Source organism: Thunnus albacares, chromosome 19 (genome assembly GCF_914725855.1).
Source record: "Thunnus albacares chromosome 19, fThuAlb1.1, whole genome shotgun sequence".
Taxonomy (NCBI): domain Eukaryota; kingdom Metazoa; phylum Chordata; class Actinopteri; order Scombriformes; family Scombridae; genus Thunnus; species Thunnus albacares.
In genome coordinates, this window is record NC_058124.1 from 25,390,119 (window position 1) to 25,462,207 (window position 72,089).

At 39.7% G+C, this 72,089-nt stretch overlaps 1 protein-coding gene and 1 long non-coding RNA gene across 2 annotated transcripts; both read right to left on the minus strand.

Annotated features, from left to right (window-relative positions):
• Nucleotides 1-3,684: 3,684 nt before the first annotated feature.
• LOC122970320 (glutamate receptor ionotropic, NMDA 2D-like) lies at nucleotides 3,685-33,860 on the minus strand. The gene is made up of 5 exons (XM_044336452.1): nucleotides 33,822-33,860; nucleotides 31,103-31,369; nucleotides 21,497-21,684; nucleotides 7,339-7,479; nucleotides 3,685-3,736 (listed from the first exon to the last, which is right to left on the minus strand). Exons 1-5 carry the CDS (start codon nucleotides 33,858-33,860, stop codon nucleotides 3,685-3,687), a joined length of 687 nt encoding a protein of 228 aa, XP_044192387.1.
• Nucleotides 33,861-37,343: 3,483 nt separating this feature from the next.
• On the minus strand, nucleotides 37,344-41,150 carry LOC122970376. Its single transcript, XR_006399189.1, has 3 exons — nucleotides 40,947-41,150; nucleotides 38,711-38,784; nucleotides 37,344-37,617 (listed from the first exon to the last, which is right to left on the minus strand). It is a non-coding gene; the product is annotated as an uncharacterized LOC122970376 (long non-coding RNA).
• Between the last annotated feature and the right edge of the window lie 30,939 nt (nucleotides 41,151-72,089).

The following is a 72,089-nucleotide window of genomic DNA, read 5'->3' on the forward strand; positions in this document are numbered from 1 at the left end:
TGTAAAAAGAAAAAGAAAAATCATATACATTTTTGATTTTTAAAACAAATTGCGCATTCAATGTTCTGTATTCTTATGGAGACTAATAAATGTAGTAATCTATGCGTATACATGTAATGGCACAAGTGCTTCCTTCAGATTAAGCCATTAACCATGGATCTGTGATGTTTACATGAGAAGTTTATTAAGCGTTAAACAGATGGAGGTAAAATCAGGTGGTAATATGCTCAAAACTGCTGCTGCAGAAAGAGGTTAAACTACTGTTTACTTATAATAAACACATTTAAAGTATTAGCGACGTTTCTTTCTGTTTCTTTTGTACCATGTCTCCTGTGAACTCCACCACGCCGTACAGCACTGAGGTTCATTATGCCGTCGTTATGAGCGCCGCTGTGTGTTTCGGTTGTGTTCATTTACTTCATTGTACTGGCTCACATTTTGCTCTGCTGCTACGCTGTTGTTTGTAATCTGATGGCTGAAAGCGGCGTAATGATTTCCAAGCAGACAGCCAAATAACCATCAGCATCATCGTTATCTCTGCCTCTACGTCCTGTCATCTCCATCTTCCATTTACTCTTTCTCTCTCCTCCCTCATCCCTCCATCCTCTCAACACTCCTCCAGCTCTGCTTGCCAATCCTCCATCTCACACATTTCCTGTCTTTCCAGCCCATAATACACGTTTCCTCCTTTTTCTTCTGTCTGTACATCCTGATATTTGTGTTGCCAAAGTCTGTGTACGTGAGCAGCTGGTTGTTCAGCTTTTGAGTGAATTCGGTCACGCAGCTATGCTGATGTTGTATATCGTTTTTTTGTTAAACACACATCTGTCTGAGCTGTCAGAACACACTGAGAGCAGAAAGACTGACTAATGGAGATCTTTAGGAAGGAAAACAGCCCTAAAATGCGTATTGTTTCATCTGACTTGTCTTATGGTTTTGGCTGTTTTCAAATATCTTTCATTCTCTGAAAAAAAAAAAATACTTGATGTCTGTGTGAAGTTACTGCTCTCCCTCTAAGTGTGAATGATTTATGCGCTGCAGCGTGCATACACAGCGTAGAGAAGAACGTCATCTCGTGTTCCAATCTTAATATTTCTAAAGCATAAAGTCCATAAATCTGTAAGATAATTAATGATATCGAGGTTGTTTTAATGTCTTTTAATGATGAATTATTCAGGGGAGATTTGCTGAGCGTGCATTCACTCTGCTTCCCACTCATTCCAGTAGTATCCATTCAAACAGAGGAGTTCTGTTGGCAAGTGTGCAGCTTCATTAATCAACACTTTTTTCAGGTTTACTTCAGCATAAAACAGAACGTCATGCATTTATAATCTCACATTCAAACCTTGTTTTTTTAACAAAAACAAAGAGAAGAGCATGGGAGCTTCACGACAGTGACGTGAATGATGGAGGGAGTTTTAGTCTGATGATAAGGAGCTTGTTGTGACATTAGATTTCTTTTTCTCAAATGTTTAAAATCAAGATTCGGAACAAAACTCAAAGCCAACATCAGTTTAAAGGAATACACCGCTGAAAGTCTCTTGAGTATCAAACTATCGCCGCCTGTAGGCTTAAAAGGTGGTTTTAAAATGTTTGTATCTTGGTTCTTCACAGCAGAACAACTGTAGTCAGCCTGGATTAAACTCACAACAACAACAGCAAAATGCTTAAACCTCTCATGTTCAGTAAATTCCAATCAATCAATTCAATTGTTCCTTTGCCAATGAATGGATAAACACACGTCCAGCAGAGCTTCACACCTCAAACTATCTGTACACACGTTCAAGCTGGATGTAGAGATGATGATGTAAATGCATTCGTCTTTTCAAGCTGCGTACGTCATAACTACGCAGTCTATGGAAGCAGCCACTTATCAGTGTGTTGCCCCTGTGATATTGGTCATTGTGTCCCTGTCACATTAAAGCAACACATGCTGAGTGATTTCAACACATGCGGTCATACAGACGGTGTAACCACATGGTGTAAGATTGATCTAATCCCCCAACGGTGCAACCACTGAATGAACTGTAAAAGGCTGCTACGAGTACAGATGACGGCGTGCAATTATTTAATCCATCCATGCAAATTATCCGTGTGTTTGTGTAAATTGATGGATAATTGGTTGCTATTTGGGTAAACTGTTTCTTCTGGCATTTTTGGAAGCTAGCGAACAAGCTCAGGTGCATAACCGCAACTCTCCGGACTGGAGTAGAGCCAATCTGTTGCATTTAACTGGGGAAATGTAAGATGGATGTAATCGGATTTATGATCTGAGCAGCTCACGGCCCAAAGCGTAGCACCCCCTTTTTGATTCTGTCACGGCTCGGGCATGTATGACTGCTAATGGAACCGGCATGCTGGCATTTATTGAAGATTTCACTGTTGACAGAAGCAACAGGACGAACACAGAGATATACAGGAGTATTTCACATTCAGCCAAATGCATCAAAACTCAGACTAGAGGCCGAGAGAGAGAGAATCCACATCAAGCAAGAGCTGAAGGTAGCAGCAGCGAAGGCCGGGGAAAGCATCACCAGGGAAGATACAAAGCATCTGCTGATGTCTTTGGGTCCAAGAATCCAGGCAGTTATTGACTGCTAACGATTTTCCACAAAACATTAAATATGATGATTTTGTTTGGGCGCTGTATTAAAAGGGCTTTATCGCCCACACAGTTCTTTCAATATTGACATAATTAAATCTGAAACGTGGCACTTTAATGTAGTATCCATTCAAATTGAGCACAGAGCCTGAATAATGAAAAATCTGTAACTGTCCAAATAGTAAAATTATAATAGAAGTGTTTGACTAAGTCTAAATGGAGGTGTATTAAATCCCATCCGGGCTTTATCCGAATATATGACACCTAAAATGTTTGGTGTAAATGGGGCCTCTGATACTCAAAAAGATATATTTTCAGTGGAGTACCTACTTAAATTCAGAAGCTCTCAGTGTCCCCAAAATAAATCTATTTACACGTGAAAGGCCAGGCAGTATAGTTAAGAACACCATCAGGCTGAGTTTTGTTTCTATGTCAGCGGCAACTTCAGTCAGAGCCGAGCCATTTTTGGAAAGGTGTACGTCTCCCTGGGGAGTAGAACCCCTTCACATGTTACAGGTGTCATTCATGCCGCTGTAGCGAGGACGATCACCGCCTCTCGATGAGACTCCCACGGGGGGGCCCCGGCGCCTGTCAGCGTGACAGACAGCCCCGCCGCTGATTGAGAACGTTCAAAAGCCAGATTCTGAAGGGCATGAAATGTTTTGCTGAGTTTAAAATGAACCTCCTCACTTCATTAAAGAGCGCAGACAGGCCGCGTTAACCATCCATCTGCGGTCGGACTTGTTGTCTGTGCGCGGACGGTTTCTCAGACGCTGTCATCAATCTGTCATATCTGCACCAATCTGTTATTTTCTGGCATTAACTGTTGTAATTTAGTTTTTTTTTTTCTTCCTTAATCTGCCTCAATTTATCTATTTCAGGATGAACTTTGCAACATTTCCCTGAACGTCTTTCAGTACACATTTAGAGGGAAGAGGTGTGAACATGTAGAAGAGGAAGTAATAACACCTGAAGTGGTTTTCTCAGTTAAACATAAAGTGAGATTCACATCTTTCAAGGTGTACTCAGACTGCATACAAAGTGGAAGGAAGGATGCAAAGTTCACCTGAAAAGATTCAAGTTCACGTCAGACGGAAGCGTTCGCGGTAAAGATGCATCTGTGCATTTGAGAGTCTGGAGAAAAACAACAACACAAAAAAGAAATAACTGGAAGTATGTTTTGAGATTATTCTAAGTCTGAAAGACACACAAAAGCATCTGTCTGTGTGTGTTAGCTATTTATGGAAAATAAATACAGACTGCACTGCACACTCCAGCATTCAGTTTGTATCAATCTAAATGCACCTTTACACAAACCAGAAAAGCCTTCCCTTCTGATCTTTATTGGTTTTTCTGCAAAAAAATCTGTTGTAGCTGCTGGAAATGTGTCAATAATCCTTTACATTGTTGTCTTTTTTTTACAGCTATTCATATCAGTTTAAAAACTATACCAACAAACAACAAAATGAACCCAGAAGTGAAAGGTACATTGTTGACATCTGGCCAATGTCCTCACAGTTCTCAGGTCCATTAAGCTCTGAATGTTTCCATCTGGTGAAATACTAAACATATACGTGCTTTGCAGTGGTTGGCGTCACTTGGACTTGTTGGGTTTCAGCTGAACATTTGACAAACTGGTTTCCTGTACTGTGTTTAACAATCAGATTTTATTCAGATACATTTTTCGTTTGGTAGTTTTAGATTAATCTAAATCTACCAAACAAAGATTTGAATCTAGATTATGATGGTATACAGCTGTTAGGCTGTATTTACTATAGAGCAATTAGTCAATTAACTGATTAATCAGCAACTACTTTGATAATCAGCTCAGTTTCCCAAATGTGGTGATTTGATGCTTTTCTTTATCAAACATGATAGTGAACTGGTTATCTTTGGGTTTGGGACTGTGGATCAAACAAAACAAGATATATGAAGACGTTATCCTTGATTTTGTGACATTTTACAGATAAACAATAAATTGATTAATAGAAATATATTGATAATGAAAATAATCAGTAGTTGCAGCCCTATTTTACTGTAAGGTGCCACTTTAGATTGTTTCTATATTATGATTCTTATTAACAGTTCTACTAATTTTACAATGATATGACCTTGTAACATATTCTGTGTATAAAGTCTTAACTCATATTTTGGCAAGGCAAAGCAATTAGGGTTTGTGGCTTAAATAAAGTAAAATAAGTGGAAGAGAGATTTAAGCTTCAGTTGTTCTTTACTGTAGAATTCAAATTAAAACCCCAGATTATGTCCTTTCCTGCTATTGTTGTCAAAACTAATTATTATGGGAAGGTTTGCTGGTAATTTTTTTTGTTTTTGTTGTTTTTTTTTTTCTTTTTTTGTTCTTGCATCAGCACACCTCTTAAGTTTCAGCTCAGTTCATTGTGAGGTCTGAGATCTAGCACAACTCCTGTCTTCTCTGGATGGTCTGATGGAGCTTTTCTCAAAGGCATTTTTTCATTATCTGTTGAGGTCAGGATCATTCATTTACTTGGGTTTTTTTTCTGAAAATTGACTTAACAGAAACCCAGTGTACAAATCTAAGTTCATGCACATATTCTGCATTTAACATGCATTTAAAACTGCAGACAATTCATCAGTAAATGTATTTTTTCAGTACAACCTTATTAGTAAATGTGAACACAAATCTCCAGAGCCAGTCTACCAGCAGGTTACCACCCAGCTTCTGTAAACCTGACAGCCAGAAAGAGAGCAAAACCTGACTTCCCCAAACAGTTCCCAGAGGGGATTGTGCCAAAGAGCAGCAGCAGTCTATCAAGCATGTAGTTAAAAGTTGGACTGCTACTATTCTGCTCCTCTGCTTGCTTTTCCCTCAACATTTTTAAAGTTGCTCTGGTAAAGAAGGGCAAAATGTCTAAAATGTAAATGCAAAGGTGGGATGTTTTTGTAGTTATGTGGTTCTCACTGGTTTCTAACAATTAAATAGATATGCATTAATTTATAGTTTAATGTTTGCTGTTCCACTGTTTTATCCCAGACCAGTCCAGTCCACCTTTTAAGATACGCCATAACTCAAACAAAAAACACTCAATTTGGACACAAGTGTATCCTTTTTGTCCCTCAATATCCCACAATCCATTGAATGCGTTCTGGTTGTTGTCAGCTAATGTAGCCTGAAAAAAGCACATGACCAAAATACTTTATATTTGATACTTTGCATAACTAAACTATTTATTATTATAACTAAAACATTGGTCTGTTTTATCCCTTTTTTCCATTATTTTTGAACTTCAAGGGCATCACAAAACATTAAAAAAACAACTTAACAGCAGCTGAAAGTCTTGTTTTTGCTCTCCAGTGGTTTAACTTCTCACCTTGCTGCAGTGATGTAGAAGTGTACTCCAGGATGTGACAGTACACCATGACATCACTGTTGGGTGTGGTTACAGGTGCAACAGAGCATGCTGTGATGCTGGACTATGAATCCTTCCACCAGAGAGAGCAGTGAGACACTACTTTTTATTATTATCTCATAAAGTTACTCTTAAATAATCCAATTTAGGTGTTGTGTGGTTTAAGATTTTAAAGACAGTCAGTCTGAGAGATAGATTTAAATCTTGTGTTTTGATTTTTGGTCTTCACCCTTTGGTTTACATTTGGATCATGGAGTGGGCTCATAATTGCTACATATCGTAAATACAGTAATGGAAGATATATGGATACATTTACATAGACACATACAGTATTTATCCATTAATCTGGTACATTATTTGCAGGTTGTCCATCATGTGTTTAAGTATGATGTCACAACTTGTACTCTATCATCAGTTTTGCCCAAATTCCCGTCTCATTTTTTCTGGTTGGCTGTTTGACTTACTGCCAATTTGCATTTGGACAAATTCCACCGAAACACACTATTAGTTTTCATTTCCGTGAGTCTAATTTGCAGATGATGAGCAAGTTCCAGCTCACCTTCAGTCCTCTGAAAGACATACGAGGAAACATCCTTCAAAGGCAGCAGAACCTGATGTTTGGACTGAGCTTATATTCCAACATTTTGCAACCGCTTTTGAAATCTGTTTTCTCATGTACTGAATAGATCACACCACCATTTCTGTCTGTGCATTTGCAGTGCTAAAACCTACACATCCATGTTAAAAAAGTTGTGATGTATAAAGTTACAGCCCTGAAATAACTTGTTTTTTTCAAACATGACTTTCATTGTGCGAGGACACAGACAAATCTATATATTCACTGACATAATAACAACTAGCACTGACAGTTTCCTACAGGATGTGCTCACACCACAATATCTGTCAATGTACCGGCAGCGCTGAAAGTGACCCTGAAGTTGCAGAATCAGTAAGCGTTCAGTGTCAAGTTCTTTCAAATAAAAGTGCAAAAGAAAGTTAATATATAAAGCCGAAGCAAGACAAATACAACCTGTGCTGCAGCATTCACAAACACAGGACAGCAATCCAGGTTTCAATCAGTAGTCATCATGTAGTCGCCTGTGAAATGTAACAACTGAAGCAATACAGCAGCTTTTTTTTTTTTTTTTTGCAGGCCAGGATGACTCAGCTATCCAGGTTTTGCTCTGAATGTAGAAGCTTCATTAAAGCTCCTGGCTACTATTTACTTTCAGTGCTGTTCTGCTGTTTGCTCGCTCGCTCTGCTGTATGTCAGAAGCCGGTGTGAATGACATCAAAATTCAAAGTCACCCCCCCACCCCCCGGTCCCCTCCTCTGAGTCCCGCTCACCTGATTCTATCTGGCACTCTGTGGGTCTGGTTACCGTCGCTCTGGCAGTTGCCGGCATACTGCGACCGGCTGGTGGCCCCCTGGTCTCTCCGCAGAGCCATCGCCCCGTGGGTGAGCACAGAGACGCCCTTGGCAATGCGCCTGCAGGATTAGGGAGAGAACAATGTGAGCTGCAGACACTGGGACATTTTCAAAGGTCTTTTCTGACATTGCTGAAGCCCAGGGAAATGGCTACAGGGGAGTAGAGAGACTGTCTGGGTGGAAGGCAGTTGTCACTGCTTGAGTAACTACATAGCCAATGACAATGAAAATGCAACAAAGCTCAAACCTAATAGCACTCAATTCATGAGGAAGAATGAATGAACTTGTCTCCTCCATGACGTAAAGCTGAAATGAGCAAAAAAAATGAGCAAAAAGAACACCCTATCTTAGCAGTTTAAATATGTGTGACTTCAACAAAATTAAAAGTAATTACATCTCCGCTGTCTCAGACGCTGTTGAATTTCCCGATTTCTGTAAATGAGGTTCTGTTGTCGGATGTGTGCGTGTCTCTGAAAGACTGATGATTCACCGAAATCCAAAAATGTCTCCTCATCAGCTCAAAGCTTGACTCATCACTATTAGATCATTTATCTCTCTTCTTTGTTTTTGTATTAATTATCACAGACTAGCCAAGGAGCAGTGAATATGCTGTTTGATTTCTGGGTATTGAAGGGATACTCCAACATATTGGGAAATACATTTGTTTACACAAACTTTTAATGGACATGCAAATTATGACTCTTGTCTGTTAGGAATACAGGCAAAAGTAGCCTCACCGTTAGGATCCCAGGAGGAAGTTAAACAAAGTATTTAACTTGGACATGTGAGGCTGCTGTTCACCTCCTGTTTCCTATAGACAGTAACTGTGGCTGTTCAGAAAACAGTTCTATGTAACGGCTTGTTAAGGCACTGTTGTCCTGCAGGTAGATAACAGATAGGCTTCCTTTAATTATTTACATGTTGCATCATATTAGCTGGCAGACTAGTTGCTAAGACATTCCAGAGCCATCATTTTTCATTAAAACTTAACAAAGAAACAAAGAACTGCTTTAAAAAGTGTAGAAACATTAAGGTTTGTGTGGATTTTATGGTTGTTTTTACATGCATTTGCAGTCTGTGTTTATATTCCCCAACAGCCTACGCACTGACTGTACAGAAGTTAGCTGTAGCCTGATAGCAACATACAGAACGGCTGTTATGTAGGGAGTGAGTCTTGTTTCTGTACATAATTGATAAATGAAGACAAAAAGTTGGAACATTTTCTATGTTCAACAGGCAACTGTTCACATCTACTCTCTTGTCTTTGCTTCTTGATTTTATATGCTATATATGTTATAAATATAATTATATCGTGGTCAGTGAGAGCAAAAATATTTAATGATTTCTTAACTTTTAGTGTCATTGTGTTTGATTTGTATTAGATCAGCTTAATATTTTACAGTAGTTAACAGTCAGGCAACTCACATGATACTGTGAACATGCACGATGAAATCTTATTTACACATGGGATTAGTGAACATGTAAAACTAAGAGATCTGATATACAGTGAGATTTGAACTTCTACAGAACTGATTTACACCTAGTTTATTTGTAAATTTTTGATATTGTCAATATTCTTAAGTATTTTTGGGGGGCATTTTATGCCTTTTATTGGTGAGTCAGTAGTTGAGAGATGACAGGAAATGCCTTAACCTCTCAGCTACCAGAGCACCCCCTGTAAATGTGTTTTTGTATCAAGCATTCCCCAGTCCTATATAAATCTTAGCAGACTCATTTGCTATCTGTCACAGAATGATTTAAAAATAGAACAGACTTTTATCTGCAAGAAGCTTTCACACAGCAAAAACTGAAACAGCTTGGCTTCTTGAAATGGCTGTAAAGTCAACCCTGATTTGTAACTCACAGCATTAAAACAACACCTAACCCTTCTCATATATTATTGTGTAAGATGCAAATATTTATCATGTAAAATACATACTTTCTGTGCTGATAAGGTAGGTAACAACATCTAATGATCCAAAATTCATAAGGCATTTCAATGGAGACTTGCTTCCATAATTCAGTGTATTACCATTTCAAACAAGCTGGCGGGGCAGGACGTGAAGTGAATGAGAGTTCAACAGTTCAACAGAAAGTAGGTAAGTAAATAAAGTTTATTTAGTATAGCACCTTTCACAAAGCAAAGTCACAAAGTGCTTCACTAGAGTAAAATACGGCCATAAAAAGCTGTAAAGAAAGAAAGCAAACAATAAAATATAAGCAACAGGAAGACATTAAAAACACACAAAATTACAACACTAGACAGCACAAGGCGAGACAAAGGCCGGGTTGAATAAATGAGTCTTCAGCTGCTTTTTAAAGGCGTCAACAAAGACCGCAGATTGTACGTCTATAGGAGGAGCATTCCAGTGTTGGAGCCACAACTTCAAAGACACAATCACCTTTTGTTTTTAGTCAAGAGACAACCAGTAAGTCCTGGTCAGAAGACCTAAGTGACCTACTGGTGATATAAGGATGGAGCAGGTCAGAGATGTACACAGATGCCTGACCATGCAGGGCTCCCTTAAAATGAATCCTAAGCTTGACGGGAAGCCAATGTAAAGATGATAAGATGGGTGTGATGTGAGTCATCCTGCTGGACCCGGTCAACAGCCTTGCAGCAGCGTTCTGGACCATCTGTAAACAGCCCAGAGAAGACTTGCTGAGGCAGGTGAAAAGGGAACTGCAGTAGTCTAGCCGGGATGATATGAAAGCTTGAAGAATCATCTCTAGCTGAGGTTGTGATACAACGGATCTGAGTTTTGCAATGGAAGAAACATGTATGGGTTAATGATTTGATATGTTAATCAGAGTACATAGCCTGAGATTTCTAAGATTGCAGCTGAAGAAAGAGACACAATACACTGAGCAAACTTGGAAGCTATGCTATGTGAAGCAATGATAAGGACCTCAGTCTTATTTGCATTTAGTTGTAAAAAGTTGTTAGCCATCCAGTCAGTTTATGGTAGTCAGACAATCGTGCAAAACAGATCTCATCCAGCCAGTCTCATCAAGCTTAAAAGAGACATACAGCTGAATATCATCAGCGTAACAATGATAAGCGATACCTTTAAATTTTTTAATAATATGACTTAAGGGAAACATAGAGCAAATAGTATAGGACTCGAGAGAGAACCCTGTGGGAGGAACAGAACCAGTCCAGGGCGCTCCCAGAGACATCCACCCACTGCCTAAGCCTTTCAATCAAGATGCTGTGATCTGCAGTATCAAAAGCTGCACTAAGATCCAGCTGTACCAAAACAGAGCATTCACCCACATCAGAAGACATCATTATGTCATTGGAGACTCTGGGAAGAGCTGTTTCAGTGGAATGCTTCTGACGGAAACCAGATTGGAATTTATCTAAAATGTTGTGTGCAGTCAAGACAGCAGTGAGCGGTTTGGCAACAACTTTCTCTAACTTAACTTTTGAGATAAAAGGCAGCTTAGATATAGGCCTGTAGTTTTTAGAAAATCATGGGTGAAGGTTAGTTTTTTTTTATTTTCTATTTTTCAGAAGGGGCTGAACAACTGTACGTTTAAAATAGGCTGGGACACAACCAAATTGCAGGCAGCTATTTATAATAGAGACCAGGCATGGACCAATACACCCAAGTACATTTTTAAGCATGGATGTTGGTAAAATATCTCCAGGACTTAAGAAAGGTTTCATACTGCCCGCCAGATAAATGAGGATCTTGCAGGGAAATAGGAGAGAAGCAGTCCAAAATCGATGGCCGAGTTGGATAAGCAGAAAAGGGAGTAGAGGAGGGGATGATGCTTGCCCTGACATCTTATCCACAAAGGAAGAGAGAAAGTTGCTCCAATCCTTATTTGAAAAAAACATGCTTATCAGGAGGTGCAGGAGTCACAGTGTTGTTGATGGTGTCAAATGGGACTTTAGGGTTGCGTTTACTAGAAGATATTAGGCTGGCAAAGTAAGAAGTCCTCGCATCTTTATCCATGTTATTAAACTCAGTTAAAAGGTCTTTGTAATGGAGGCAGTGCACATGGAGATTGGTGGATTTCCACAGTCATGCTACCCTCTGACATTAATGCTGGAAACAACAAATAGTGTGATTTAACCAGGGGGAGGAACTGACAGAGGGAACAAGTCTCATTTTACTAGATCAAAAGCTGCAGAAAACTCCTCAGCTGAGAGGCGATTCGAGATGCGAGAGGAATTCAAACGTTTACTGGGCAGAGAATCTAAATTAAAAGACAGAGTTTGAACAGAGCACATTCATGGTCAGCAACATGTAGCACCTCAGAGCAAACAGAATTCGTATTTAAACCAAGTGTAAAAACCAGGGCCTGGGTATGACCCCTAATGTGTGTGGGACTAGACACATGTTGAATTAAATTAAAAGACTCAGTGACATTAAAGGTATAGTGTGTAAGAACTGGCCAGAATTTGAGTTTAAAACATTTCCAAATTAACTAAAATTATCAACAGAATGACCTATATGTATTGTAGTGCAGAGATATCTACTGAAGCTAGCATGCTAACCAGCTAGCTCAGGCCCTTACTGTCTCGTAATACCAGTTTGTACCTCAGGGGCGATACTGAGTCACTGTAGCGTCCAGTCTGCCCTCAGTCCAACATCAGAGGAAGAAAAAGTAGCACCGGCAGTAATGGTGGAAGCCAGGCTGAATGCTGTTGACATTTTCACTGTAGGACTGTTAATATGTCATTTTATTAAGTTTCAATATTTTTTCAGGCAAGAAAGTAACCATGTAGACTCCTAATATGTGGTCAGTTTATCTAAATAACGCCGCTTTCTGATCTGTACAGCTCATTTGTAATTTACCGCTGGCTCTAATGTCTCCGTAGCATTTTGATATCTTGACAACGCCATAGCACAGATTCACTGTAAACAGTAAGCTTTGCACTATATTCAGTGAGTGATAATGGTGGTGGGGTGGCATTTGGGGGGGTCGAGGGGACGGGGGTGATATGCTGCCCCCTATTTGTTTGTACCAGGTGGACAATTATAAAAATAGCAGCAAAGCTACAAGAAGCATCGTCTATGTGAATATTAAATTCACCAACCATAATAACTCTGTCCATAGAGGATAAAAAAAAAAATCACTGAATTCATACATAAAAGAACTACTATAACCAGGGGGCTGGTAAATTAAAATACAATAAAACGGATTTGAACAACCAACTTTGTTCATCTGCAGTTCAAACGAGGAGAAAGCCCCAGTGCTCACAGTCTGACTTTGAAAGCACTTCCTGAAAACCACAGCGAGTCCTCCACCCCGACCGGAGGTCCTGGGTGTGCTAATAAAAGTATATAATCCAGCGGGCACAGTTCGACTAGGGGGGCATATTCCAAGCTCCTCTGCCAAGTCTCGGTCAGAAACAGAAAATCCGTATGAAAGACTTATTTGCAATGGAACAAGCATTTATCAGCGCCATCCTGAGGGGCACAGACCCACTGCTGGCAACAGCAGAAGTCCGAGTCAAGGGGTGCAGGTAACTAGGGTCTGATTCATTGCGAACAGCAGAATGTCTTACTGGGGGGGAGGCCCTCTGGTTAACAATGGTCTGGATAGGGAAATGAATCAGTGAAGGCGTAAATGCCAGGGGAGGGCGGTAGCGGGGGCTAGTGCTGGAAACAGTGGCCTGAGATGAAAACGGAGAAAAGAGGTAGGATCTGGGGGAGGTGTGTGGAGTTTAAACAGTCTGTCATGGGGAGAGAACTGCACCGCATGCTGTTTGTTAGCGGTTAGCACTCGTGAGCCCAGTTTGTTTGGGTGGACTCGATCAGTCCTGAAGAGGACGATCCCAAAACAGTAAAAAACTGTCAATAAAACCTATATTGTGAGCTTTGCAGGCGGACCGGAGGTGTGGAGGCTGAGGATTCTGCTGAAACGCCCGGCTCTATCGGCCAGTGAGGGAATAAGACTGGAGATATAAACAGACTTTCCGCAAATGCTTAAAATGTTAAAAAGATCGTTAAAATCCTTTTTGATTAATTCAGACTGCTGGCGAACTGCATCATTTGTCCCCACATGAACTACTACTGATTCATATGCTGCATGCATATATTTGAGCAAATTCTGTCCTCTTACTGAGAATTAATTCACAGTCATGGTGTCTTCCGGAGAGGAGGCAGGATGTTCACATCTTTACTAGGTCACTTCCAATGTTGTAATGTTGCTGGTAAAAGTTCTGGTCAAATGATTAATAAAATATTAAGTGAGCTTTTGATATCAATTCAAATAAATATTCTCTTCCATGTCATGATAAGTTGAAACAGTTAACAAGGTTCAATTCAATTTCACATGTGACTTGAAAGAGCTGTTAGCGGTGCGGCGGGGTGAAACTTAGCGAGTGCGGTGCCGTTTCTTTAATATTTTTAGAAAAACTACTGGTCCAAATCATATGTATCATTTTTTTGTGTGTTTAGAGAGACTCTCTGGAGGTTCCATCAGCAGCAGCAGCAGTCATAAAACACTGCAGCAGAGAGCTACAGTACACACTTATGTTGTAATATACCACTGGAGGGGTGAAGGAGGATTACTGTGTCACATCCATTTGAAATATTTGTAGGACACAGCTGGTGTATTTGCATCCCTCAGTGTGCAATAATTGTTTCTGCACTGGTCAGTTCTTAATGGTGTATTCGGTCAATCCTCATCTAATCATGAAGTCTGGTGACCACGATGTTTTTACCAGATATTCACCTTCAAGTGGTCATGAACAGATGGGTCACAAATTAAAGTAAAAACCAACATAAAGTGTCTTAGTAAAGTGTTAGGCCACCACAAGCTTCCAGGACAGCTTCAACACTCTTTGACATCACTTCTACAAGCCTCTGGAGCTCGACTATAGGGCTGATCACCATTTTTTTAGAATGGTTTTTCTACTGTATGTTTTTGATGGTGGTGGTTAATCATTCCAAAATTTGTCATGAGGCCCTATATTCCAAAAAAGACATAGACATGGTGGAAAGCAGACAGCAGGCATGCATGCAGTTCTGCTAATACTACATTTGGGTGTCTGTACAGTACGTGTGTTCACACATCTGGCGCATATAGTCCACATGAACATATATTTTGGGCTGTCTACCATTGCGGACATAGGTAGAAGAGGAAATTTTAGTCATGCAAAACCTTGGAGACAAGCTGTAGGAGCTATAGGTGTTCAACTTCTTACATGTAGATATTCACCATATTCATACCTATTCAGTGATGTTTCTCTACTTATTTACTCAGGTTTTTCCAACTTCAGCATGTACATAGCAGAGTTCATGCATAAACTCCAACTCCAAAAAGACAAAAGTTTAAGTTGTTAAGCATGGTAGCACCACCCAATTGATGCTCCTGCAGTTCCGATTCGTCCTGATCTGGACCCCTCTCTGAAAATGGGGCCTGCTGACATGGCAGCTTCTTCACCACTGGTGGCTAGCAGTGTTCAAGTGGCTCTCCATTCCACTGTGAAGCTAAATCAATGGCCTTCATCTCAGGTAATGTCCTCCTCTTCCCGTTGTAAGATCTTGAAAGAGGCTGTAATCAGATGCTCTGGAAGTCTTCCTTGCCCTGAGCCAGCAAGGAAATGCTCTCTCAAGTCTGATGTTGCTGTATCACCACAACACTCGCCTGCTCAGACACCCCATCCTCAATCGGCAACTACAACACACAGTGTGGAAACAGCTTGTGCACTCTTCTGCCATAAGAACCCACAGCCGTCATCTCCTTGTCCCCTCTTCTCCTCAACCACATTAATGGTTGGGTATTCCATAATCAGGAACATCCATTTCTTCAGCGTAGCAACACACTGCTTCCCTGGAGCCACTGGAGTCACTCCCATCTTCTACCAAACGAGTAATAGTTCATGTGGGGACAAACGAGGCAGCTCATCAGCAGTCTGAACTGACCAAAAATGATTTTAATAACCTTTTTTAACTTTCTAAGTAGTTGCGGAAAGTCTGTTTTTATTTCCAGTCCTATTCCCACACTGGCCCGTGGAGCTGGGCATTCAGGCAGAATATTCAGCCTCCACACTTGGCTGTAATCCGCCTGCAGTGCTCACAATGTAGGTTTTATTGACAATTTTAATCTGTTTTCTCCCTCTTCAGAACTGACGGAGACCACCCCAATAGGCTGGGCGGCCGAATGCTATCAGCCAACTTGCAGCACGCCATACAGTACTCTCCACATGACTGACCGTTCACATCCCACACACCTTCCCCGGAACCTCCATCTCCGTCTATGGTGGTACTTCAGAGTCCCCCCACCACCAGCCTCATCTGTCATTAATACAACCATAGCACATGTTTCCAATCATGACAATAATAACAATAATCCCCCCTCCCTCCTCTAAATCTGTTTCTTGTCCTGAAGCTAAAGTAGTTAAACCACAAGGAGGATTGATCTGGTTTGGAAAAAAAATCCATCTACCCTGTCCTAACTTGCCCCGAAAATGGATGAAATTGAAATAATGCTTGTGCAGTCAAAAGCACATATAATGGCAATTTCTGAATCATGGTTAACTGTCACATTCTGACTGGACTTTCGTGTGAGTTTTTGGACTCTTTTGTGTTTTTTGAGGGGTTTCTTGTGTAGCACTTCTGTTGAGTCCCTCTGGTCATATGTCTTGCTTGTTGTGTTGTGTACTTGGGTTTGTGTTCGTGGGTATTCTCAGATGGGTTAGTGTAGGTTGCGTTGAGAATTTGTATTTTCTGGGTTTTGGTTTTCTGTTGCTCTGTGTTTCCCTTGTGTGCTCATGTACTCCTCCACACCTGCCCTGCATTTGGAGTCATTAGCCCTGCCCTGCTCCCTGTGTTTCCCCAGCCAATCACTTCCCCCTCTCCTGAGTTCGCCACCCATCTCTCCTAGTTTTCTGTTCATTGTTTGTCGAGTTGTCTGCGTTTGTTCTGTGTTTATGCCCTGTGTTTGTCCGGTGGTTATGGTCATTGTTCTTGGTTCCTGTGTCTCCTGTGACTTTTGAATTTTTTCATTAAATTTCTGCTTCTGATTTGCCTGCCTGCCATCTCTTGTGTTTGAGTCCACCTGCTCAACTCACCCACATGACATTAACTCCTACTTTTCTTGATCCTTTTCTCTCACCAGAAAATTATCTATATCATGGACACCACACTGATAAAACTGGCAGTGGAGTTGCCTTTTATGCGAGTCTGAAATATGTGCATTCAACAACACAAATGGAAACTGAGACCTTGCAACTGGTTGTAAATTTCACCTGTGAACATGCGATTACAATTATTGTCACCTATAAGCACCTAAGTATCAGTGCAAGTGTCTATTTTGTCACTGATGTCATAAAATCAGTAAAAATGAAGGAACTTGTTATCTTGGGTGATATCAATCTGGACCGGAATGAGAGCTCATCAAAATCATTGAAAGCTACTGCAATAAAGCTTGGTCTCTATCAATTAATCAAGGAGCCGACTACAATTGGGAACACTCGCAGTTTAGTCCTTGACCTTTATATTTACAAATCAATCCTCTAAATATGCATTGTCTGGAGTAATTCATACAATGATCAGAAGCGAATGCACTATTGAACTATGCAAGGCTAAGGTGGTCTATTTCCAAAAGCAAATTATCCAAACTGCTTCTAAACCTAAAACATCATAGTAGACACTAATAGTCATCATTGGTGAAAATGAGAAGAAAAAGAATGACAATATTCAAATTTCTCTTCAAGGTGCTTTTATCATTGAAGCCGAAAAGGTTGCAAGCTCTTTTTTTAATGATTATTTTGTTACATCTGTTAAAGAACTAGCATCTAACTTTGATACTCCCTTCTATCCCCCACATGTTTCTTCTTCTACATCCCGCCAGTTCTCTTTTTCTGAGATTACACAGAATTAGCTGTCTGATGTTTTGAACTCATTGAAAAATTCTCGTACCTGTGATATTTATGGTTTAAATATGCATTTTTAAGGACTCATGCTGACAGCTTTATGTCTCTCCTCCACCACCATCTGATCAATCTGTGTATCAGGCTTTTCAATCTTTCCCTCTGGCTGGAAAACTGTTCAAATCACTCCCATTTTTAAATCTGAGGACCTAACTCTTGTTTCGAACTACAAACCAATATCCATGCTCCAAGTAACATCAAAATTATTGGAAAAAATTATCTCTAACCATCCTGAAAGCAATAATCTCCTCAATGACTTTCAGTGTGGTTTCCTCCTACCCGATCAACCATGTTTGCATTATTATTATTTACTGACCAAATACATCACTCAACAAGGTCATGTCACTGATTTTTATAAAGCCTTTGATACAGTGGATCATCAGATTCTGCTGAACAAATTCAGTTCATTTCAACTTTCCTCTTCTGTGGTAATGATGCTCTCCTCATATCTATCTAACAGGTCCCAAGTGGTTAAAACTGGCCATGTAACACCTCCCCCTATAACTTGTAATATGGGGGTTCCACAAGGCATCAATTTGGGTCCTCTTTCCTCTGCATATTAATGACCTTGCCAATTTGTGTAAATATTCTAATTGTCTACTATATGCCAATGACACTGTATTTTTTCCTTCGGATTCAAACCCTGATCTCATAAACTCAGAACTCTCTTCTGATCTTTATTATTTACACGACTGGTTGAAATCTAATCATCTAGTTATCAGTGTCAAGAAAACAGAATGTATCTATTTCTATTCCCCTAAGAAATCTATGTCTGACCCCATTCATTTTGCAAATCAAACACTAACCTCAGAAACACATCTACATCTAATCATTCTTTCAACAAAATCTTACTGTCTCCCAATTTAATCCCTCACCACAGAGGAAACCATTGACCCAATAGCAATGGAGCTTATAAGATCCCTGGCAACCTTCCCCCTTGGACTCAACACTGCACTACACTTTCACACTCTAATGCCCTGACTTTTCAGAACTACACAGATAATCTAGCCATTAAATTTTACTTTCAGATCCAAAATAAATAATTCCCCTCCAACACTTACTGGTCTACTTCCAAGACACAACACAAGACAGGAACACATCACTAGATCAGTTTCACATGCACTTATTCCAGTACCGGCCTACAAAAACAACTATTGTCAGAGATCATTTATCATTTTTTACACACATACACTAAAATCTGGACTGAGATCCCATATTACATAACAGCAATAACCTCTATTACACACTTCACAGGCATATAAGCACTATCTGATGGAAGGACACACCCGCAACCACTGATCCAACTCACATATATCATCTTACTCCACTGAAGTGCTCTTCTCTGTAGTGTCTGTGTAGCTGTTTGTTTTGTTGTTGTTTTTGTTTGTGTGACATTTCCTTTATATGCTGCAGATCAGGAACCTGCTGTAAATCAGTTTTAACTGAGTCAGGCCAGTTTAAATGTAACATAATGAATGTAATGAACAGAAAATGGTACACTGTTGTTGCTGTGGTTCTGTAGTGTAAACTCAAGTCTTTGAAGTTATCACCGCTATTTAGTTTCTGGCGATAAATCTGTAAATGTCTGACTTTACAGCTTGATGACGCTTGAATGCACTGTTAGTTCTGGTTTATGTGATGCTAAATGATGCTAAATATTTTAATCTAATCAGCCTGATTATCAGGTCTTCAGAAGGACCCATCTGCATGGTTCACATCCTTCTAAGTATCCAGCGTCAGTCATGGGACACAGCATCTGTGTTTCAGAATGAACTGTGAAGCTCTGCCTGGTAGTGACAAGTGTGCTGCTCACTTGGGCTTTTCTTTCTAGCATGGACACTAATTTCACAAGCATAGAAATCATGATGCATTTGAAATGCTGCTTGGCAAGCTGGACCGATTCCTGCATCTCAAGTGGATTCAAAATGGTCAGTAAACAGTGAATGTTTGATGATGCGGCAATATTCATGGTGCATCTAGTCAAGTTTAGGAATAACATCTGATTTGTATTATCAATGGATGTTTTTGTCAAGCAACATTTATTATAATATACATATGAAGTGGGATCCAAAAGTCTTCAAGTAGTCCCTCATAAATGTTCAATGGGGTTGAGGTCAGGTGACTGTGGAGGAAAGTCCATGACAGTCAGGACTCCTTGGTCAATTCAGTGTAAGTGTCCAACTCCAAAGTAGGCAATATTCCCACCACCATGTTTCACTGTCAGTTTTGATATACTGATGTATCATTTTCTCTTGTTCATGTCCTTACATACACCCTTCTGTTACTGCCATGCATCTCAAACTTGGACTCATCAGTTAATAGGACTTTTTTTCCAGTCATCCACTGTGAAATGCTGGCATGTCTTATCCCATCCCAAGTGTTTGGCCTTGTTTCCCCTCCTGAGAAATGGTTTAGAAACTGCTACTCATCCTCTGAGACCATTACAAGACAGCCTTCTTTTGACAGTACTTTTACAGATTGGAGTCTTGTGTTCTTTATGTAGTAAATTCTGTGTCTGTGATGAAGTTGCTTTTCTATCTCTCAGGGAACTAAGCTTGATGTATTGATCTTCTGATGGTGTGGTCACTTTTAGTCTGACTGATCATGCTTTGGATACAACTGATCCAGTTTCTGTAGTGTTTTAGACTTCCATGCACTGCCCCCATTGAAATCCTTTAGTCTTGTCATGATTTGATGCTGAGAAAGCCCCTCTTTGCTTAGAATGACAATTTGACTTTCACTTAGTTCTAATACCGTGTTTCCCACTACCACAATGCTACTTAATAAGCAATGATCTGCTGGAAACTTGACACAGCCATATTTATAACAGGTGAACACCTGCTGAACACATGCTTTGATAGAGGGGATACAACTCAAGGAAATCTGACCTTTTTTACAAAGGAGTAAAGTCGGTCAATGCCACAAATTTGATTGCTGACATAGAAATAGTGAAGAATCTTAAATATTTCTTCATTTATGTCATAACTTGTATTTTTAAATGTTTTTGAATCCTCAAACTTTCTGGTTATTTCCAAGTTTACATGAAAATATTAGAGATTTTCAATATGAGTGTGTGTATATATATAAATGTTCATCTTTTCCCTGCATTACTGTATTATTATTTCACTGCTTTATATCTTCATGAAGTGTAAAAATTCTTTCTAACCTGTCTCCCTCTATGCCTCCCTTCATGACTGAGGTGGGTTTAATAATTCAAATCAATAAGGGATTGTATCTTTCATCTGGATTTACTTGGTCAGTCTATTTAGATTAGATTAGATAAAACTTTAATGATCCCTGCGGTGAAATCAGGTCACCCCCACAGCAGAGAATACATCACGGACAGAGCAAGTGGTTGTAAAATTTCACTGTGTAGCTCTGTGTGTTGCTGCAGGGAAAAATATGGATCTGCACAAAGTGTATTTTCTCTGGGATGAAGGAGAGAATGTTTATTTTTTCTCACTAATCCTCATGTATTTTTAAAATCAAAAGGGTTGGGTTTTTCACAAGCGTCTACAGTAAGCCTGGCTGTGCAAAACTCAATAGACGTAAATTCCCAATTCAACTGGAGAAATAGAGGAAATTACAAAATTACATAACTTTTCAGTATCGTAGTCGCTCAACACGCTGTTCACTTTACACTGCACCAGAAAATGATCAAATTTCTTGAAAATAAAGAAACCATAGCCGGTCTTATTATAAGGTATTTTCCCTCTTTCTGTTCCTATACTTCCAGCTCGACAAGGGAACACTGTCCGAGGAAACAAAGAGGGAATTCGATGCTAAAAAGACTGTAAATGTATCAGATATCTACTTGATATGACTAACTCAGACTGCTGAAGACTCATAAAAGCTTCAGATCAACTTTTAAATGACTGTGTGGACACACTGTGGATTTTGGCCTCCATCACTTCCATTGAAAGCACATTTGAAGGATCTTTTAATAGCCAGTATGAACAGGAGGAATGATCACAGTGAAGAAAACCTCTTTCACTGTTCATTTGGGCACCTACTTTGGTTTAAGACAGACTTTAAAAACTGTGAACCTATCCTTTTAAGTAAATTAAGTAAAGCAGTAGGCAGTGAGCACAATAAAACCAACTGTCACTGCATAGAGATCATGTATATAACACATCTTAATACCTTGCAGGTCTCACTTTTTTTCTGCTCTGCTCTTACCTGCGTGGCTCGTCCCTCCAGCCCTGTGGCCGGATAGCGAACAAGGCCTTGGGCAGCCCCTCCAGGCCCAAACCAGACAGGGCTGGTCCCACGGCGAACCACATGTGACTGGGCCCAGCCTGACCTGCCGCCCAGGCTGCTTTGAAAACCACCTCAGCCTCCTCCAGGGAGCAGTAGAGCAGACGGACCTGGAGAAAGGCGGGAGGGAGTAATTAAGGGAGGTAATTAGCAGAGGGAGGAAAGGAAGAAGAAGGGGTGAATGGAAAGGGAAAGATGGGACAGTAAGGAGGAAAAGAGAGGAGTAGATGGATCAAGATAAGGAGGGGCGGGTTTAGAAAATTGGGAAAGAGAGGGAGGAAAGAAAGAGGGAGAAAGGAAAACACACCAGAAAGAAAGGGACAGGGAAATATAGATATTTGAGAGGGATTATAGAAGTAATTAGAAAAGAAGAAGGTTAGGAAGGAGGGATCCAAAGGGAGAAAGCAGAGGAGGAGAAGAGGAAGGATGACAGAGTAGATCAGAAAAGGGAGAGGAAGGGGATGAACGGAGGGAAGATACAGAGAGACATTTGGGAGACGAAAGGAAAGGAAAGGAGAGGAGAGAAGGAGGAAGAGTGCAATGAGAGGAAAAAGCACAATCACAAGCATAAGGAAGGAGGAAAAGGAGGAATAATGAACCAGGAGGAGAGGATGAAAAAAGCGACAGAGTGAGGATGAGAGGATGAAAAAAGAGAAAAGTACAGAGAGAGAGAAAAGGTGTATGGTGTATATGAATGTGAGGAAAGAAGAAAAACAAGCAAAAAGTACATTTCCATCCCATTTCTCATCCTCCATGTTTCTTGTTCCCTGCCCCATAATGCCCTTTCATGTTTCCTTTACAATTATGGATTATATTCATTTATACATCAATACACTCGGTGCACTTATACATTAGTGCTTCTCTTTTTTAATTTATTTGTAACACATGGGCTATGCTTGAAAAATGGTGCCTCTTGGTCTGCTTTCATTTCCCCTTCATACATTATTAAAGAGGAGGAATTAAATGTGTGTGTGTGTGTGTGTGTGAGTGTGTGAGTGTGTGTGTGTGTGTGGATTAAACAGACAAAGTGAGAGAACTGTGAAAACTGTGTGAAACTAGAAGAGGGTGAGAAAGAGGCTGTGTAATGTGTGTGCAGTTGATGCTGATGGTACTTTAGATGATTACTTAGAGGAAGCACTTGAGGAAAATTTACGCCATACTTTCTGTAGGACAATTCACGAGGTTATAAAACCGCAATTAGTCGAGATCAAAACGTGACATGCTTTTACTAACACACACACATACACACACACACACACTGAAACCAGCAGCAGGCACATTTTGTGTGGATGCTGTCACATGCTGCACATTCACTGCCTGTTACTCGCGTCAGAGAGGATGGCGAGATGACGCCGATCCCTCCCACTCAGCTGACAGCGGACGGGTATCGGGGTCAGCATGAGGTCCACGCTAGCGCTCAATCCCTGTCAATCACATCCTCTGAGCAGTCATGGTATAGACGTCTTTACATATGGTGTTGGCATCGCTTGATCAAAAGTTTGTCACTCTACTGTGTATGCCTGAAATAAAGAGGATCCAGTCTGTCAAAGTGTTTTCCTCCTCTCATCCTGAGTTCCCTGTTTTCTGCAATCCCCCAGAAAGAGAAGTAATTTGTTATAATTTCCTGCCATCAATCATTTTGTTCGCACACACGTCTCATTTTTCAAATGTTGGACATTTCATTTTGGAAGAAAACATTTCATCTAGATCCCCATGGGTCTTCATATTTTATCGTGACAGAAGTTAGCAGCATCAGTATTCAGGTTGAAATGAGGGAAAATTCTCTCCCAAAAAAATTTGTGAATGTCCAAGTGAAATACAGAAAACATGTTTTAAAAAACAGAATTTAATTTAATTTTGTCCCAATAATCATTTTTGTTTGTTGTCAACAGGAAGTAATTTAATTTCACTGTGGAACATTTCAGTTAATACTCTTGACAGCCAGCGTTCAGGCATCTTGGATGAATATTTTAATCTGCAGTCTAAATCAGAGGCAATATTTTCAACATGAATTTTATATAACATCAGTGTCCAGAACACTGACTGCAAAACAAACACAGCATAACTAAAAGTCAACATGTTGTCTATAAGGAAACATAACAAATCTTTACATATTGAACAGCTCGCTGAAAGCTGCAATTATCAATATATTCATACTATTAATTGATTAAATAAGGTTGCTCATGGTGACAAACCCACACAGAATTATCACCAACTGTACGCTACCTGCACAGCAACAAATAACAGACAAAGTTAGCAACTAGCAGGTGAATATAGTGAAGCTTTTACTGTAGCTGCTAAAGAGATGGATGTTTTGGTGGATAGTCAATCTGAGCTGAAAGAAGAGTGAATATTGGACTTACATTAACAAAGTTTCTAGAAATATGCCACCAAATTAATGCTAATGTTGCTTCGTGTCTGCTTCATGTGTTTACATAAATGCTGCTGCCCACGTTAGTCAGCATTTGACAGCATGCTGGCTTGATTTATTGGGATAAACGCCACAGTTTGACTGTAACCAATATCTTGAACTTTGGCACAAAAAAGTGTGACTGCCAGACGGAGGCACTGATCCAATTGTCAGCTGGTCAAGCAGCCTGTGGTATGAGCGCACAGGTTTAGTGCTAGACTGTGCAAGACTAAATGAAAATGTCTCTGTCTATTGCTCTTTGAATTCTGATTTCTTTTAAAGAACTTTCCTTTTCTTTGAAAACCTTGAGAATGATATCTAACTATAGTTGGGTATTGAACCTCAATGCTGAAATGTGTTGAGTTCTGAAAATTGTCAAGAAAAGAAACTTGGCACCAAATATTTGGTTACATTTGTAATATTATTCACTTATTTGTTGATCAAATAATTCCTGATATTGTAAACCCCCCAAAACATATCAAACAGATAAATGTGCAGTTCAGTCTGAGTCTTGAGAAGCACTGGTTTAAAATCCTCCTCTGACTGTGAAACTGGACCAAACCACCACAGAAGATGATCACATTGTTTTTTTTGATATTTAATACTAAAGTCTGAATGAAAAGTGAAAAAAATAGCACCACACAAGTGCTATCTGATGCTGCACCGCTTGATTTATCATGAATTTGTTCTCCTGTAATGATAAACGTGAGTGATTCAGACGTGTAGAGGGAAAACAACATGCCTGCTATCTTGCTTACCAGTTACAACACCGAGATGTGCATGATCAGCTGCTGCCTGCGGTATGCTAATTGGTGAAGGCAAGCTTTGAAGTAAAATAAATGGCCCATGCAGCACCGCAGCCTCCCCGGTGCCTCCGAGATTATGCATAAAGACACGTAAGATTAATAATTTTGCATTAGCTGCGACAGAAAGTTGTCGGGTCACCGAGGCATATTTATGCTTCGCGAGGGGCAGGGGAATTCTTTGGGGGTACCGGAGGCTAATTTTAATTTCAGGTGTAAATGAAATACAGATTGTTTGCATCCAGATTCCGTCTGCTTACGAGACATGTTAATGTACGACGAGAGAGGGAGGGAAGAGAGGCAGAAGAAAGAGGGGATGATTAGAGAAGGAGAGATGAGAGACAGGGAGAGCAGTGCAGAAAACTCTCAGCGGTAAAGAGTTCTCTCTCTGAATTATATTCATATCGCAGCACAGACAAGGCTGAACCGAATTTAATCAATGATTCCAACATCACAAGTGGGTATGTGGGGGTGTGAGGAAAAAGAGAGAGAGAGAGAGGAGGGGATTTTAGCATACACTCACAGTGCAGGGCTTGTCCAATTCACAAATACCATTCAGTACTAAACCTGCACTGTAATGCTACTGTAGACACATTATGAGGCAGTACCCTTTGGTTTTCCATCAAAGGACTGAGCTTCATGGGAGGATTATGCAGAAGTTGGCATGCAACCCTACTGCTTTTCAAAACAGGCCAAAGACGGCGTGTGAGCAACACCGCACAATAATGAAAAAACAGACAGTATCATATTACAGTGGAGGACAATTCGCTGTAGAGATTTAGCGGCAGATTTGCATTCCTGAGACCCCAAGGAACCAACACAACCCAACGCTAGTTAGATCTAGATTTTCGGTCTTACCTTGTCTACTGGTATAAAGCAAATCTAGGGATTAGACAGGCTCAGCAGGACCCTAAAACTTCACGCTACCAGAACATGGTGTATATTTCCTGTCTTAATTATCTCTGCATTTTCCTTGTGTCTTACTACTTTTATTTTCAAGGACATGTGCCCATATACTGCTGCTGAAAATACCAAATTTAGATGGATGACACTGACCCTGGAACTCAGGAATACAATAACCAAGTGGCAGTGAAAAACACCTTCTTGGAGACTGTCCAAACACTTACCCTGCGCATCACTGCCCCTTGTTTTACTATTGTTCGTGTGGAAGTGGACATTTTAAGGGGGTCATTTAATAGTAGTTTAGCAGCCTCTGCAGTTGTTTCGACGTCAGCTGACAAATTAATTTTAGAACAAGTGTGTTAAGGTAGTTTGAAGTGCCACCTTACATTTCCAGTACATGTTGGACCTTTTGAAAACCACCAATGTGTTTTGAAACGCATAATCTGAAACATGCAGCAGGTTCAAACTTCAGAACAACCCATAAAGGGGATGTATCTTGCACATTTACCGGCCTATTCTACTGAAATATTTTTGCATGATTTACAGTTAAAAACTCCTTTTTATGCAGCCCCTCAGTTCAGCCTCTAAAACAGGCTGTTTTAGGTTCTGCCTCGTCAAAGGGGACCTATTATGTTTTTCCTTATTTTCAGATCTATATTTAATGTTACAGTGTTGACTGTTCATATTAAAAATGGCTAAAATGTCAAATAATGGAGTAAACATATGTAGAAGTAATTCCTGTGAGCAGAAAGCACCGGTTTCAGATTGCTCCAAACACTCACTTTCCAACGTTTTTTTTCTACTTTCAGCCTGAGCAAATGTCGTGACGGATTATGGCATTTTTCCATTGCTTTGGGGGTAATCACACTGAGCCATGACTCCATTACACCGCATGGCAAAGTAATATAAGTAGTTTACCTTTTGCTGGTCGTCATCAAACATCATCATCACTGTGGCTGTTTCTGCTTGTACTATTCCTTCCTGCATTATTCTAACTGATACACTGAACAAAGAGCTCCATATATGTCCATATATTGTTTCAACCATGTTTTTGCACCACTAACAAAGCGCTGCTAACTCCGTGAGGAACATGTTTCATTTCTTGTAAATTCTTCACAATAAAAAGTCTATCGTTATTTAGTCATTTAAAAGCTTTTAACTTAAAGCAGTAAAGCAGGAAATGGTGGGTTTACATCGATGGTAACTTAACATGATACAATACAACACAGTCCGATTCGGCTGCCTTCCAGAAAGCTGGCCAGTCACAACAGAGCGAGCTCAGCGGGAGGGGGCCTTAAAGAGACTGAAGCTGAAACTGCCTGTAAGGAGATATACTATACTGAGGGGCTGCATAAAGGGCCAGTATAAGATAAATAAGGAGTTTTTTGTACTGTGAATCATGCAGAGCTAGTGGAGTCCAAAAATAAAAATATAGAGCTGGAAATTAGCATAATAGTTCCCCTTTAAGGTCATCCTCCTGATGAGCCCACTCTGTTCTGATTGGAACAACTTGTGGAACAACCTTAACAGCAACCTTAGCAACAAAGACTGCAGAACGGACACCTGTTTGTGGGCGTATGTGAACAATCTGACATCAGTTTGATGGGGATGTTGAGGTAACTTTGCAAATTAAGCTTTCAGAGCAGGCTGAAGCCCTGGCTTTTGACTTCCAGGCAGCATTTTTTTACATATGTTCACCTCATGTTATGGAAACATTATCCATCCATCCATCTATCCATCATTAGTGTATTTACTTTCAAAATCTTTAACAAGCAACAAGCTGCTTGAAACTTCATTGGTTTCTATGATTGAATACAGATTTTGAAAATGCCATTACCCATCTCCTACAGTACCCTCTCAATAACCTTTACAATATCTTCTCAAAAAGATGTGTACATCTAAATTGTAAAACCCAGCAGAGGGTTCATTCACTCCCTCCGTATTCAACATTTCATATCACTTTCATTCCATTACATCATGTTCACTCCGGCCCTTTACTTTTGGTCCATTCTCCGCCTCTTTCTTTCTTTCTTTCTTTCTTTATCCCTTTCATGGACTTCATTTTGACAAAGGTCATTTACGCTGACAACAGTAAAAGGATGAGAGCTAGGAATGAATACAAATAAAAAGGGTATGGCGTGAAAGGGAGAGATGGTGAAACATAGAGATGGAGCATATATTATGCTCATACAAAGACAGCGGTTGGGGAGGAATAACAGAAAAGATCCTGTGGCGCCCAGAAATTCCTTCCTCCCTATCAGATGTGTTAGACCACGGCTAAGGTCACCTCTGCAAAGGGCCATTACCTTACTCTTGGGTGTTGTTTGTCTGCAGCTGTTTAAAAACAGTGATTCAAAAAGATTGGTTTTATCAGGCTAAAGATTAGAAAAAGTTTCTTGGTACTGGCTCACTGTTGAGTCTGATCTTCAAAGAATAGCTCCACCATTTGGTGCTCCACCAAAATTTTTCATGTATAAATATCTGCCTTTTTTTTTTTTTACAAAGCTACAATAAAACATTTTATTCCTGCTGAACAAGACCCTGAAGTTTTCATATTTTCCCAAAATAGGTTTTAGTGAATGGCATATCTCTCTAAAAGCTGTAAAAAGTGACAAGTACCAAAAGAAGAAAAAAAAAAAAAAAAAGAAAATGTCTGACTGTCAAAAAAGAAGCACTCAGAGACTCCTGGAAATTAACTGGTAATTCCTGGTGGTTAACCTGTAAGACCGAAACCCATTTTTCCCTTTTTCCTTTCTTTTAGCTGTCTAAACTTCACCAGACTGTAATCACTGGGGTTGCAGATCAGAAAACACTCATATACATAATTTTGGGGCACTCATAGGGGTTTAGGAAAGCACTGATGAAAGGTCTATTTTATCATTCAGGTGTTAGGACGAGTTGGTTGAAAAAAATTGATTTAAAAACCACAAACATTGAGCACTACAAACAGCTCGGCTGATCATCATTAATCTTCTTTCCATCATTGTTTGTAGTTGCCTACTGGTCATTCATTTATAGTCTAGTGACAAAATACAAAATACAAAAATGTTCGATCACACATGTTTGTTATATCAACAGAAATTAAAGCTGTAGATTTGAGATACTTCTTTGTTTGGAACTCTGCACTGATAAACCTAAAATCATAGACACAACAAATTAATCATGCAGAATGAAGAGGATAAAGAAAAAAGGCCCACAGGTTAGTGAGTTGGACTTGTAACTGTGAGGACATCTGATTAAATCTCTGTTCTCTGATGAATGATGACACTACCAAAGTGCCCCAGAGCAAAGCACTGAACACTCAGCTGTTGGAGAAGATTCAGATCAGCAACAATTAGATTCATAGTTCATACTACAAAGCTCCCAGGTGTGTGCAACGCTGAGGCTTAGAGCCCAAAATATCATAAGAGACACTTAACACCCCGACAATGGACTGTTTAGACTGGACTGCTGAGGTCAGGCAGACGTCTGTGCAGTCACATGGCCAAAACCGAAAGACTGAAGAGGAGTTTCTATCCTCAGGCCATCTGGATCCTCAACACACAAGCTTCACTTTAACAAAAACTTCCACACACACAGACACTCTTGCAATACTGAACACACTGTTTGTTACTACCCTTTGTCACTTTTACTTTTACTTGCACACCAGGTCACTTTAACTGTAAATACTGTGAGATTCTGGAAACTGGTAAGATTTGTATGTATAGTTTTTTACCTAACTTTAAGATTAGAATATATATTTATATAGTTTCATCTTGCACTAGTAATTTTTTATTTTACCTTATTCTATTTATCTTATTTTATATATTTACTTTTTTTTGTTGATCCCTTGGATATTCTTACACAGTAACTGAGCATCCCTTTCATTTCACGGCATGTTTTACTTTGTATCTCTGTGCATGTGACAAATAAAGCTCCTTCAATCCTTGAAGTAGTCTCTTAGGATGTCAGTGTAAATGAATAGCTTGTCCTCAGTCAACCTCCCCTTAAGTAAGGCTTTTGCTGTAAGCAGCGGGCTGTTTTTAAAAGGTAAGCTGCTATAGCTCCGTTCAATGGCTCGCCTCTGGTTAAAAACACCTGAGTAACTTCTAATTTCATAACTTTGGGTATAGAGTCAGTGAGAGCACTCCATATATATTGATCTGGATAAGATGATTAACCTTTTTTAGAGTTTTTAGAGGCCGGTTGAAATTAAATTGCATGTTGGTTTTTTTTCTGCTACAGCGTTCAGAGGAAAGATCAGCACCCAAAAGGCTAAAAAGTTTGTTTCTTTGTTTCTTTCATATAGCCAATCAAGTCCTTTCATCTTAAACTGTATTTAGATAAAGCGGTAAAGTTCACTGTTCTATCATAGGCTATTGACAAGACAGCCTAACACCTAAAGAGCCTTGAACAGCAACCAAATGCGTCCTTCTCCTCGGTCAAGCATGAACACACGTCCTTGTGTTGCTTCTTCATTTGCTGAGCAGGCTACCAAATATCCACATGGAGAAAAGTGCACTGCTAATGTCATTTTGCAGGCTAGACAGCTAATAAGATAGTTAGCTGTAAAACATTGACCAACGTAAAAACTCTGCAAATCATTTTGGTCAGTTTAGAAATTAATAAATTGTGTGGTCTTTTGCTTCTAGGCTACATTTACTAGCAGAAGTTTGATTACATTGTGTCTGCTGTCAGTCATATATACATTGGCCCACCCAATCAGAGGCTTGAAGGCTAAAGAAGCATTTCTGACATATCTCCAAAGATTGTTTAAATAAAAATGATTAACTTTAATTGTGAGAATTATTTTTGACTGCAAAAAGTGATGACTTCTGTGATTTCAGTTGGACTTTAAGTAATGTTTTGAGTGCAATTGTTTTCATTCATATTTATTTTTCTGTTTATTTGTCCATTCATTCAAAAAGTGTATGTTTCCACCATTTTTATTTGCATTGATCATAAAATGTTACCAATCAGAGTCTGTATGTATGTCAGTGATTCTGTGAGTACATAAAATCCTCATGACTAAAATATTAAGAACCTTGCAAAATCTTCTCTGTGGGCACGGCCAACAGTAGGCAAGTTGTGGCCTTTAAGTTGAAGCTAGCTGCTGCAGAGTAAGGAGGTTATAGTAATAATGGAGGAAGGGATCTTTTTTTTTTTTTTTATCTGCAGATTGACTGCTTTCACCATCTGACTCTTCAAGGCCTGTAGAGCCTTTACAGATGTTAGTCACCTCAGCCTCAGACTACAGGAGAAGCAGCTTCAAGGTAGACGGTGAGAAGTGTTGCAGAAACACTGAATCCTCAGATTAAATATTGAATTTTGTAGCACTGCCAAAAATTCGATAGAAGACTTGATTGAATAGAAATTATTTTCACACTTAAGAGATGAATCAAATCAACATTCATGTTTCTGTCCATGCCTCACCTGTGCTTCATTGTCTTTGAGCACCCTTTTGGTTCGCGCCCCACCAGGGTCGTCCGTCACATTTAGAGTCACCACACTCTTCTTCTCCCAGCCGATGAAGGAACCATCTGTCATACCCTCCACCATGGCCAGGAAGTCCTCATAGCCATGGTGACGGGTTGTCACCACAGAGAAGGCGGTCCAGTCGTACTCTTCGAGCACCTCAAAGATGACTTCCAGCTGGAGGGAAGTGGAGCAGGTGAACTGGAGGTAGATGGAGCCGCTTTCCTGAAAGCAAGGAGGGAGAGAGAACATGAAGCCACGAGTGCATTTGGGCATTGAGGTGGATAGATACTGCCCCTGAATTCATGTTTATAAAGTATGGATGAAGATAAACCACAAGAAAATTGGACAACTTATCACTGTTATCAACTCTGAACACTCATGTTTGTTGCCTCGTTGGACCTCGTTGGAAGCGAGGTCACTGCATTTTGAGATTTCAGCATTTGCATTGATAAAGCCAATAGCAACAGCTATGAAAATAAAAGTTGTAATAAGTAGTTTTCCTTTAAAGGTAAGTAAAAAAGTCTCATATCATGATGGAACGCAAACTCCAGTATCCAGTATGAAAGTCAGTCACATACCAGTCATTTCTTTTGAGCCCTGGTGAGAGGAGACTTTGACTCGATCTATACTAAGGATTAAATTCAACAACTACAACTTCTCACAACTAAATTATCTCTGAAATAACTGTCAGACCTTACAGGATAACATGAGCTCATCTGGAGATAACATAGATTTAATCAATAATGATAGTAAACAGTTGAACTCTACAATGAGACCAAGAGAGAAGTTACTGATAGCTGGCTAAAATGCTAATTGGCTGGCCAGAAACCTGCACTAAACACACACATATTTTCCTCATATTTTTAAAAAATAATCTCACTTTCACTATTCAGTGAGGAATGAGGATTGTCCCTACTGGAGCCCCAAATATTAACAGCAGATTGACAACCAATCATCCCACGCATCTGCATTGGCCATATCACCACTGGCTGCATATTCTTTACATGTAAAAGCACCATAAAAAGAACTATTACAAAAGTTCTTGTCACTTTCCCTCCGACAACAACCTTACTTTCTCTCCCACTACTTAGACAATTTCCTCCACTGGCCATAACTCACAGACTGCTGAGCTGTCATGAAACTAATATTGTAATTCAGGGACGCTGTGATGGCGAACACATACATTTTGAAAGAATATGCGTATCCATACAGTAGTCATCTAAGTTCTGTCTGTTCTCATACTTCAGCTCTTTTCCTTTTTGCCTCGTGGCTGACTGACTTCATCTGACTTCAGTTTTAGTGAGAGGGGAACACAGAGGAATAACAGTCTTTTCTGTCAAAAAAGTCCTTGACTTGTGAATAAGGCTTTCAGTGTCGATGAATGAAACAATGATAGCCTTCCTCCCTGCTGCTCCAGTCACATTTAATCTGAAGAGATGAGCCGCTCACTGACAGAAAGAGGAAGTCATTTCTTTTGGCTTTCCATCTATTGTGTTTTTTTTTTTTAAACTAGAACAAAAGAACAGAATGGAAAGAAAAGTCCATGCGTTGTAGACTAGGGGGGTTGTAATACATGTACCATTACACCGCTACTATAGATGCATGCGAGTTGTAGTCTGAAGTAGACAAGCCGCCATAAACCAGCATATATCACTCTAATGTATGTAAGCAATTTCACTTTAAGCACTTTTGCCAAGAAAACTTTCCAGGAGATCTTTTAGAACTGACTATACAGTAAAAATATAGTCATCAAATGCCATTAAAATAGGTATATATAATATACAAACTGACTTTTAAATAAGAGGTAGTCCAGTTTTAACAGACAGTTAGTCTTTTCTGGGCTGTGCTGTTGTCAGATGCTCCAATAATAAACTTATTTTGGAATAAACATAAAGTGAAAGCCAAAAGCAGCTGCTCAATGGAAATTTTACTTTGATAAATCTCCATTAAATCCTGTTTTTTCACTCACATTCTGAACTGCTTGCCAACATGGGGCCAATGGTGAGCCACCACCCCACTGATCTTTAGCCAGCTTGGTACTATGTTTCCTGGCTCAAATTCCACTTTTTTTTATAGTATTAGCATTTCCATTTTTTTTTATTAAATGATGCACTTCTGATTACAATGCAAGAAATCATGGAGGTTAATGATTTTAAATCATGAGCTAGCAACATATTCCTGCTGTGTTTAATTAGCTACTCCACAACAACACTTTCTCATCCAGACGGTGGAGGTCAGACAAAAGCTTGTGTCATAACCAATGTCAGACTAGTGCTTTGAGACTGAATAACTTCCACGTTCACACAGATTATCTTCATCTTCTGGAAGGGAGAGACTGCCGACTGCATTTAACACGTCTGCTTTCACTGTCAGTGTGAATGTGTTCAGCTCTATTCTCTCACCACAGTAACGGTGGCGGTGCTTGAGAGCGCGACACATAAATCATCCGTTAAATTTGTCTATTTGTTGTTGTTATTTGTTTTAATGAATACGAGCTGAAACCCTGAAATAAAGTGAAGGACCTTTCATGCATATGTCTATGAACTTTCTGACATGGCCCAAAGATTTCAGCAGTGTTGTTAGCAATTAATTATTTAGTGCTTTCTCACCATTAAACAAAGAGGCAGTGAACATGTTTTTAAATTAGTCATCAGGAATCTCAGTCTGTGTGTACCTTTAGCGGATCAAAGAGGAAACCACACTGCCTTCCCATGTCGACAGGGCTCACCTGAGGTTATGCCGCACTGAAGTAGGTCAAGTATCAAACCAGCAGTCTCATTTATGATGTAAGCTTGTCTACTTTCCTTAAACCCAACTGAGAGTGGCGCGCGCACAGGGAACATGCTGGGAGTGAGTGGTGGTGTAGCAGGAAACATAAAAATGAATTTCCGTATCCCCTTGGAGGCTAGAGCTAAAATAAAATACTCTACTTGCACTGTTGTCATGTGAGCACTCACCAGAAACAATGACTGACTGACACTGCGTCCCCAAGTCACAGTTTTAGAGGCACTGTTGACACAAGGTTGATTGATTCTTGGCGTGTATTAGGAACATGCATGACTCAGCATCCCAAAGGTAATTGAGAACTGATTAGAGTTTAATTATACAAACATTTATCAAAGGGTAGAGCTGCTGTGGGGACAAAAATGCCCAATTGTGTTTTATATCCTCTGTTGGTAGGGTTAAAGAGCCATAACCTTTAATGTTTGTCTCAATCACAGTGTAAAGGCAAGAGGTAAAAGAAGAGTCAACTGAATCCTGGCATTCTGCTACTAACTCACACATGCTAAATTATCTACGCTATAGCCTTTCTGTCTGCAATTTCCAACTAGAAAGATGAGAACTCCCGCAACACTTGTAGTATGAAGAACAACTTTATTAGTTGACCGACGTGTTTCGGCTTGTGGCCTTCATCAGGGTCATCATAAAACACATTACAAACACCATTTAAATAAAGTAAGTTGGGCATGAAAAAAGGTTAAAAAAAAAGTTTAAAAATATATATATATATATATATATATATATAAAAGACAACCAATCATATACAAATAGACACATCAGCCAATGGGACATCTATAAAGATGGGTTGGATATATGGTCATGTGGTTTCAGGCCAATCATTGTCCAAGAAGGGACATGGGTGACACCATATTTGGTTCCTTTACTAGAAAGGTGCAACTAGGGGGTGGTACTTGGGTTCATCCAAAAATGTGCCTATTAGATATGGCATACTGGCTTTATAAAGTGCTGTGTATAGAGGGAGCAGAAAGATGCATAGTACAACAATATAAATAACCCAAGTACCACCCCCAACTAATAAAGTTGTTCTTCATACTACAAGTGTTGTGGGATTTCTCATCTTTCTAGACTTATCTCCCTTCTCCGTGCACCTTGGAAGTAGGTGAAGTTGTGCCAGAGACCCTCACTCTGCAATTTCAAACTAGCCTAAAGCTTTTTCCAAAAGCCAATTGAGTAGCCTTCCAAGAACATAACAGCCATGTTTATGACTGAATGAAAAATAAAGTATTTATATACTATAACTAAAGCTCCTTTTGTGCTGGTCAAGCTGGCAGTTAGCTGACTGGTGCTCAACCAATGAGATTAAAAGAGAGCCACAGTCCTAACATCATTTCCATGTTAGCCTCGGTCACAAAAGGATTTTATAACTTCCATCAGCCTTTGTGTAAAAATGTATTGTGTTTCCAGGGTTTACTATACATATATTATAAGACAAATTCTCGTTGCACTACAGCACTTGCTGTTAGAAATGGAAACCTTTGTAATTTTAACGACAAAATAACTTACTGAGAATACAAAAAACTACAGCTCCCATGAACATTTATCAGCACAGCAGCTTATGTCTTCGTATCTCAATTCTGTGAATTTAAATAATCCTCCACCCTCTTTCTTCTGAAGTAATTTTTCCAACTTCTTAGCTGTAATCTTTGCTGTATAACAACATCAACACCGTTCTGTCCTCTCTTTCCTGCTGTTATTACATGTCTGAAGTCATTGCAGCCCCTAAACTCATCCATGACCTAACCTCTTCTGTTGGCGTGTAACCAATGATTGTCAAGGGTTTATGGGAAGTATGGGATATACTGTTGGAGTACGGCTATAGTCCAAGGCAGGATTTTTAGTTGTAAGTGTTATTACAAATGTCAGTGTGATTTTTAAATGAGGTCTGGAATAGGATCTGGAAGTTTTGGTTTCACTTTGGCACTCAATAGCATCATCTTAACTTAGTTTTATCACCATCTTTGATTGAGAAACTAGAACTTTAAGGGTAAAACTCAGTGAATCTGCAGTGTATGTCAGAATATTAAAAGGTAAATACCATATCAGGCTAAGTAAAATTCTGGGATTTATATTAACATCTGGTGGCAGAAGCTCATAGAGTTTTACAAATGTAATGAAAGAGGCTTACTAAGTCGAATATCTTCAAATGTAGTTTCTACACCTTCCTCCCACCATAAACACAGCTGCTTTTTGATAGGCAGGGATTAAAGCAAGACAAGATTTGTGAGCTTGAAAAGTTGTCCAGGAAGAAATGTGTACAATGTATTGAATTATGTATTATATGAATTTAAAACTGCTCTATGCCTAAAATCAGGCATGTTGCCTGAGAACTTTAACCCTTGTGATTAGGAACTGTTCAGAGGCTCTACAGTGGCACAGTGCTGATTTTTAGTGTGTAGCATCAACTGCCATTGTAGCTGATGTTACAACCACGTAAAAATCATAATAACAGCATCCCACTGTAAAGACAATCCACATTATTAAATATCACACCTGTTATGCAAAACAGCTTTGTTAGCTTGATCAAGTTATCACATCTGCCAACAAAAAAAAAAAACCTTTTGTCACACACAGATTATCCAGTTGGAGAGCTGACACCCATTAATTAGTCTGTAACAATGGCCATGCAAGCATCATTTACAACAAGGTGAGACAGCAGTGATTAACAAAATGGAATTTGGACACTGGAGCTCTGGTTTTGTGCTGTCCAAAAAATTAAAATGATCAGAACATAAACATTCATATTACTAAAAATGTACTAAAATGTGTATATATGTGTATGTATATATATACACTATATGTTGTACACTAGAGTACTGCAATATTGAACTGTATAGTGTGCACTCAATAATATCCAATTACTAGCACATTTTCAGTACTCAGTAAATAGGAGCAATTCTGATTCTGATGAGCTTAGGAGCACTGACAGAACTAGAGCAATTCTGACAAAAATTTAATTTCCCCCTTCTTCATTACTGCTCTGAGATGAGGTCAGAACAGCATGTTTTCTGAAAATAGAGAGCATTTGGAAAATAAATGTCTCCTACAAGGGAATGTTGTCCGAAGGGAAATAGAAACTCTTTACTCGGCTCCTATTACGAGAACCAAGAGGTTCAGCCCTCTGTTATAGATGTTGTTTGGTACATCAAGATTATTCACAAGCCTAGAGATTTAATATCCACAGGTGAAAATGTAATTTTTTTGTGGAGAGTGATGTATGAGAAAAAGCTTTGTGTCAAATCTATGCTTGCTAAATTGAGATGCAACAAATCGAAGCAAAAGAGTTTGGGATTAACTTCGACTTTTAATTCTACAGAATATATTTTTCTAATCTCTAATTAAAATTGCATAACAAGAGCAACGGCAACACCCCAAAATAATACCTCTAAAAGGTCTGTTCAGGTCAACAGGTAATTCTTTAATCATTTCACTCGTGTATCTGCGTTTCATCTTCTAAGCCACAGACAGTCTTTGATTTAGTACAAATGAAATTAGCTGGGTTGATGATGCAACGCTAGGTAATTCATTTTTACCTGTGGCTCTCGTCCCAGGCTAGCCCCTCCCCCTACAGCAACCACAGGAACCCCTGTCTGGGCGGAGACAAACTCCAGCATGGGGGCGAGAGGGGCGCGGTTTGGCGGCGGCGGTCTCTCCTCCTCAAACACCAAACCCTGAAGTAAAACAAAGGTTGCACAATGAAATAAAGCACATCAGATAAAAACGCATTACATCACCTTCATTGAGACACAATTTCATAAGCTTCATATCAAGCTTTTACTCATCAAAGCTGTAATTTCTCTTATTCTTATGCACCAATGCCTGAGAATAAATTAAAAGTTGATTAAAATATATTAGAACAATGTGTATGTTTACACACTGTTCAAATTAGATAAGCGCTCATACCCTACAACAAGTTTTTCTTATCCTACTGACAAATTTCTTGCTACCTTAAGAATCTTTCCAAAGAGTTTAAGAGGTTTAATGAAGAAATGAAAAACATGTTGGAGGCTTTTAAAATTGGGATTGCTTTGCTGCTCTGCTTGGCAATCAATGCACACAGAGATAAAATCAGAGTTAAGTCCCTGCAGTGGACTGGCATCCTGTCAGGAGAAGAGTATGTGTTGTACCTGTACAGCTTAAGCTGCTTCACACCACAGAAACAACAGATAAGCTCCTGGCTTATGGGCCACCTCAGTTTCTACAGGGCTTACTAATAGGTGTGGCTGTTGCATACATGCTGAACTACTGCTGCAAGAAAGCCATGTTTTACACATGTTATGGCAATCAGGTTTTTTGGGTTGTTTTTTGTGATTACCCTTCAAGAAATAACTGTCAGCAGTGTTAATGAATTAGAGATAAATGCATGAAGTTCTGGCAATAGCCATTACTTTACGTAATGATACAAGGAGGAGTGATAGTGATTTGAGGCTGGCTTGATGACTTAACGCTTGTTTTCTTGTAGCGATTCAGGGGAGCAAATTGAAGTAAAGTGTAGCTGACAGCCCAATTCTCACAGGGAAGCATTTGATATGCAAATAGGCTACAGAGAGGACCTGGAAATGTAGCAAGTAGAGTTAATAACTCAATGTAAGGCGTTTATAACAAGGCCTTTCCACTGCTCAGGCATCAGGAATCAATATAGAGATAGACAGCTAGACACTGACCACATAAATGAATAGATATATAAATACTGTACAGTATATTTGTCATAGTATGAATGAATGAATGCATGAATGATGATTAAATCATGCAGTGTTTTATTACCTCCGTCAGTGTAATCGCAAGCAGCTTTCAGAGTTTCACCTTGCAGACTCAGACTCCCATCCACAAGTATCATACTATGAATGAATGAATGAATGAATGAATGAATGAATGAATGAAAAGATGAACAAACCACACAATGGACATGAATATGAACGATCTTATCGTTTGCATTTTCTCTGAAACAAGTGAATAAACAAAGGTACAAACAAAAGGACGTGTCAGTAACATGTTAAAGGGGACCTATTATGCTCATTTCCAGCTCTATACTTTTATTCTGGGACTCCAGTAGAGTAGCTTTGCATGATTCACAGTTCAAAAAATCTCTATCTCTATCTCTATCTCATACTGGCCCTTTATGCAGCCCCTCAGTTCAACCTCTGTCTCTAACAGGCAGTCTTAGCTCCTGTCTCTTTAAGGCCCCTCTCTCGATGAGCCCACTCTGCTCTGATTGGCCAGCTTTACGAAAGCCTGCCAAGGGGCAGCCATATCAGTCGTGTTAAGTTACCTCCGATGAAAACCCAACATTCCCGCTTTACTGCTTCAAATTAAAATCTTTTAAATGACTCAATAATGGGAGACTTTTATTGTGAGGAATTTACAGGAAATGAAACATGTTCCTCACCGAATTAGTGGAGCCTCATTGTTCATGGACTAGTTAGAAATAATACAAGGAGAACAGTATAAGCAGAAACAACCACAGTGGTGGTAATGTTTGATGAAGAGCTGCAGACGACCAGCACAACTCCAACAGGTAAACAGCTTATTTTACTTTGCCCTGCTGTGTAATGGAAAAACACTCACTGCGTGCAAGCTCGACTCCAGTTATGGCTTGGCGCGACTACCCCCAAAACAATGGAAAAATGCCATAATGTTAGTGGAGCGGAGCAGTGAACATGCACACTGTGTGTGGAGCCGATGACCATATAAAGAAATCCATCATGAGCCAATATCGGCTTGGGCTGAAAGTACAGTGCTTTGGCCAGTGCTTTTTATTCAAAGGGATAATGTCTACATTCGTTTACCTCATTATTCGACACTTAGGCCATGTTTAAAATGAACATCCAACATTGTAACATTATATATATGACTGAAAATAAGGAAAAGCATAATAGGTCCCCTTTAAAGGTCTGACAGAGTATATCTGCATGGCTTCCATAACTCCCAGAACATTTCTTTTTGGTTAGTGAAATGTTAGCTGAACCTTACTAGTAATAGCAAGTCTTCAATTATATTCATGGAACATTTTGTAAAGGTATTCAAGGTTTGGAAAAAAAAATAGTTAAGTTCACAGAACATTCTGGTTATATTATGTTGTTGAGAACCCATTACTCAGAACTTTATGAGAGAATGTCAAGTGATCTATAGTATTTAAAAGGAAAATATGGAATAGTTACTCAAAAATGGGTTGCCAGCATATGACATGCATCAAAACATCTGTGCAAATTTTCTGAAAGCCTGCACACTGGAGGCGTCAAGATGTGTGTCATCATGGATTGACGTGTCACTGTCAGGATACACCATTGTACTCTTTTCATAGTTTCGTCAGAACTTTTTATGCAGATTGAAATTATTTGAAAATGTTACAGGAACATCAATTAAACTGGTTTAATTAAAGAAATGTTGAAGAGTAATGTAAAAAGCCTTCTATCTATGCCAACTGAATAGCTAGAGTGATATGAAGAAGTGAAGCCAAAGAGTTTGCAATTAACGTTGGGTTGTTTTTAACTATCAGATCATTTATCTTAAGTTTTAATTCTGGTCTTAAAGCTGCATTTATTGATATTTTTATATTAAGAGTAAGTCAAATGACCACAAGTAATGTTAATGTGAAAGGGGTTGCTCGTAGGGTTGATTAACTTAAGTAGGTAAAGTGGGCTTTACCTGTTATATGTACCCTTTAATTTAATTCTACTGACTATCTATTTCTAACCTCTAAAGTCTATATAAAATAATGTAACAAAAACAATGGCAACACCCTGAAATCACACCTCTCCAATGTATGTAGAGGTCAAGAGGTGATGCTATGTGCTGCAGCCTGGTGTTTCTTGCACTTAAGGAAACACTAAAATTTTTCTATCCAAGACAACTTTGTATGCAGACTGAAATGTTTTGGAAATGTTATGTTGTACAGGAACATACGTGAAACATTCTCTAAACTTTGTGCAATAGTTAAGGACATGTTCAGAGAAATTTATGACAGATTGTTTTATGTTTTGTGTGTATACAGTATGTCTACCTGCAGTGGTGTGGTGGCCAGCAGCTCACACAGCTGCAGCAGCAGGCTGCCTGGGCTGCTCTCATTCACAGCCAGGTAGATGACGTTGGCCTGACCCGAAGGCGTCATCACCGTCTCCCCCACGAGCGCTGCCAACGACAGGGATGCCGAGGAGGAGGAGGAAAGCGAGGCCATCGCAGCCGCTCCTGCCAACGAAGCTGTATCCGTTACTCCCCTTCCTCCTCCTCCTCCACCTCCTCCCCCTCCTCCTCCTCCTCCTCCTCCTCCACCTCCGCCTGGACCGTTTCCCACACCGGGCCCCAGCCCCGGCCCTGACTCACCGACCCCCGCGCCTCCCACCACCGCCGTCTCCGGGAGCAGGGAGGAGCCCGAGTGGACCACGGCTATGTTGACGCCACCCGAGTCCCTCTCTCTCTCCCGGGGCCGGAGCAGCAGGGGGGGCGAGGGGCGCACGGGCCCCGTGCAGGCCAGGACAGCCAATAGCAGTGAGAGGGCGGGCCTTGGGGCCACCATGGGGTAAAGGGAGGGCCAGTGGCAGCTGTCAGATGGGGTTTGGCAGGTGAGGCCGGGTGAGGTTTATGGATTTGGGGGTAGTGGGTGACGTCTGTGGGGGGAGGAGAAGAGAGAGGGGTTGGGGGGGTGGGAAGGGTTGGCGGCTCACAGTGCTTCACCTGATGAGGAGAGGAGACCCTGGAAAGAAGACAGAAAATGAGATGATAATTTAAAAACTGTCATCACTCTGCTGTCATAAGCCTTCAACTATAAGTCGAATTTCAGTCACTTTTCTCTGATATATACATGCGAGGGTTGTTATCTCAAGTGGGACAGGTGATTTATGTGGTCGTTGCGAAGCACTTATTTGCCAGTAAACAATGTAAATAAATGACACACATTGCACCTACTCATCCTTGTACTTATTGCTCCTGCTCAGACATCCTGGAAGTCTGTAAACACGATGGTGCCCATTCTGTTTACATTCCTAATAATTAAATTCTGCTGACATTTAGGATTAAACAGGACAACAATAAAAGTTGAAAGACAAGGATTTGTCAAAGTGCACTTCAAAAACTCTACAGTGATTACCGTTTATCACCAAAGGTGTTGCCTAAATCAAAAAGAGGATCTTGAGAATTGGTAGTTTAAATACATTGGTGATATTGTAAATATAAGATGGGTGACAGTTTTCAGCAAGCAACATGGCAGCTTTTATTCCAGCTCTAAAAACCTGCAACCTATAATTGAACTTTACTGAACTGTGTCCCATCTCCATATGGCGTATTGCTCCAGAGGGACATAAAAATGTGTGTTAAAGTTGGTAAAACAGTTTGCTTTGCATTGTAAAGTTTAACTGGCAGTCACACTCCAAAGTTGCAGTGTAATTGACTTTGTCTGCACGAGTCGTTTATCATTTACTATTAGTACAAAGCGGTGAAGTACATTACTTTCAGAGGTTTGAGCAGAATTGATCACCAATCATAGCGTAATGCATTCCAGTTAAACTTCTGTCAGACTTCTTCCCAACTTACTGTGGTATCATGTTGACACCAGGAAGGAGATTGATCTCAGGTCATAATAGGAAATGATTGGCTTTCCCCTGATCTAATGTCCAATCCGCAACTGATGTCCATCACCTGCCTGTCTCACAGAACAGATACACTTCCATTTTTGAGACATGCATCACCCCGGATGTCCTGTGTCTTTGCTGCACTCGGTGGAGCGTAATCCACAGACACCTGCTTAAATAACACAAATCTGTGGCCTTGAGCTTGCAGGTTTCACTGTAGATCGTAACAGCGGCTAAAAATAAAATAAATTACGCAGCTTGTTCAAAAAGCAATGCTGATTTCTTCCTGTGGAGCCTACATGAAAACTAATTAAGGCAGTTTGTCCTCAGACAGCTGGTTCTGAGGACAGAGACAGCCAAACAGAAGTCGGAGTTGGTGTTGATTGAAAGAACAAAACCTTAAATAGTGATTATTACATCTCGCTTTTGATATGGATTCCCATAGCTTACTCCATTGTGTTATAGAGCTCCAAAAACTATGATAAACAAATAAATGATCTAATTGGTGACACTGTGTCCTTCATTACAATGAGTAAAGGCACTATCCCGGTGCCTGTACCCATTTTAAATGATTTACATCTTCAGAAAACAATGGATGTGAGGATGGGTGCCACAGACGGGGTAGGAGAGTTGGAAAGTGTTCAGACAAACTGTTTTTGATCTTTTCATGAGATTTGTCAAGTATAACGCCAGTCTTATCGTTCAATTGCAAATAATTATTATTTTGTACTTGGAAGGCTTATTCTGTTGACTTGTACTTGCTGTTGATGCTACTGGAAAATGTCAGAGTTGTCAAGTAGCACAAATGGATGCTATGAGATGGTATGTAACATATATATTACAAACTGTATGCTATAGTATCTATATGGAATTGAGATGCAGCGAGGGTTTCTGGGTGATTATGTTGGCAGAAGGGGGGAAAAGGACAGTATGCAGTATGTCAGGTCATTTCCTCTGAGACAGACAGTCCAGAAGATTGGTTTTCAGTTCTAACAAATTTAGTTTTTCCACAATCCAGCAAGGACCGAGGTCAACATCGCAACATACCAGCATGTGGATGGACCCAGAGGAACAGGCGAGAGCAAGACCGCAGAGAATAAATGGTGAGTACAAGCAGAATAAAGAAGAAGAGGAAGACCTGTAGGTGATGAAGCCAGGAGATGAAGCCAGGGATGGAGGGAGAGAGAGAGAGAGAGGATTAGATAGAGGATTGTGGATTCAGCTGCAGTGGGAGGACAGATGCAGTGTGTGTTTTGTACGGGAGAGCAAAAGGGTGCAAAATGAGACTTGCATATGTATGAGAGTGAAAAGGAATGAGAGCAGAGGCTGTGAGGAAGGTATACAGAGTGCGAGTGTATATATTTGTATGTACAACAGAGAGAAAAAAAGATAAGCAGCGCACCTGGGTCTGAACAATGAGACTCCACTGCATGTGTGATGCTCACAAAAAAGGGTTTTATGGGTTAAATAATTCATATACACATAAGTTATTTTCTGTTTGTCTTAAAACAAAGAAAAACAAATTTACGACCACCACATTAGTATTGTTCAGGTTGTTCATTTGATGTCCTGTTATGCTCTGTTATGTCAGTAGGTGGTGGTATTTAGCAGTGATTCCTTTGGGGACCAGAGTTTGTAGGTGCTGTTCGAATTCATAAAGCAAACTGTTGCTGAAAAAGAACGACATGTGACATTTACTCATTCTTACTGTTTACAGCTTTTTCCAGGTGAGTAGGTATGCACAGTCTCTAAAAATCATGTTCCCTCAGAGTACAATGTTTTGTTGTTACAGCTTGTTAAATGATATTAAAAACAAGGGCTAAATTGCCTGTTTCATGTACCCTAAGTTGTCGTCTATGTACTGGGTTTTTCCTTCAGAAGTGGCTGTTGGTACAGATTCCTCTGTGTCAGTTTATTGTTGGTATGGAATTATTACACATGCACATTGGTATTGATTCCGCACGATCACGTGACCAAATTCGAATTGTTTCAAAATGGAGGTTTTTGATTGCAGGTGATACGCCAATCCTTCCCATGGTTTGGCTTAAAATGGTTAGGTTTCATGGTAGATCATGGCTTTAGTTAAAACAGTAAAACACAGTAAAAATGACCCATTTAACAGCACTAAAATGCTCAGCATGACAGTAAAAAATGTCCGGTTAGTGGTCTACAAGAGGTCCGGCTTTAAATTCCAGAAACTCATTCTGTACCAACAGAACAAACTACTATTGGCATAGAATACCAGTCCAGACCAATCTATCCTGAAATGTAATTGTAATAACATGGAAGATGTGTGAAGAAGCATTGAAAATAAAGCAAACTGTTGGAACAACATGTTGCATTCATTCGCTACTTCCAGCTGTGTTACAGCATATTCTGTCCATCGGGGACCCCGCTCAGGACCCGTAGCATGATTACTGGCGTTGGAAAGCAATCTGTGCATGATTCAACATAATGGTTGAGTCAAATGTTCTTACTGAGCTTAAAATTCACACAAAATAACACCACAATAAAGAAACTTAAGCAAAAAAATCACTCTACAGCTGCCCAACTGCTCTTTATTTTGACACAGTTCTGTCACAATAATCCTTTGAGGAAACTGTGGTTCTTATCTTCAAGTTTTCTGGTACTGGTTGCTAAAAGTATTGGTGACATAATTGCACACTACACACTGTACTTTACAGCCCAAGCTAACTGTTTAAAATGAAATGTTACAGGTTCTGCTTTATTTTGATTGTTTGATGTGAAATCCTGACCCTGTCCCCTAGAAATTATGTTCATATACCACTAAATTGTTTTCCCCCTGATGGGATAATGTTCACAGGCATTTTTTTTTCTGAATAAATTACATGTTACATTTACTTTATATATCACTTTGAAGTCAGAGGGAGGAGGTTGGGGTGGATGGCAGGTGTACAAGATGTGAGTAATTGAGTCCCACATGTGGTTGAGGTTAGTGACAGACTGTGGCGTCGCTTACATGTTAATAATCATGTTGCGTTTCAAGTCATTGCAGACTTGTTTCTGTGTTTAACCAAGACCATGATTTTTCCCTAACCTTAACCAAGTGCTGCCAGTGCCTAAAAATAACCATGAAAAGTTTAATATTACTGTAGTTTCTACAAGGTGTGGGTCCAAATCCGAATACATTATTCGAAAAAGCACAAATAGTGGGTTTTTAACATATTTTGTAAATATTTTTAAATTATTTGTTTTCGGGAAGAAAAAAAAAAACATGTCAAATATCAGCATGCAGGTCAGTTACATCGCTATCTCAGTCTCTCTCCTCTGCTCCGCTGTTACGTCTATCAGCAGGATTCAACGAGGGGGGTCACATCCACCTGCTACATGATGCACATTTCCTAATTTGAACATCACTCCCGGAGTTGAGGATGTTCCCCAGAGATAAAGCTGAACTACTGACACACACAAACTGTTTTCAAGGGACTCTCCATAACCTGTTGTTCCCCCTCCGCTTTCTCCAAAGTTAGGTTGTAAAAAATAAGCAATAAATGAAAACTGCAAAGTAATTATCGCCTTTGAAGTTCTTCACTACATGTTATGGGTGTATAAATACATGGAGGTCTGTATGTGCAGTGGAAATGAGCAGAGTTTTAGGTAAGTAGTCAGCACAGTCGTCTATGATCTGGGAGATTCGAGTTCGACACCCGGTGTGGGGATCTCCTTCATAAGGTAGTTTATTCAAGAACCCTTATTTTGACAATTTTCTAAAATTAAAAGCATAATAAAAACACAAACAGGATTTTTACGGCTGCTTTTAGTCTCTACTAGCAGATATTGTACTGCATGATTGGATATTTTGGTAGAAAAAAGGTCGTCTTTGAACATCTCATTCTGACATTCAGCATTTTTGCACCTTGCCAAGCGTTAATTAACAACATTTTCTCATTATGTTGAGAGAAAATATAATTCAGCCAGCATTACATTTCTAGCAAAACATATTTTCTGCTGCAGTTTAGTCATATATGAAAGTAATTTCAAGGAGACGGGGTTGAAAATCCATGTTACAACACAGAGGAATCAGTGAATGTGTACTGTGTTAATTATTTGATAAGACAACCACTTCACATAAACATAATCTGACACTTTTTCAAATAAATAAATGTCTATTTTGCAACAATATCATCAGCAGATGTAACATAATTTGTAAAGGATGAAATCCTTTGATTTTATCAAATCTTTTTTCTCAGAGGAAGATGTTGCCATGCCGCTGATGCTGATTTTATTTACAGTTGATATTAGAGATCACAATCATGACACTTAGTTCAAGACGTATACAAATACAATTAAAACAACAGCTCTAAGACTTTAAAAAGTAACTGAATACCATGTATAAAGGCTGGTGACATTGTCTGGTTGAAAGCTTCAGGTCTGTTGCACATGTACAGATGGTGAAATCATGGAATAGCTGTTTATTGCACTTGCAGTAACATAAATATGTATGTGCTGCCTTCTGGATCTGGTTTATATTAATGAATTGGCGTATTTGTATGCATGACATAATGATGAAAGCTTCAATATTATCACTGACACCATCATGTACCGGTGATGTCAAAGTGTACTAAACACACCCTGAGAGCACTCACTTCTACGTCACTGCAGCATTGTGAGAAGTTCAACCACTGGAGATCATCATAATGAGCGATTCGGTATATGAGGTATTCGAGGCAGTGGCAAGTAGCCTAAAGGGTTCCACACATTCACACGTCTGGGAGCTGCCCAGCACTTACACAAACACTTATTGACTGCTAGCAGGTCAGGGTTAAGCATCTTGCTTGAGGGCACCTTAACAGAAGTTGTGAAGGGAGTAAAGAGAGTCTCTTTTTTTCTCACTTTATACACTGAGACTAAATGTTACAGTTGGTGGTAGTAGTTGTTGGATTGCATTGTGTGTGTGTGTGTTTGTGTGTGTATTGTGTCCAACTCTACTTAAGATTTCTGTGTAGAAGTTAGTGGCTGGGAGAGTATATAGACACAGTCCTGCAGCAGGTCCTCCAACATCCTTGTTTCATTAAAGAGTTCCTGAGCAAGACACCAAAGCCCTTTTTCTATTCACTTAGTGACTGGAGGCAGGTGGAGGGATAACAGGGTGATTTACACAAGATATGTGCAATATGAGCAAAGAAAAATACAGATCAGAGACTTCATCTGGACTGACAGTCAACACAGATGATCTACGTAGGTCTGCAATATATCAAATATTGGCTATGTCCAAAATTATTTATTTACTACAGTGTATATAGTGCACTATATTTACTGTGTACCATTTTATTTTTATCTTGTAGTGAATGAGTAAATAAGGCAGTGCTTTCGGGCACAGCTATCTTATACAGTATACATTATAGAAACTGAAAGTATATTTAAGTATGTTGTTGCTCTTTCTAGCAGCAAGTGTTCACTGAAATTAGGTTTCAACAACATCAAAGATGGCCTTGTGATTTCATCTGGTGCTAGTGCAATGTAAAAAAAAAAATAGATGTCTTGTCTTTGAACTTCTTATCTTCCCTTGTAATTTTCATCTGTGAAAAGGCATCTAGTTCAGAAAACCTTTTGCACAGTTAAACCACCATTCGGCAGCAGTTTTTACTCCAGAAATTGCTCAAAGATCCAAGAATATGATAATAGAAAGTACCAGAACAACAAATTAATGGCACATAGGAAATTCAACCAAATGTTAATATATCATTCGTAGTGTTATTATATTGTGTATTATATTATCATACATGTAGAACAACAATATGAGGACATTAAAATCAAAAACTTGTGTGACCTTTTAAGTCTTATAAGTGACTAATCTGACTAACATCACCTTCTGATGAACCTCACTGTGAGTACAGTCTATGTTGATTACGTCTTTCAGTGCATATTAAGACACAGTCAAGTTACGTCTCCATTAGTGCATTATTGGATTGCTAGAATGTCTTTGAGAGCAGATTTCCTGAGTGATAGCTAATGAAATCAGATTAGTCCCACTTGTATCTTTAACAGAAAAAAAACAGCAGGAGATCACCGTCTACCACCAACAATCTGTTCGATAGTTGATTAGTGCTGTATTTTTCTTTTTGGGTGTACCCAATTTCTTCTCAAATTAGCATCACCTCACTTTGTGATTCCCTCAGTTTCAGTCAGGGTGTAAAAGTGCTTTGTTGTTTTCAGGTTTAGGTTCAACTTTGGGGGAATAGTATATAACAGTAGAATAGTATATAATAATATCTGCAAGTACATAATCACTCAAAACTTGTCAAGGAATCAAGCAGTTGAGCAGCTACAGACTTCAGAGTCAGACTTCATGCAATGCAAAGATGCAGCTGAAACAATTATTTGTATATGAATGAGTGCAGAAAACCAAAAAAGATGAGAAAGGTTCAGCAGCTATTCCCATAACTGCTGATTATTACTGCTGAGTATTTTTGCGAGTTGTGAAAGGAGATGGATCTCTTCTTGCTCGCCTAGAGGATGCTGAATTCCTGAGGATGAACTAGGTGAACTTCAGGCAGACTGTGTAAAGACGTGTTGAGGATTGGCAGAGGACCAGGTAATACACCGAAGCTCAAGCTACAGCATATGCTCTAAAAATATCTATCTCCCATTCAGCACCGCATACTTCAATATCTCATTCATGAAACAGACTTATTGTCCACATGATTCAGATTTATTTACTACAAGTCTGAAATGATGGTCATTGTTGTTGACAATAAAATAAAACTTTGCATTGTATCTGAAGGTTTTCAAGCCTTGGTGGTCAGTAGCCTGAACAGTCACATAACAGCAATTTGAATATGCTTCTGTAACCTTAACCCCGTGAAAAGAATCTTCAAGATAACCTCAGTGCTTCTTGCCACATAGTGCAGCACTGCCGAAAAAGCTCCATAAATAAATAGTTTTTCACAGTTTGGTGTGGAAGAACCTGACTGGCCTGCACAGAGCTCTGACCTCAACCCCCTCCAACGCCTTTGGGATAAACTGGAAATGCAAGTCAGGCCTTATCACAAAAAACATTAGTTTCTGACCTCACAGATGTTTTTTTTGTGGCTCAACTGAAGCAAATCCCTGCAGCCAAGTTCCAAAATTTTGTGGAAAGCATTCCCAGAAGAGTGCAGGCTGTTGTGGTAGCAGATTATTGCCCATGGTCTTGTTCAAGAGTCTTATGGATGTAATGTTACATACTTTTGGCCACATATTATATTACATTAGAAATCACAGCCTGTGGACAAGAGCTGCCTGAGAAGACAAATTCTAAGAAAACCTTATTACCATACCATGATATTTGACTTTGGTTGAGTTGGATAAGTTTATGAAGAAAACTTTGGTGAATGTTAAAATTGGCAAGCATTTTTTGCCAAGAACAAAATTCAAGGTTTCAAAAACAACATGCCAGGTCTTGCAAATATTGCAGGGATTAGTTCTGTTTATTTTTGTGATTGGTAGATTGTGAATTCATAGATAAACTATGTTGGTATTCTAATATTTGAATGGAGAGGCACATTGGGTGCCCTGATGGTTGGACATCACTACAAGAAATTTATGAAAGGTTTATTGTGGTTATTTATTTATTTTTTTTTAATTTAAAATTTCTTGCTAGCTGACTGTTTATGCTCTCAAATTCAGCACATCTCAAAGTTGGTTGCTTGCACCGAGGCACCTTTGTGGTACTATGGAGCATTTATTTTAAATTTTAACCCCAAATAAAGAGAGAAAGAATACCGTAATTGCCTTAATGATAACAGAATTCATGTAAAGTTTGTTCAACTGTTTTTGGGTGCCATGTATCAGACACACTGTGGATGAAAATGTAATGCTGAAGGGTGCATTGAAAAACCTGCATGTGAATCATTCCTGTTATGCTACGTGGTCTTAATACCAGCCATTAGTCATGTTGTTGGCCTTGGCTGTACTGTCTGTGCAGGCTCAAGCTGTTGACACTCATCAGCCTTGGATACATTGAGAATATGAAGCAGTCTGAGGGCCGCAGGCTGCCAAACAGTAGAGCCAGACAGCTGGCAAGGTACTGGCACGGTCTCAGTCTTCAGTGGTTGGATGTACATTTTGAGGAAACGTTAAATGCTGAAACCAAGACTGTCCAGATATTATTATTCAAATGACTGTTTGCTTGGTTTTGAAAAGCATTTTAGATGAAACACTGAGGCACAAATGAGGAGGCAATCAAGGATGCAACAAGCTCACCTGTGCTCGGTTTAGGATTCTTCATAATGTAGTATATAAGTTGTCCAGTACAATAAAAGAAAAAAATAATAATAATAATAATTTTTGGCTGATAGCGTCACTTTGATTTATGATGATAAAGGTTGCTTGTTATCTTTTCTCCTATCTTCAGCACGTTCTAGTTGTTATATTTTCTTCAAAATCTTGTTCTCTGCTGCTGCCGTGACCCACTTTCCCATCAGCATCATTAAAATCCCATCTTGTTTCATGTTGTCTTATCTTTTCAGAGGACAAGATTATCTTCTCCGTATCGATTAACATGTTGCAGAACATTTGTGTCTGCTTGTGTTGTGAAGAAGAAGAAGAAGAGAACTATCGAACAGGTTTTCTTCCTCTTAGCAGTCTGTGCATGTAGCAGAGACTTACACCGCCACAAACCTGCCTTCACACTGACAGCAACTAGTGGACAGTTTGTTCCAATCTTACAGGTTGTGAATGGTGGAAATGAAGGTAATGGTAAAGGTAAAGGTTACCATTGATCCCCAAAACACATGTTCCATTCTCTAAAAATCCCCATTTAATGTGTATTTTTTTTTGTCTTCCAGAGACAGGATGTTGAGAAATTTGAGACTTGTACAGAACTGGTACATTGTGCACTTACAAAACACAACTATTGAATAAAATGTACCACAGTAGAATGTACAAAAAGGCTTGTTTTGTAAGAAAAAAAAATGAAAATGGTGACACTGTCGCTTGTAGCATAAACATGTTCATTGTTCTTTTAGTTATACACCTTAAGACTGCATTAATGGTTAAATTAGTGACATGCATGGTTACTCATTACTCATGGTAACAACAAGACAAGTGTGTTTTAATGATGACCACAAGGTACAGCAAACACACCCTGAGTGGGTATACAGTCAGACACTTAGCTGGTGTATCTGCCAATAAAGATGGTTTGCTAATGTTCAACAGCGCAGATTAGCTTGTCAAAATCTGCAAAAGTTGAACATGATTAGAAAGATTTGCACATATTTATTTCACCCCCGCAATCAGGTCTATTAATCACTGCCTTTCTTTATAAGTATAACAGTTATGAGTTTAACCTGTAGTCACTTTAAAGGTGAGGTGGGACCAGTGGCGTTGTTAGGCCTGGGTGTCTGAGGCTACAGCCCCAAATATGTTATGGACAGCCCTGGATCTTTTTGTTAAAAAAATAGTCCAAGATCATGTATTAAAGCCCTTAAAATGGTATGATATTGTTGATAAAAAATGCAAGTATGTTTTGGGTCTTATGTGTCATTCAAGCAGTCTATGGAGGCTATGGATATAAGAAGCTTTTTCAAAAAGAAAAAGGATGAAGGCAATGAAGCAAAGGCAAGGCTAGAGAAGGTGGAGGAAGAGTTATCTGTTGCTGTAGCAGCAGATGAGTCAGGACATGAGAGTCCCGCTGCCTCATCTACAAGCTCGGGTTGGTGAGAAGAGGGCTATTTAGCTGGTGAGGTAGTCTAGCTCAGCGCAACAGAGGAAGGGATGATCAGATGGAGAGAGCACATAATCCAGTGATTACACTGCAGTAAGTAATAAATAGCAATAGAATGTTGATTGATGTACATCTGTTGCTGCATCAAATATGGGCCCGTAGCTGGCATCCAGTAGTGTTTTATGACTGTCGGCCCATATGGAATAATGAACACTGATGACTATTTGGCCCCTGTGGGATGGAACAGTGCATTAATAGTTTGCCTTTGTACAATCTGATAATGGTTGGTGTGCTAAAATGATTGGTTGAGTCCATTTTTATAATCCAAAAAAATGAGAGATTCGGTTAGATTTTGGTTGGCATATGCTGATTGTATCCTTTTTATGAGCAGGACAGGAGGAGAACAGAAGGAGGAGAGAGAGAGCAGAGGAGATAAAGAGTGCGACAGACAGATGAGACACCAAAAGAGGTGCTGGAGAGGTGAAGAAGAGGAAAGTATCAGACAGACAGATAAGACACAGAGTTAACACAGTCTGTCACAGTTCAAATTTGTCACAGTTCATAAGGAGTCCTTGTCACACAATAGAAACAGAAGCTATGAGACCGGGATTGGTCAATTTTCAGAACCGAACAAAGCATCTGCAGCATACAATCTTCATCAAGGCTCTTATTATTTCTAAGGGTTTTACTCCTGCTGCTGAAAATAAAAATAATAATGAAGTTTAATGAGAACCCAGATTGCTCTCATTTAGTTTATTTTTGATTTCATGTTGTGAAAGCCAGCCTACACACCTGACCGGAACCTTCTGGTAGAGCACAGTGTCGCATATCTTATATTCATTTCACTATGAAATAACTTGAAAATGATGCAATTATCGAGTGAAAATCTACAGATTTCTGGACTGGGCTCAGCCTCCAATGTTTCAAGATCCTAACAGCGTGGGACAGTTCACTACTGGTACGAGGGTTAGAGTTCAGGTTGTTGAACTGAATGTTTAATGAGCCTTAATAAAAAAACCAGTATGGAAAAAATCTGAAATGAACAGCTGTGGTGGCAGCGAACGTGTCGAAACCTGCGTATGCAAATTAAGCTGTTGTTGGAAAAACAAAATGCATCCTACACAAACGCCCTCTGGATGGATGAGAACAAGGAACGCTGTCAGAACGGCTGCTTGTGGGGTAGATACTGGAGCATATTGTGAGTTTAGCACGTTGCTGTGGATTGTGAGATGGATTTTTTTTTTTTTTCTGTGCTTGTGTGAAGGCTGCTAATGCATGATTGATCATCAATCAGTATTCTGCTGCCTGAGACGCAGGGGGATGCACCAGACCTAGAGCACTTTAAACATCTGCAACTGTGAAAGCAAACACCGAATCCTTTTGTAGAGACTGTCAAAGCACATACTTTTAAAGCTTTTAAACTCACTGTATGAACGACAACAAAGGCTCAAACAAAGCTTCGCAGGTGCACGTGTGCTTGAATGCATGACTGTTTCTTTTTCTGTGCTTGCATGATGTGATGCACTTATGTTTTGTGAGCCTTAAAGGAAATAATGCCCACCATCAACATTCCCTCGGCAACGAAGACGAGGTTTATAGACGTAGTGGAAAAAGAAATAGGAGGGAAAAGACAGAAAAGAAGGGATACAGTGAAACCTAAAAGGAATAATAATAGTGTGAGATGAAGATATGTAGGGATGCAGTGGCAGAAATATGTCTGTAGACGGGTGGTAGATGAGGTTGGGGGGGGAGATGGGAGCGGTTGGGAGTCTACGCTACGATCAATCAACATCAATTTAGGTCAGCTTACCCACAAAGCCGAGTACAGTACACATCCTCGGGAGCTTTGAGCCTCCTACTCCGAGGGCAGAGCGAGCGTGCCCCCTCCCCTGCGTATTAATTACATCTACTTATGATGCCCAGGAGTTTCATGTTACTGTAGGTTTTTCTTTTTTAATGTTTTTTTTTTTTTTTTTATGAAACTCGCTGCTCTCATGCCGGCACAGCGGCCCGTCCTCTTTCTCCCGCTGAGCGCTGCAACTCAGCCTATATTTCTGAGGTTTGTCATGAAGGATTTTTTTTTTTTTTAAAGGATGCTATAGAGAGAGTGAAGCTTTCTCGCTTTCTTATTCATTGTGAGATTACAGCTTTTTATTTTAGTTTGAATTTTCTTGGTTGTTCTTTGAAGATGTGCAGCTACTCTTGAGGGATTTCACAAATGTTTTTATCACAATGATGTTTTCTTCATCGGGACACAACCCTGTCTGCTAGATATTCTGTGGGCTGTATACTGTATAATGCAATACTTATTTGTTTTGCCAATTATGTTTGGAGGGGAAACATTTGCATTATTGCATTGTAACTGTATTATCTTACTCATTTCATGTTTTTTTTTTTAGTGTAGGAAACGCCACGATAATTTACCACAAGCTAGTCATAAAGGAGGTTGTGTTGGATGGTGGGTGTACTTAACTTTTATGGGTTGTTAGATTTGGGCAACACAAGCACTTTGGTTAAGATTGTAGGGGAATATTGTGGTTTTATTACAATTAAATAAAGTAAATATGTCTTGTGTCTTATTTTATGTCACTTATGACTTGAAGTTCACAATCTTTATAGCCTTAACCACGTGTCGTGCATGAATATAACCATAAAAAGCATCCTCTTGTTGCTTCTAGTGGATATTGCAGGGAAAACAAATCAAATATGTAGTCATTGAACATTTTGCTGATTGGTTTGTTTTCTAGATGCAGTGTTCTTTATCTTCAGTTTTCATAGGAGAGTGTTTCGCCAGGTTTAGACTTTGAATAACATAATGAAGTGTATGCTCTGACCAGTAGAATTAGAGATGTTCAAGGTTCATGCTATGTTTTTATTTTAAAGATCTGGCATTTATTTTTCTAATGATACAGCTATAATACTATACAGTAGACCTTCCTCATGGTGGACATTATGACAACATATCGAGAGTATGTCATGCTCCCGTGCCCCTTCTACAGAGTAAAAGGGTAAAATGCCAGAAAACCACAGAAAGGTTAGCAACATTAACCAAGGTTGCACTCAATTAGATGTCCCACTTCCAGGGTGCTGGTATTGATATGGTGCATTCTGGCTCACTGGCCTGACTTACTGACACAACTAAATGGAGCAGAAACCATCATTAATGTTACTAGTTACACCTGTGCTTTTCCTACTGTCACAAGTGAAAATGTCTGCCGTGACAAAAGTTGTTTTTTTTTTTTTTTACATTAAAGAAAGTGACTTTGAAAGTTAGAGCCCATTTACTCTTGTCAAAAGAAAAAAGTAACACAGAGTTGTCCAAAGTGATGGATTACACATCTGTAGCAATTTTTTAAAAGTCTTGCCAGTTCATTTTGATATAGTATGGTAATGAATGGAAAACACTGTGGAAGGTAGCAAAAATGCATGAGGAAAATATGATGCTCTACATCAAATATTGGTATGGTCATATGTTACTTTTCACCCAACATCACACACATTTGTTTTAGATTTCAGATTGTGAGAGCTTTCTGAATATGAGCATTCATTCATAACTATGTTGGGTAGGAACTACTTTTCTTTTGTTTTAAAATGCAGATGTGATGCAGTTTCACCATTGATTCAAAAACTACTCTACCATGGAGTTTAGATGTTTAAAGTTACACAATGTCAGCTTCTCAGGTAATAACAAATATTTCAGTGCGATTTGTAGAAGAAATAGAGTAAACTGAGGTATTTTCCTTTAAAGAACCCTGAGTGTGAGGACTGAGTTGTGTTTTTTTCATCAATCAATGAACCCACACTGCTCCGCAATGTGCCTCCTTCCTCCCCACATCTCTCACCCTCTCACTCTTTCCCTCTCTTTCTCTTAATTTTCTAACCTCCTCCTCCTTTCTTTCCCCTCTCCTCCGCTCCTGCCCTCTTTCCTTCGCCTCCTCTCCTCCTTTCTTTAATCTCTCTACTCCTTCACCACGCCACCTCTTCCATCTTCCTCCCCTCTTCCTCCCCTCTCTCCTCCTCTTCCTCTCCTGTGGGCCATCAGAATTCATTACAGGCTGAGCTGATTCATGGCTCAGTCCCACATCATTGGAGAGCATGGAGGCATGCCTATAAATCTGCAGCTACACGCTACTACTACACACACGCATGCACGCACACACGCACGCACACACACACAACAACAACACAAATTTACACTGCATACATATCAGCATATCAAAGACATGGATAACTGAACATAGTGCATGAAACAGAGCGTGAACATCGACACACACACACTCGTACTCATGCACAACAGGCAATTACACCCACACATCACACAGACACATGTAGAAAAGCCATCAGCAGTGTGTGTACAGCGTCCACCCTGCGAACCATCATTACAGGCAGCAACCTGCTGTGCATCTTGTTCTGTATGTTTGCGGCAAACGACTCCTGGCTTCATAACAAGCAGGGGGGCTAAAGGTCCCTTTACTGTACAGCTCCTCTGCAAATAATGATTTTTCTCTGTGTGTGTTTGTGTGTGTGTGTGCGGTTATGTGCGAGTGTGAGAGGGAGAGGGAGACAGATCAAGGGTATCTTTTAAGAAATACAGCAGTGCATGCAGTATGCACAACTTTGCACCAGCCGAATACATTTAGGATAGAATATAATTTCAGTATATGTATGCTCAGCGAAAGGAGAGGACATAAATGTCTGGTGTTGATGAGAAATTTTCAAGAAGATACAGTGCCCCCACAAATATTTTGTGGCTTAATTTGCCGGGCATATAATATATATCAAACAGAGCGCTGGCTTGTATCAGCCTCTTCATTCATGCTTTACCATCAGGGGCTCGTTCATCAGCTGCTTGGCCACCAGCTGACTAGTAACGTCTAATCATATTCATACAGGTGTGAGGTGGCCTTTATAACGGTATTACTTATTGCCTCTGCTGATAGCCTCATGCTAACAGCTCCATCCACCACCCAAACCTCCTCCTATTGAGTCAATGCTTTAGATATCGTTAACTTAATAGACCAAATATTCAGACTGTGTTTGTTAATTGTTGATTAGTTCTCAGAAAGTAGAGACTTTTTCCCTAAATTTGCTGTAAACAGTCAGTTCCATGACAGAAGTGTCTTTGACTGAAATAAGTACATATGAAAGTATAATTCATTTAATGCACTTGTTGGATGGAGAAGCAGGTGTTTCACAGGGAGGTCATTGGATAGTGGTTTTAACTTTAGTTTTAATATACATGAGTAAACTTTTTGTAACTTGGGTCAAGCACGCAGAAGTGCAGCACAATTTGATGGATGATGCAGGCATTTTGATGATCAAGTGTAACCAAAAGTGTCTAAAGAAGGAGTTCCCTGTCAGATCATGTGACCTCTCTTTTGTTCACTCCCTCATTCACTCACTCTATGTTCCCTCCTAACATAATACTCAGTAGTTTACTAGATAATAAATTAATATTTCTGACACAGACTGTATGAATCATCATCATTTTGCATCACCGCTGACAGGTACAGTGTCTCATAACTGTAGTTTACACATCTTATACATAAGAAACACATTGCATAATGGGATGTTAGTGTTATGTTATGTTTGTTTCATTGTGCAAGTTCTTGAGGTCACTATATTGGGAATATATTTCACAGTTTCTATTTGATTAATATTAAAATAAAATAGCAGAGATTAAATATAGTGCACAAAGCAACAAATGGATTTTGGACACAGCTCTCATGTAATAAGACTAATTATTTACTCTTATATATAGCTACAGGTGTGAAAGTGACCAAAGTTTAGAGCTTTACATACCAATGAACTACAAAAAGAGAAAAAAACCCTTCCTCTCCTTAGACTTTTCAAGGTTAGAAAGTAACTAACTTGCATATGTACAATGGAAGCACATCACACTCTTACCTACCCTGTAGCAGCTGTGCCCCTCAGATGTAAGTGGATTTGACTCTCTGAGGATTTCTCACTAAAAAAGCATGTCGGAAGCATGCCTGTCCCACTTTTGTAGAGTATTCTGACTGAGCAGAACTTACTTACGGCAGAGTTTTACTTGTCGTATCAGGAGGAGCACAAGTGTATCTAATAACATTAACCGAGGCTGCGTTCCATTAATATGTTCCGGTTCCGGAACCGAGCCACTGTGCAGTCATGACTTACTGGAACACTTACATGGATCAGAGCCATTGTTAATGTTATAAGTTACACCTGTGCTTTTCCTGCTGGGCCAAGCCATGGGAAAGGCCCGTTGACACTATATTTTTTATTATGAATCCATAAGCCAATAGCCATTTTTCATTTAAAGGTCAGTCATCTATCACTGGATAATGCAAGTGGCAGTGTAACTCAAAACCGTATACAGTATGCTGAGTGTCAGGGTTTGGAGTGAATCATCCACCAGAGACAGGAAGATAAGTTTGGTATCTATGTTCTCGTCACAACAGGTAAGTTACAAGGACAATGTTTCCCCTTTAATAGTACAGACCAATGAGTACCCCCCGCCAGGCCAAAAAATATTTTTTTTAAATGCCAAAAATAACGCCAAATATCCATTAATTCAGAAATCAATAGCGTTTGGGAGCATCTGAGCAGCGCTGTTTCGAAATGCGAGTCAATGTCTGTGTCGTTGCCTGGGCAACCGCAGGTAGCGTAACCTTCCTTTTAAAGAATAGGGCAGTACGTAAGCAAGTGAGCGGTTAAGCGAAAGAGTGAGCGAGCGTCAGAAAAGTGACGGTGAATGTGAGCGGAGCAGAGACCGAATCAGGCGATGCGGCATTCAGCCGCAGGGTCGAGCGGAGGTGTGTGTGGGGGGGGTGTGGGTGTGTTTATTCATCCTCCGTCATCCTTCATTCACCCTCTCGTCTTTTTTATAGTACAGACTACAGTGTGTCAGTTAATAAATGCTGCAGCTTGGGGGTTAGCTTCAAAATTAGCCCCCCCCCCCCCCCCCCCCCGCCCTCACCCCTGCCAGGCCAATTCACTCAACCTAGGGGAAACACTGAAGGATGTTGTGCAGATAGATATTTGCTTGTGTTTTAGGATGGTGTGTGTGTGTGCACACGGCAAGGAAGTTATACAACTGAGGCCTTGACTGGGCGTACAGGAACGTAAGGAGATGTAAACAGAGCAAGTGAATGTATCATCCTCAAGTCACTGAGCTCGCCAAATGTCTCATGCACACACCAACACACACACAAACATGCACTTCCTAACCACTGCCGACACACTCTCTATCTTTCCTTCCTCTTGCCTTCACTACCCTCCATTACACACTCCCTCATTCCATTCACTCTCTTTAATTAACCCTCCCTCCTCCCCACTTCTCCCCTCAGGCTTGCACAAATGCATGCCAAAGCACCGAAACACACACATTTTCCTTACTAAATAGCACTTGCGCTCACACACACAAGTACGCACCTGCACACACTACATCGCAAAAATCTCTGGTCACATCTTATAAAATACATTTGTCGATTTTTCATTCCTGAAAGTTTTAAGTGAATATTTCTGCCAGTGCAGTGAGATATTTAAACCTGTTTTAAATACAGATCAACCAGTTTCAAGAAGAAATGATCATCACACTGCAAAAGGAAAGACATAAGAAAGTCACGATATTTCTTTTAGGAAGTTTGAAATCTTATTTTCTCTCATCCGAGATAATCTTGTCAAGCACCACTTACATTAGATCATTCAATTTATATTAAGAGGGCGGTGCTTGTGTGTGTAATGAATGTTTTCAGAGATGCACCACTACTGTAGAGACATTTCCTGTGTCCGATATCACTCTCATTCAGTTTTCCCTATATAACAGACTCTCAGTGCTTTACTACTACAGTATGTTTAGCGGTAAAGTAATATTTTGTACACTTCCATCCATTACTGCACATCTATCGAATACTATACATTGCATTACGGGATTGTTACTAGAAAGTAGTACTTGTTGCTTGAGCGCTACGTTTTTCATTCCATTGTGGGAATTTTCAAGGGCTCCATATAGTGCTTATATCACGTTACACGTACAATCTGGGCACTCAAAATTGCAGACAATAAATATAATGCACTGTATAGTAGGAAATAAGAAATAAGGAGTGTGGCCATGACTAAACTGCTGACTCCCATCTGCTTCTTTGCAAAGCCTTTTGCTATCAGGTGTAAGAAAAAGCCCGAGATTTTATGTCTTATTAAGTCCTAAATGGAGCCGAATTCAAAAACAAATCATCGCTTCAAGGCCCTTTATCTTGACTTTCTGAAGTTTTAAGGTCAGAGGCTTAAGTCATTTTTATGTTTTTCAGATTCTTTTAGTACACAACATTTGCTTGTTTGAAGAAATTAATTTTTTTGCAGTGCGGTAAGACTGATAAGACATTCTACAAACAAGTTGTGTCAAAATTAAGAATTACTAATTACTTACTGAGCTCATTTTAAGAAAGCAGAGCCTTTCTTTTTTTCGTTGTTGTTGCAAAGAGCAAATGAGATAGTGTACAACAAGCACCCAGCTTGAATCAAACAAGGGACACTGCAACCATATGACATGCATCTTATATCATTAGGGAGCTGGGATGCAGCCCAGTATCTGTAGAAGGTGCACTACAGTTCAAAACACATTGTACATCCACCATGGAGAGACAAGAAACACTGAGGGTATGCAGACGCACATGCCTACAAATACTCTCTCTCTCTCTCTCTCTCTCTCTCTCTCTCTCTCTCTTTCTCTCTCTCTCTCTCACTCTCACACACACACAATTCATATCTATCACCCTCTTCCCAGATTGGCTGCGTTTTTCCAAACATCATTTGCTAATGCTATTGCTTTGAGCCAGAATGCTTTCTGACGTAATGTTTGCTCTGCCTCCTTCTCTCTCTCTCTTTCTCTTTCTCCTCTCTGACTCTCCAATCTCCCTTTTTCTTGTTGTCTCCCTCTAATTCCATTTCCACATCCCTCTGTACCTGTTTTTTTTTTTCAGTCTGTGAGGATTCTTAAGAGTGAGAAAACAGATGTGGCAGGGGGATTAAGATGATGAAAACTGTTCATTTCGGGAAATGAAAAGAGCTAGCCCTCAACAGATGAGGAAAAATGCACTGTAGCTTTGGTGGAACTATAACACACACACACACACAAAAAAAAAATGGTTAATACATCCTGAGCCAGTGAGAGAGATGGTGATTGAGAAGGGAAATCAGAGTGATGGTGAGCGTGTGCACGTGACTAAATATACATTCGCACCTTTTCGCAGAGAGAAGGAACGAGCCCAAGAGCCAGAAAGAAAGAGACTCGAGTAATGAACTACAGTAAGTGCAGCATATAATGAGCCGAGCAGCAGGGGGAGAAGAGCCAGATATAGGAATTGGAGGGCAGAGAGGAAAAGGGGAGAAAAGAGATATTGAGGCGGGGGGGGGATATTCCTGAGACCTCTCGCTCAGGCGGGGCTCAGGCGATGAGGCCTGGAATGTGCCGGGAACGACTCCTGGTTTGTGAAACGCTACTGCATTATTCAGGCAGATATTAAAGGGCTCACACAGCCATAGGCTATGATGGGAGGAGATGGCAAAAGAGTGTGTGTTTGTGTGTGTTTGTGTGTGTGTGTGTGTGTGTGTGTGTGTGTGTGCCCTCACCAACACAGTAGACTATGTCTCCAAACAGAAGCGATTTATGATCCTAGTGTTCAATTTTCCCATTCATACTGTTGAAGTATCTCTTACTGTAAGCGTGCTGCTTTGTAAAAATGCTGCAGAAATACTGTATGTCCTTCTACATGAGGCAGCAACCAAGTACAGAGACAACTTCGGAAATATTAACTCATGGAATTAAGTCTACGCAGCATATCCATGCCTCTGCTTTCTTTTCATTATACATCGTTTGCTGCCTAATGTTTGTCGGAGAGTCTTGTACAGTAGAGAGCACTCCGTCCTTCATGTTTGAGCACGTAAGTCACACAATGGATGATCTCATTGTACATATTATAATGGAAATGTTTATACACCAACTTGTGCCGAAATGAGATACCTTTCATTACTGCCAGCCGTGTGCGGTGGAGTGTTATTACAAAAGCAAGTTAATAGGCATCAACACAGTGAACCAAAATCCACCTTTTGTCCCTCGGTTCAAAGTGCTGCATTAAATACATTTGTAAAAAAAAAAAAGTGGATTTTGATACTTATTCAAGAACAAAAATGCACCAAAACATTGTCCTATAATTGTCATCAAGAAAGCAGACAAGGGGGCACTATTGTGGTTTGGGGTAAGGACATATATGTCAACTAAATAACACTGAGTTTTACCAACCTCTGACATATAATCCAACCAAGTCTCTCAAAGAACCAAATAGAAGAGAGATGCACATAGAGGCAAAGGAAAATAGTTGGATTTCTGAGGCTGAATTAGGATTACTATATAACGAAAATCCATGAATGGCTTCTTTCTACATGCTTCCGAAAATGTGTGGTTAATCCCTCAGGTAGACCTGTGATATCAGGCCATGACAGTCTTACTGAACCAGTGTCAAAGTATATTGACTATTTTATTGAACCATTTTTACCTTCCGTTTCTGCTTATGTTCAGGACACTATTGATGTGCACAGTAAGATCAAGCATCAAGATCTGGAAGACACAGGCACAAAGACTTGTCTATGCACTATGGATGTTGAATCACTGTTCACAACCATAGAACACAAACAGGGCCTAGCAGCACTTTTATAAGTGAATCTGAAATGCCACCCAATGATTTCTTATTGTCACTGACAGAATGGACTTTGACTAATAACATTTTCATTTTTCAGGACAAACTATTTAAACAGACAAAAGGGTGTGCAATGAGGGTTTGTTATAGTCCTTCTTACGCAGATGTATACCTGGGTAAGAAGACTTTATGTTAATAAAGTTTTATTATCAGTGCATTGATGATGTCTGTTTGTTTTAATCTGGGTCAGAGGCAGAGCTACAAGCTTTCCATGTTTTTTTCAACAGTATTAACTCTAACATCAAGCTGCGTCTAGATTACAACAAGGAGAACATACATTTTTTAGATCTTACGATCTTTAAAGACCATCGAGGGACTTTGCATATATCTGTTTTTAAGAAACCAACAGACAGAAACACGATACTACACGCCGGCAGCTTTCATCCCAAGTGGCTCAAGGAGAATGTGCCTTATGGCCAGTTCCAATGAGTGAGGAGGATTTGTGACCAAGAAAAGGAGTTTGAGGCCAAATCGAAGGAAATGGTGTCACACGCTCAGGAACGAGGATATAAAAATACGACCCTACAAATGTAACTATTGTAACCGCTGCACAAAGCTATACAGACCAAAAATTTATGGATTTTACATCTCGGAAGGAGTTCACCATTAATCATTTCATTAACTGTAAAAGCTTGTTTATCTATAGGCTAGAATGTCCCAGTTGCAAAGTTTTTTGCATTGGAAGAACAAAAAGATGTTTACAGGACAGGCTAGCAGAACACAAATATGCCATTTGCACAGGGAATGTAAACTACTCTATAGCTAGACACTATCTGGACTGCCATAACAGTAACCCATCCACATTACAAGCCTTTGGCATTGACCACATCCCATCTTCCATTTGAGGTGACAGACAAAGGAAACTTAACCAATGGGAAGCCTTTTGGGTCAACAAACTACAGGCTACTAAACACCCATTATAAATGAGGACCTAGATTTTACTGCTGTTTTATAAACATTTATTTATTTTTTGTGAGTATTGCCATAGTTTGAATTCACTATGTTGCTCTTTAACTCAGTTTTGATGAATATTATGGGCCAAAACCATAGTTTGTATTCACTATTTGCTCTTTAATTCAGTTTTGATGAATATTGTGAGCCAAAACGACACCATCTGCTGGAGTTTGTACATGTTTACATCCTCTCTAGGCCACAACACCATGTCCAAGTGGAAGATTCCTATTGTTGGAACACCAATAGAAAAGGGCCATGTGTTCCATGAGATCTGATTCCCTGATGAAGGCTTGATGATAAAAAGTGTCAAAGTTTAAAAGTCAAACATGACCATGCCAAGACATTTTCATTCTTTTAAAAGAGAGCGCCTTAGAGTTTTTTTTCTTGTATTTTTATATAAACACAGTGATTGATGGATTCCCAGTGTGGCTTTCCACATCTCCCCAACCTGACCTTTATCATTTTTCATTTCCACACTTATGTCTGTAAAAAATGAATTTCTACTGATCCAACTCTGCTTTTCTACATCATTAAACTGCAGTTACAGAGGATCAGCAGACATCTTGTGTAGTAGTGTAAATATTTCACTCTGTGGCCATTTTCAGTGTGCAGTAAGTTTATTGACCCCACTTACTTAATAATAAAACAACAGAAGACAAGGAGCATGACTTTCTAGTCTTTGTTCACACCAGAGAGCATATGTTTTTGTTGTAGCTTCCGGGTGTCCACAGAAATTGTGTATCGAGTATTTTAAAAATTAAACTGAAGGTAACCATAGTAACACTTCTCCCAGTTAACTGGTGAAACTAATCTTAACATGGTTTAAAATGAACCATGAAAACATTTTTAGATATTGTATAATGATTTAAACACGGCCACTATTTTGCCACCAGTGGAAAGCCACTCTGCATCCACCTGCACACTATGCATATTTTCTTGATTCAGGATAACTTATGTCACTTATATGAGACCAAAACTTGTTGATGACACATAAGCAGAAAAGTATATCAAGAAAAGTAAATGGAGGGTAAAATGAGAGTTACACTGAATGAGAAAATTACTACTAAATATCAATCATGATCTACATTTACTAGTGCCAAAGTACAATCTGAGATTACATCAGCTGCTAACCATATCATCTGACCTTGGCCAATGCTGTTTTAAAATAGTGGTATAGTAATACTGGTAATAGTGGTTTGGATGGATTTCACGGTTACCATTGTGAGTGCTGTTACCATCATAGGTGCTGCTGAGGCCTGAAGCTCAACACAAACATGATGATGACATGGCATGAAATGAAACGAAAGTGCAACACACACCGGTTGGGTTGTGGACCATCATGTCATGTGACACACATCACTTGATGCCCATAGCATACAATTCACGCATCAGTTTGGATTTTGGATGTTTTCTCTTGATACATATCAGTGAATGCTAACGTTAGACCGGCCTGATCACCCTGTTTATCCCACTTGAGAGAACTTCTACCCTCAGGCCACTAAATGAGGTAACTGCCTAAAGCCTTGCTTATACTCGTGCAAGACACCATGGTGCAGGGCCGGCAGATGGTGCAAAAGCTACAAGCATGCACAGAGCTGTAATGCTCAACACGTTGTTCGTTGCAGTATTCTCTGAAACGCCACAAACAAAATATTCTGCGAATAAGCAAGAAGTCAATGCGCGTTACCGGAAGAACATGGCTACACACGCTGCCCTGGAACCTGTCGTTGCTGAGGAAGAATTTATCTGCTTATGGTTATTAAAACTACAAAGGTGACGCAAGAGGAGATGGCCATATTGTGAGGCCGATGCGTGCTATCGACAAGGAAATGCACCTCAGCTACTTCCGCATGTCCGTGTGCAGTGTATGCCTAGTTTCAAGAATTCAGAGGTGCGAAACCAAGTGCCACAACAATTTGTGGAGCCTTTGCACTTAACATGAAAGATGCAATGATGTAATTTTTGACATGTGCATCTTCATGCCGGAGACACTGCGTTGAGCATAAACCTAGCTTAAGACTCCCCCACAATCATACGCATATATTTATTGCAATCACTATTCTATTTAATGTCATTTTAATGCACAAACTGAAGGAACTGGCAGGATTACATTTCACTGTGATTGTACCTTGTATGATTACATGTGACAAATAAACTTGATTGATTGCTTTTCATAATTAATAAAAGCCTATCAAAAGCAATTTAAGTTGATTCAAATAAGTAACCAAGTTGGATCTGTTGGCTACTGAGCCCCAAAAGAAAGAGTGGTTATATCTGTTATCTCAGCTCAACCCAAGTGTGTTTCTAAGCTGTGGCTAGGTTGCTGTAGTTTGTTGCCAAGCTCTACTAAAATGTGAGATATAATAGATGATTTCCAGGCAATAGCAATTACTCATACAAGTGTTAGATGCCAGGGAAAAGTATTGCCTAAGAAGACGTGCAAGGTCACAGTGAATCCTCTTCACTACTTTTCTCAAGAGCTTGACGTCACTGCATGAAGGTGTCCTTAAGTGTCCTTCTTGTTTAATTGTTTCATTTCTCTTTCTCTCACTCTGTGCTCAGTTTTCATTCTTGTTTCTTTCTCACTCAGTGAGCTGTGAGCCTAGAAGTCAACCTTCTACCAATTAAAACAGAGGACATTTGAAGAAGTTTGAAGAAGTTTCGTTGTTTATGTTTTTTGAGCAGTAGTTTGCAAAGCAGTTGCTGTTTAAACTCATGACTAAACAGCAACTTAACAGTTTACACTTCCCTCCCACGACAGGGTGTGAACCTTAAGAATGAACTTTTCAAACACAATGTCATATTTGAAAGCCTTTGAATAAATGTTCAGTTCCATAAAGTTGTCACTTGTCTCCTCCTCTTGTGCTAGATGTTAAAGGGTTATGCGTTTTTAAATTTAAAACTGAGCTGAAGTCATTACTCAATCTCATTAGATCTCATTACTGGACCATTAAGATTGAAGACACATTTAATTTACAGTACATGTATGTCTGCAATTTATAGTTGTTTTTATTAATATGCATTAATATATATGCAACATTTACAGTAAGAAACTGTTAATGTAACACTGTAATAAATATAGCATGTTACTGCAGGCCCCAACCTCACATTCTACAGCATAATACTGTAATAGTTTAACAGTAATTAACTGTTAAATTATGGCACACTCACTGGTAAAATACTGGCGACCACAGCTGCCTGTAGTTTACTGTAATTTTACAGGAAAATTTGTTACAATATTCCAATCTATATATATATATATATATATATATATATATATATATACCAATTTTCTGGTGAAAATCAGCTACTTGGAAGAGAATTATCAGTAACTCTGCAGCTCCTCTCAGCTTTACGGAGCTTTATAGCGATTTTCAGCTCATTGTGTAGCTGTCTGGCTGCAACGTTACTGATTTGGTTCACTCTCAACGCTCTCATAGTGTTGTTTTTGGCGAGTAGCTGGTGAACATACTGGAGCACTTAGCAGCTAAAGAGCCAGATATTTCCTTCAGGAGTTGGTAGAGAGCGAAAAGAGAGTGAATATTGGACTTACATTCACCAGATGGGCAGAAACATGAACCCAAATGAATGATAATGTTGCGCCGTAACTGCTGGATGTGCAACTGGTTGCTAACAAATTCAACATATCAACTTAACCCTCCTGTTGTCCTCAGGTCAATTTTGACCCGGGAGGACAGCAGGTGTCATTATGTGCTGTCATCAAAAAAACTGAAATGGTTTTAAAACAGTATCCTGACTAAACTTTTACATATACCAGTCTGCCATAATCCATCAACATATTTTCCTCTGATCTCAACTATAGTTAAAATAATTCATAATTTCTTAGTCAGGATACTGTTTTGAAACCATTTCAATTGGGTCAAAATTGACCCCCGGGGACAACAGGAGGGTTAAAAAGTGAAGATATGTCAGTGTTGTGTTCATTACTTGTTCCTGCTGAAAACAAGAGGACAAAAAATCTGTTAATGCTCAGTTTCTAACTTATTTTACAGCATCTGAATGAATGCTAAATAAGGTCTAGAGTTGTGATGTGTTAACGGAGGGGACATGGTTACCAATACTTCCCACCAATCAGAGTAGTGGAAAAAGGGTAATGATATTGTTGTTCTTGTGTCAGGGAAGGTTGGTTTGGGGCTCTAGAAACCACGACATCGCAACCTTCTGCAACCTTCACTTTAAAAGTTTAGTTACAGTCACATATCATAAATCCCGGTTCATGTCTATCTCCTGCATGTCAGTGGCAGTTGGAAAGTTTTCTGGGTTATCCTCTTGGTTCAAAAAAGGGAAGTGGGTCATCTAATCAATACGACAGCATCCCTCAGGCCAATGAAAGCATGATAGATGTACCTGCCAAAACGCTGAAAATCCCAACATAAAGGGTTTTAATAAGAAGCTGGGCTAACACAACCCACCCAGATGGCTTCAGTGAGTCCTGACAGATGACATCAAGTCACTCTCTGGTGGTTGCATTCAAAGCTGAGTGAGGAGGCTTTACTTCTCTGCAGGGAACCTGAGATATCACACACAACACTGAATTAAACATGACAGGGGACCAATTTCCATATAAAAACACCCTTTATTGATTGTACTAACTCACAGGCTGTTAAAGATGAAATTGGGTGTTTAAAATGTTTTGTTTTAATGAATTCATTTTGAAACTCTAGTTATAGTAGTTAAAGAGTTTAGCTATTCTTTGTCTGCTCCGCTGAAGGCTGTGAAATTATTTGTTCATTTTATTTTCATCAGTCAGAAAATGGAAATTTTTATTTGGACTTGGAAGCAACAAGTTACTTTGAATCCAAGACTGAACTGAAGCAGCGCTGTAACATCACAGTGTCGAGTGAACGATGATGTGATTTCTTTCTGAAATGTGGACTGAAAATGACCAAATCTTCGAGCTACAATGAAACCAGGTTTGATTCAGAACATTTACTAGACATAGAAACTCACCTAGATATCACAAAGAAATTTCCATTTCAGTTTCACACTCCTTTAACATAGGCAAAAAGATTTCTTGGCAAGAAAACAACAAACTCGAGTAGAACTGGATGAGGAAAAATGGGTTCCGGGGGGAAATAAAAGAAACTACTTTATCACTTCATCGCACCTGGAATGCATTTAATGTGTCCTTTAAAGCAATGTCAGTAGTGGAAATCAACTGTGAATCTATGACCTTCGTTTCCAATTTGCCAACGTACCACACATGCTGATTCACTCCACCATCCTACATTCCCTGCCGCTCTGCAGTGCGCCATAAAAAACCCCCAAAAACAAAAACAGCCAACAGTTACTCGTCTCCTGCTGGCTGTCAACTACTATCCATCGCGCTTTTACTGTGAGGTTTCCCCCAGACTTGCTGGCATGATGAAATCACTGTAAGAGTGTGTGTTGGTTTGTGAGAAAGTTGCTCCCAGGCTGCTGTTTGTGTATGTGTGTATGCCTGGGAAGTTTCTGCATTAGGCTGTGGGTTGTGTATCTCTCTGAGAGTTGAGATCTGCGCCTACAGTAAATTCTGTTGTGCGTGATGTGCACTCGTGACTGTAATGTTTCTTGTATTTTGGCTGGAATGACGAGCTGCAGTGATCAGGGAGCTGACTGCTGGCCCCCAAGGGCTGCTACAAACAGGTCAGGAGCTGTACTGAACACACACACATTGACACAAACACACACATTTGTATTATTATATCTGTTGAGGACATAATTAACTCCATTCATTGCCTTACCCTAACCACAAAGACTGCAGCCCTACCATATTTTCCATTCATTCTCCATTCACCATCGCCATAACAGCATTTAAATAGATGTACTTGTATTTTGCTTGCTCTGCAGTAACACACAAATTGCTCCCATTCAGTTGGCGTTTCATTTCATCCCAGAGGTGATGGATTGGATCAGGACTCCATGCAGACCAGTCGAGTTCTTCCACACCAAACTGGACATAGCTTTGTGTATGACAACATCATCGGGAAATGGCAATGTGCAATATTGCCTGATATGTGTTTACATTGTGTACACCTTTATAAGTCGTCAAATGAAAACTAACATCAACTTTATTAGTCTCTCCTTGAATAATGCTGCTGCACTTTAATGTAAATTGGTTTACTTCAACACTCTGCCAAGTAATCCACCTTCATCTGCTGGCAGACGACTGGCATCACACCGGGTCCATCATCTCCTGCTAGCCTCAGTTTCTTTCCTCCAGTCGGAGTGTAGTAGTTGCTGTCTTTCTTCTCCTGGAAACAATTTGTTCTGGGAGAATCCTTCAACGGCTAATGTTTCAGACCGCACAGCTCTCAGGGTCACGAAGGCATGTAAACCTCTCCACCACAATAAGATGGCCCTACACTCTAGAGGGTGGGTTGAGGAAACACTCTGCTTCCACTGTGTGTGTGTTCAAAGAAGTCAGTTGTGGTAGTTCAGGATGCTTTTCTAAATTCGTCAAAACAAGAAAAAGCTATATATATATAGTATATGCTGTGTACAGTATCCATGCCAGCAATGAGATGCCACTGGACTCCCAAACTAATCTGTCGATCAAACGAACTGTCGATTACCTGGTGCCAGATGCACAAAACTCTCTGAAAACTATAAACCATGCATGCATACCCATACTACAGTTCTGTTTTATAAATCTCAGTCATGGTGAAACTGAACATGTGTGCACAAGCGCCATTTCCACTCCAAGTAAAGTAAAAAATTCTGAAGGCAAATTGTTTATTTATTAAACTTTTACATAAACCCAACAGGGTAGGTTGGCTGAGGATACAAGCGTTTTTACAGGAACACCTTGATAACTGCGAAACTGAGAAACAGAACAAAATAACAGACAGTAAACAAGGTGCAGGCTCTGTTAAAGTAGTCACTGGTGGGTAGAAAATGATGATTTGGAACAGTCTTGAAGTTACAGAGAATTGCAAGTATTTGGATTTTTAGGTGATATATTGCAGATTATTCCATGAGACTGCTGCACTAAACAGTACAAGAAGTCCTCAAGCACACATTTATAACTTTAACCAAAACACTGAAGCCGTAGGCTAGCTTTAACTATCAATGCTGACATCAACACCAACTTCAATGACTTTACTTCCTAATTATACATTCACATAAATGTCTGCTTCTCGTTAGGATATAAATACTCACAGTTTCAGATGTTATAATGACCCTTTTGGTTATGACACTCACCATCTCCTCGGCTCTGCCAGGCTGCCAATAACAGCTGAGATATCTGGCCAGTATCTTGCCAGCTGTCTGGCTTGGGGCTCTGGCAGCCTGCAGTCCGAGTTTAGGAATACATTGTGGGCTGATGAATACCAGAATTATACATTCCATTTGTCACCGGGCAGCACAATTGATTTGTGAAACTGCACAGTGTAAGTTTAGTTTGCATAATTGGTAATTGCATAATTCTGCTTCATATAAAATATTAAATGTCATTTCACTTGACTCACAGCTGCTGTGGTTGATTCTAATATCAGTGCGGTGCACTAATGTTAGCTAATTCTCCGAGATAAATAATCACAATTAATACTAATGATCACAGTATGTTCAGTTTTGCTGTAAATCTGCAGACTGCGAGTCTGTAGCCAGTAATCAGCTGTTCCTTCCAGGGCTGATCGGTGTGAAAACCAGCTGGTGATCTGACAAAAAAAAAAAAAAAGCTTTAATTACATTTTCAGCTACAGTGGGTTTTGGTGATTGCCATCAGATCTGTGATTGAAAGGTTGCAGGTTTAGTGGAAGTGACAAATCAGAATGGTGCAATCCTCAACCATTAACCAACTGGCCAGCTCCCAGTTGGGATTTGTTGTCACCGTTTTTTGACCCTGACCTTAATCTTCACCAGCAAATTAGAGGTGGAGCCACTTTCACCTCAGAATGAATGTTAATGTCTGGTCAAGACACACTGTGGCTCAGTCCGGCTGATTCAGAGCGCTGCTGCTGTGAGAGTTTCATTAGGTTCAGATTAAAGGTGGCATATCATGCACATCACCAGGTCTACATTTATATTCTGGGGCTCAATTGGAATATCTTTGCATGATTTACTGTTCAAAACACTTCTTGTTTATCATATACTGGCTATGCAGCTTGTCAGTTCAGCCTATTTCTGAAACAGGCCGTTTTAGCTCCTGTCTCTTTAAAGCCCCCCTCTCATATAGCCCAATTGCTCTGATTGGTTAGTCTGCCCCCCTATGTTCACAAACA

What these genes read in the sequence shown, in the direction of transcription:
- LOC122970320 (XM_044336452.1), bottom strand. Translation starts at nt 33,860, where the DNA reads ATGGGAAGGCAGTGTGGTTTCCTCTTTGATCCGCTAAAG. An exon ending in TGGAGGGACGAGCCACGCAG is followed by an intron (nt 7,480 to 21,496) that starts GTAAGAGCAGAG and finishes CTAATCCTGCAG; the next exon opens with GCGCATTGCCAAGGGCGTCT. An exon ending in AGAGTGCCAGATAGAATCAG is followed by an intron (nt 3,737 to 7,338) that starts GTGAGCGGGACT and finishes GTTTTTCTCCAG; the next exon opens with ACTCTCAAATGCACAGATGC.